At 33.9% G+C, this 72,089-nt stretch overlaps 3 protein-coding genes, 3 long non-coding RNA genes and 1 pseudogene across 6 annotated transcripts; 2 read left to right on the top strand and 5 right to left on the bottom strand.

Annotated features, from left to right (window-relative positions):
- Window positions 1–4,011: 4,011 nt before the first annotated feature.
- Window positions 4,012–5,545, bottom strand: LOC132177325 (MLP-like protein 31). Its single transcript, XM_059589594.2, has 2 exons — window positions 5,323–5,545; window positions 4,012–4,494 (listed from the first exon to the last, which is right to left on the bottom strand). Exons 1-2 carry the CDS (start codon window positions 5,507–5,509, stop codon window positions 4,229–4,231), a joined length of 453 nt encoding a protein of 150 aa, XP_059445577.1. The 5' UTR covers window positions 5,510–5,545; the 3' UTR covers window positions 4,012–4,228.
- A 14,765-nt stretch (window positions 5,546–20,310) lies between these two features.
- Window positions 20,311–24,825, top strand: LOC132178541 (uncharacterized). The gene is made up of 5 exons (XR_009439833.2): window positions 20,311–20,492; window positions 21,721–22,120; window positions 22,581–22,604; window positions 22,714–22,768; window positions 23,464–24,825. It is a non-coding gene; the product is annotated as an uncharacterized LOC132178541 (long non-coding RNA).
- An 84-nt stretch (window positions 24,826–24,909) lies between these two features.
- On the bottom strand, window positions 24,910–25,669 carry LOC132178540 (MLP-like protein 31). The gene is made up of 2 exons (XM_059590978.2): window positions 25,307–25,669; window positions 24,910–25,236 (listed from the first exon to the last, which is right to left on the bottom strand). Exons 1-2 carry the CDS (start codon window positions 25,491–25,493, stop codon window positions 24,974–24,976), a joined length of 450 nt encoding a protein of 149 aa, XP_059446961.1. The 5' UTR covers window positions 25,494–25,669; the 3' UTR covers window positions 24,910–24,973.
- LOC148586416 (uncharacterized) lies at window positions 25,095–25,330 on the top strand. The gene is made up of 2 exons (XR_015911918.1): window positions 25,095–25,174; window positions 25,277–25,330. It is a non-coding gene; the product is annotated as an uncharacterized LOC148586416 (long non-coding RNA).
- Window positions 25,670–28,952: 3,283 nt separating the features above from the next.
- On the bottom strand, window positions 28,953–29,783 carry LOC148586417 (kirola-like; annotated as a pseudogene).
- A 2,174-nt stretch (window positions 29,784–31,957) lies between these two features.
- LOC148586418 (uncharacterized) lies at window positions 31,958–34,420 on the bottom strand. The gene is made up of 3 exons (XR_015911980.1): window positions 34,128–34,420; window positions 33,263–33,313; window positions 31,958–32,231 (listed from the first exon to the last, which is right to left on the bottom strand). It is a non-coding gene; the product is annotated as an uncharacterized LOC148586418 (long non-coding RNA).
- A 23,037-nt stretch (window positions 34,421–57,457) lies between these two features.
- LOC132178179 (MLP-like protein 31) lies at window positions 57,458–58,200 on the bottom strand. The gene is made up of 2 exons (XM_088516065.1): window positions 58,014–58,200; window positions 57,458–57,720 (listed from the first exon to the last, which is right to left on the bottom strand). The coding sequence occupies exons 1-2, from the start codon at window positions 58,198–58,200 to the stop codon at window positions 57,458–57,460; spliced, it is 450 nt and encodes a 149-aa protein (XP_088372191.1).
- Window positions 58,201–72,089: the final 13,889 nt, after the last annotated feature.

The raw sequence follows: 72,089 nt of genomic DNA on the forward strand, positions 1-72,089 counted from the left end.
TTTTAATCCCCCATTCCACCAAACATTGCTCCATTTCCTTGGTAATCGTTATTGCCTTGTGATCCGACACTTGGCGAAATGCCAATATTCTTTTGTGATATTTTCAAGAAGGATCAATGAAATGTCCAATTACAACCATGGAATTCATATTCTGAATCGAAGTCCAAGTGTCCGTAGTCAAACAAATCCTTTGACCAGCTATCAACAACTTTTTTTTTATTAGGTCCCTTTTGGTCATAAACAACTTAACACAATCCTTCATCACTATATAGCGAGAAGGAAGCGTAAATCGATGCTCAAGAACCCTAAACATTTTCCTAACACCCTTCTTCTCCACAACTGAAAATGAAAATTCATCAACAATGATCATTTCACAAAGTGTCTCCCTAATAGTTTTTTTCAGAATACTTAGCAATAATTAGGTTATTGCCACTAGCACCACTACTCTGATTCTCTCTGGTCACAAAAGTGAACTTAGACTAAGAGCTATCTTCTCTTGCTTTTAAGCTCTTGTACTTTTCACAATTTCTAAAATGGTACAACATGTTAGAGGTGCCATTTCTTGTAGGATGACATTTATACTGCCTCTCACAGTAGTTACAATTTGCAGTAGGAAAATCTTCAGAACTACTTTTATCTTTAGTAAAATGATCCCATACTGAAGATCTTTTCACTCTTAATCTTTTTTTACCAGGGATTGGTGGTCGTCCACCATGACTATGAGATGTTCCCATAGAACCAGCACATCTAATCCCTTGGGTATCCGTTTCAAACTCATCAGATTCATCATCATATGTTTCTAATTCTTCATCATCTATGGGACAAGAAGAAATAGCTGATGTAGGTGCATATGCATCCATCTAAACTACAATAAAAATAAAAATAGTTTGTATTCAATATTTTTAAAACTCATATAATGTGAAAAATTACTTATTAAAAAAAATAGTATATGAAAAGTTCAAAAAACTAGATGGGAATCAGATTCATAACTAATTTTGTGAATTGGTGTTTTCAAATAGAATAACCGCAAGCATAATGCATCTCTAATATTATTAGTATCCATGATGTATTAGAAGCATATAAGAGTATAAGCTCCAAAGAGTACTACAGCAGCAAGTGAAAAGTGAAACTCTAACTAGCTATATATAATTACTATAATAAGGTGAAATTGAAAACAGACCAAGGCCATATATATACACTTAACACTTAATTTATAATTATAAACCACCAACACCAAATAAGGCCATATATAATTATATATACACTTAACACTTAATTTATAATTATAAACCACCAACAGCAAATAAGGCCATATATATACACTTAACACTTAATTCTCCCAACAGCAACCAGTAACCACTAGATTTAAAGCTCCAAAATTTTATGGTAAATCAACAACAGGCATAGGAAAAGCTACCTACAAGCAACAATAATATCAGATCTTTCAATTTACAAGATTCATTTTCACTCGATTGAAATTTGAAACTATGAAAAACAAGATCTTGAAAATAAAACAATATCTTGAAATTTTTCACAGAGAGAGATCTAATGGAGTACGAGAGGATACACAAAGTTCAGGAAAAAAAAAAACAGTTAACACAGAAAATTACCTGGGTTGCGATGCGATGCGACTCTGCGAGAGATGAAGGTGCAGGTGTGCGATGGTGTGAGTCTGCGAGAGATCGACGGTGCAGGTGCTGTAGAGGGACTCGAAAGTCGAGGGAGAGGACGGAGATGTAGTGTTGCTGCAGGATCGACGAAGGGCGACGCTGCTGTGGGTCGACGGAGGGAGTGGCGCTACTGCGGGATCGACGGAGGGAGCGGCTTGCAGCGCTTTTGCTTAGGGATCAACGGAAGGAGACCTGCTGGACCGCTGGCTGGTGGCTGTTGCAGTGCTGCCGCTGCGTGCACCGTGCGGGTTTGGGTCCTTTGGGAAATTGGGGAAAAGAGGAAGAAAAGCAGCCTGGGTAGGGTATCGATTTTTTGAAAATTGAAAACCTAAGTGACTAATGACTAATAGTCAATACTCAATAGGCGTGAACAGTGAAACCAAAACGACGTTGTTTTGGTTTCAACCAAAACGACGTCGTTTTGGTTTTAACTTTTTTAATAATAAATATGAAATTTTAAAAAATTAAAAATTAAAATAGCTTATCGGTCATATCGGTTTTTCGATAAGAAAATTTTAACCGACCGATTACCGACCAATAAGCTTATCGGTATAAAATTTTTAACCGATAACTATCGGTTACGGTTAATATTGGTTCGGTTAAAGTCGGTAATCGGTCGGTAATAGATAATAAGTTAATCTGCCCACCCCTAATGAAACTATTGAAATTTTTTGGCGTTTTTAATAATTTTCCCGTCTTCAAACCATTTAAAATGTTAATTTTTGGTTATTAGGGAGATAGTATAATATTTTTAGTGCATTATTTAACAATTTTTTCTTTAGTGCACCAATATTAAATAATAAAAATATTTTCGATGACTACAATATAAATTAATTTCTTTTTTTTTTCGAAAACTTCTTAGAAAATATAAATAATGGTAAGAAAAAATAAAAAGAAAAGAAAGAGGAATTCATGAAATGTAAACAATTTTTTATTTCTACCCCATGGTGGCGGTTGGAAGATCGAATTAAACCTACATTAAAAAAATTAAAAAAATAAAAGAATTTTTTTTTTTTAAAAAAAAAAGGTCTTAAGATGATACTTGTCACATAATTAGCCACCCTAAAATCAATCTATATATTAAATTTTGGTTATTTTTCAATCTATGTTGCTAGTGAAATTTTGTACAGCTATATTGAATGTTATCAGAGAGATAATATTATTATTTTTAGTGCATTATTTAACAATTATTTTTTAGGTTTGCTTTTTTTAGTTTAATTGATAATTATGCTATTCTAACCTTGCTTTTGCTTGCACCAGATATATGAGGATTGGCCATTCCACATTTCAATTTTTTTTTCTTTTTAATAGTCATGTGATCATACTTTTGGTTTCATGTTGATAAAACTAGAGAAACTCTCTCTATGCTTTTATAGTTTTATCTTGATTCTCGATGATGAGTTCTAGACCGTTGATTAGCATGACACTTTATATATGGTTGTATTGTATTAAATTGAGAAAGTGGCTTACCATAGAATATTGCAACGTGATGACATGTAAATCTATTTCAAAGTATGGAAATTAAAACTACCGCACACTTCTTTCTAATTCTACAAACTTTTTGGTTTATAAGGGAATACTTTGTATTTATTTTGATCCATGGGGACCCAAAAAAGAAAAAAAAAAAAAAAACTCCTATATTTTTCGATTGGCACTTAATTGTCACAATTCTAAGCTATTCACCTAAGGTTTTAGCCCCTATATATATATATATATATATATATATATATATATATATATATCCGAATTCAAAGGGGAGGAATAGGAAACTTTTTGTACAAGAGGATTGCCGCTATCTTATGCACATGTCCTCTTCAATTTGGGATATATATAGAACTCCTCTCGCCATTTTATTTTCTTATTCATCAATAATGGAAAAATAGTTACATTAATGGATCGAACAATCGAAATGGGGTAGGATCCCAACAACAAAACCTAAACAAGAAAGGCAATACAGAGAAGAAAATAAACAGTAGGAGGAGAGCTTTTTTAAAGGCTGCATATATAAAGTGGTAATGAGGGCAAATGGGCTTGGTGAGAAGCTCCAAATGGTAAAGGCAGCAACCACTGTGACATGCGTGGTTGTTGCTGAGGAAGACTAGATGAGATCCGTCACCGAGGAACGAACGCCAACTACAAAAGTCTCCTCTACAAGATCAAACAAAAACATATGTAGTAGACGGTAACCAAACAAAAAACAACAAAGAAAGTAGAAAGACACTACAGAATACATAGAGCAAAGCTCCACATGTATCAAATAGATAAATAACTTGTAACAGGAACCGCATATCCCAGCAATAAGCTGCTTCAGTAAGTCCAGATAATTTAAAACATACGCATATATATATAAATTATACTTTAAGAAAACACATATTACAAAAGCCCCAAATGTATTGAAGATACATTTGACCCATAAGAGTATATGGGTGCCTGCAATAAGTGGCTTCAATAAGCCCACATAAAACTAATATTCACCTAATAAAACACTCAATAACACTCCCGATGTTTTATTGTAGAAGTACATAGTCGATCACAAGATGCAAAATAAGGTTTTTTGTCTATGCAGTAAGGTGACCATCAATGTCTTTGCTCATATCAACTGCAAACTGAAGCAATGTCTTTGGTTCTGGAACATCCTCCTTGAGCTTTTCGTATTCCATGCTCCAGTGGACCAAGCTGCCCTCACCCTTGGGAGTAGCTTGAACAACGATCTTGAAGCTCTTGTACTCCTTCAGGAGATCCCCTTCAATCACTTTGAAAGTGATCGACTTGTTTGTTTCATCTATTGCTTCAATTTTCTCCTTAGCAACTTTGGCTTGCCCATCTATGATTTCACAGGACAAGAAACAACGAAAGATATAATATGATTAGTAATTCAGACAATAAATTCTTATCGTACACCCGGGGTATCGTAAGAATAGATTAGCCTATATACAAAGAGATGTAAGAGGGAGGGAAGAAAAATGCATAACCTATAATTTTCTTACTTTTTTGTTCAATCTTACAAACTAGATTTTGTAAATCCCAATCAGAAAAAGAGAGGGGACGATAATGGAAGCAATGAAGAGAGATAGAGAAAATACTCCTAGAGTTGGAAATTACAAGATACCTAGGAGAAAAAACCAAGACTGGAAAACTCCAAATGAAATATATATATAATCTACAAAAGCTAACTTTATATATATATATATATATATATATATATATATATATATATATAAAGTTAGCTTTTGTAGATTATATTTACCTAAGTGTTGGGATAAAAAATAAAACGTCTTCCGAAAGTTTAGAACTTGGGGGGAAATATTAACATATTGTGAAGTGAAATAAAATTAGACTTAAATAAGATACTGAAAATGAAAATTTTCAATATATGATGCATACAAATATCACAGTTTTTCCTCTAACGACATATGCAGTTAATTTTCTATCATTTTTTAATTAAAAAAGGACCTCAGTTTTTTTCATAGGGTTTCGTTCCGCTCGGCTATGAATACATGGAATAGAGACCCAACAATTTTGATGCCTCGATTGCACGTGAACTTGATAAAAATTCTATCATTTACTATCTCAATTCTCAACAATCCGAGTAATAAATTACTAAAAGTTTAGATGAGAATAGACGGTCATGTGTGATCTGAAATAGGCTTACCATGAACATAATCCCAGTAGATGACAGAGCCCTCAGTGCCCCAGTCACCTTCATGCAAAGCACAGCCCTGTATTTTGTCAGGGCAGACATTGGAAATGTGGTGTGGCCTGCCACCGAGAATCTCATGAAACTTTTCAGCTGAAGCTTTAATTTCTACATCAGCCTCCACCTTACCAAACAGACTCATTTTTGCAGGCAGTACTAGTGTTACAAGGAGAACTAGTGCAAGTGTAGGAGGTAATGAGGATGCATGTATGTGTTGCAGAAAACAGGCTTAAATAGAAGATTTCTGGGCATTAGAAAATGATATCTTGTCAACCACTCCGGTCCCTCCTTTGCTCATACATATTAGATTATGAAAACCCATCTCTGGGATAACTTCACGTGGGTATCTTAAAGTATAATTTTCTATCATTTTTTAATTAAAAAAGGACCTCAGTTTTTTTCATAGGGTTTCGTTCCGCTTGGCTATGAATACATGGAATAGCCATCCATCATTACTGACAAAAAAATATATATTACCCCTTTAGCCATCCATCATTACTGACAAAAAAATTATTTGTGAGATCTATAAGGACGTTTGCTGCTGTAGCTGGCTCATGCCTCGTGTTTCCCACCCCGGCCATCTCGATTTTGTTTGCTAATGATTTATGAACCAATTAAAGAGAATCTAATAGCAGCAAATAAAACCTGCATCCACTCTCAAATCTTTTGAGTGCGATATATATGGTCGGTTTTGGTTGCATCCACTCTCAAATAAAGAAATTTTACTTAACATTTTCTACTGTTCATTTTTCAGCATTTTCTTTATTTTTTTGTTTTTATTTATTTTTATTGTCCATATTATATTAGAATAGAACAATGCGTGATACGATTATGTACATAGAAAATGAAACATACCTGTGTTTTTCGCTTTTTTTATTTTTTATTTTTTATTTTTGTCATATACACTAATTAATTAGCAAGACCTAAATCTCTAGATCTAAATCTCTAGAGAACTAACTTGAAGCTCTAGATCTAAATCTTTCTCTTAGCACACTAAAATATAGAATACAAAACCTTACAAATTTTATTCCTAGAAATCCCCTCAAATAGGATTCAATTATACCTAGTACTAGTTGAAATAGGATGAAGAAAACGTAATAGCTAAAGGAAACTTCGGTAAGAATTTGCCCAGATTTTAGGGCTTATATTGTGAGACAATTTTGACATAACAAACATTCGAATCAAGAAAATCATATTTCCAAAAGGTTTCTCGAATTTATAATTAACTTTCTAATGCCGCTTGTTTCACCTCAATCTAATACTCGGACCAAAAGTTATGGTCAAAACACTGAGACATGCGCAGAATAACTCGAATTGAAATTTAATTAAATCTGATTTTAACTCTAATGAATGAAATTCTGATTGGCTCATTTCCTTATTATTATTTTTTTTTTCTTTTTCTTTTTTGAGTAGAAGCTCATTTTCTTGATTGATTAAAGTTACCACATCATATAAATATTTTATTCCTGAATTGATTAGGCATAACCACATGATAAGCCTTAAATATAAAATATCTCGTACGAGCTTCTCATTTATTTTTTTCAAAATTATTTTATCATTTAATTAGCCGATTCAAAAATGCTATTTTCGTTTTCAATGAGAAAATGCTTCTTACACTCAGGTCGGATTAATTTTCTCCACCCCTTCCACATCATAATTGCACGTTACAAAAAGATAACATTGACATATAGTTCTTCTTCACTTCACGACAGCCAATTTTTTAGTACGGTTAGTTTGTTTATGTTTTTGTTTTAATACTACTCCAGCTGGTACACAACACTAACCCCTAAATCAACAATTCAGGCTATAATTAACGTGTATGTGTCTCTTTCAACACCCATCACCCAATGCACATAATTAAATATGTATATATATATATATATATATATATATATATGGCGATGCATGGCGAGATGTCCACAACCGGGCCATGGAAGAGATGGTGTCACCGTCATGACAAAACATTCATGTTGATCTTATTTTGGACCGAGATGTTCAAAGTAATTTTGAATTGTTTGATCACTTATTCGAACAGTTATATCTTATATAAACTCTTTCACAGAAGCTATCAATTTAGAGAGTGAATGATCTCCCATCTGTTTCTTAACTTCCTGTATACATCATTTAGTTCTTTCATCTCTAAATGTGGGTACAGTACTATGGTCTTTGTAGTGGATTAGTTTAGTTGAGAGTAAGTGAAAAATTTTATTAATTTAAAGGAAACTTCACTTAACCCATGAATTATCATTATTTTTGCAATGTTTTTCCTAAAGTTTAATTTCTCTCAATTTAATGTATTCATTTTTAAATTGTTTGCAATCTTACCCTTTCGTTAACTTTTCCCAAATTACCCCCATTTATTTTAGAAAAAAAAAATCAAAAATTAATGTATTGGTCCGAATTTAACAGTATTTACAAAAATACCCATGCCTCAATCTTTACAAATAAATTTAAATATTTTTTCTAAAAAAACCACAGGGTATGTTGGGAATTTTTTTAGGATTTAAAGAAAAATCGGAACGAAAGGAAGACATTAAAAAAAATTAAAAATTTAATACACTAAATTAAAAAGTTTTAAAATTTAACAGTGACATTGTAAAAGGGGTAACAATTCAAAGAGTAAGTAAATTTTCTCCTTATTTATTTTTTTATTTTTTTAATTTATTTTTTTATTTTTTCTCCTTAATTTAACTACTTAATTATTATCACTGCACACACTTCCTCGCTGACACACTGACTCACACAGAGCATTAGAACGTGCATGGGTCAAGTGTGCTGGAAGACATTAATATTGCAAAAGCTACACATGGGTGAATTAATGTGTAGATTTTACAGATTAATTTTTTAGAAAAATAAATGAGAAAATACAAAATGACATTTGCCATGCATATTTTACTGTAGAGACACTACTAGGATATAAAGAACATGATCCTTATCTTTATATGGTATTGTGTAAGCTTATATTAGAATCAAATTTTTTTTGTCAACATCAAATGCAAGCTGAAGCAAACCCTACAAGAAAATAGGTTATCATGGGCGGCAAGAAGCCGTGATCAAATTGTCTTCGATAAAACTGGTCACAATTGCACCATCAAGAAAGATCATCAACTATTCATTGATAATGTTATTGGTCGTCACCAAAACCTGTCCGCGTGTACTATGATGTTGTTGCTGATAACAATATTATTGAGCGACGGCAGATTGTCCTCGCTGATAACTTGATTTATTGTGATAGATCGATCTAAAACATAAAGTATTGAGAGATTGAGATATGCATGCATGTTTTGTGCTGTAGATATGGGTTTTTATGAAGGAAGATATGGGGGTACCTTGAATGTGGGATGGGTGTTTCAAAGTGTCATTGATTATCAACCATGTGGATATATATATATCCACATGGTTGATAAACATGCATGCATATCTCAAACACACACACACACACATATATATATATATATATATATATATATGTGTGTGTGTGTGTGTGTGTGTGTATGTGTGTGGATTTGATCTAGAGATCCTTGTTAGGGCATGACACTGACAAAGTTAGTAAATGAAGTGTAATAAGAGTTGATTGGTGAAGTTGGGATCTGTCAAGATAGTGTTGTCTTGTTGAGGTCCATAATAATAGAAAATAAATCGCACCAAACACATTTAATTTAAAGTTTAGCATTGAATGTGATGTTATGAAAGATAATGCAGCTGGCCTCTTCAAAGAAGATGAGCAGGACGAATGAGAGGAATTGAATAAGGTTTGTGTGCGAGATGTCAAGCTCGAAAACTCTACTGATATTGCAGATGTTTTGAAAAACCGGAATAAGGAGATATATATATATATATATATATATATATATATATATATATATATATATATATATATATATATATCAAATGTCGTCGGTAAAATTCGGCACTAGTTTTGGATGTCTTGTGAACAAATTAGTGGTTTATTTAAAAGATAGTATAAAATTATCACAATACAAAATGAAATTCAAATCATTTGATTTACAAAACAAGTTTCTAACTTAAAAAATTAGTATCAATGATTTTTTAATTTGAATTAAAGATCTTATCTTTGTTATTATGAATATATATATATAATCAATAAATGGTATATATATTTTTAGCTATCTACTTTCACTTTTCTATATAAAATATTAATTTTTAAAAAAAAAATTATTAATATAACTAAAGATATCTTGAGCACCGTAATAGTTTAACAAATCTTTAGCCATTTTGTTGAGTTAGATGTGAAGTATTTTTTGCTATAAAGTTAGCCAAAAATAACTATTTTGTTGAGCATGTAATTGCTCATAGGACTATTGCAAATGTTATTTTAACAAGAAAAAAAATGTGATTGTTAGAGTATATTTGAATGACCCTAAAGTTAGGGATTTGATAATTAAGCTGATTGTATTATCTTTGATAAAAATTATATTACTCTAAATTAAGAGATTTTATTGATATGATATTTCATGTGTAAATTTTATAAATAAAACATTTTGTATTGTAAACTCATCACGGAATAAAAAGCAAAATATATCTCTTTCGGCTTTATCTTGTAGAGGTAGGTTATAGATTGAATCACGTCAAATCATTTTCTCAATTTTTATTTTGTTATCTTTTCTCTCATCGATCCAGTTCTATCACAAAACCATTTTTTCTTTATTATAATATTCTAATTCACTAAAGATCTTGCCATGAACGAAAGAAAATTAGAAGATCAATCTGCCAAATAAACAAAAGGGTTAACTTCGTAAAGGTCCATTGAACTTTCACGCGTTTCGAGAAGACTTCGAAAGTTCAAAAACTTTCAATTTTTTCTATCGAATTTGAGAGTTTACATCAAATTAAAAGTTTGAAGTGGTAAAATTAAGAGTTTTTAAACTTTGAGGAAGCCTTTCTTAAAACATGAAAGTTCGGAGGGCCTTTGTAAAGTTTCTTCTAAACAAATAGAGCGGAAAATGACAACACATTTGTTTATAAATTGAAAATGAAACGTTTACCGTTATTCAAAATCACTCATTCAAATCAAATGATAAGAACCTTTAAAAAAATGAAAAAAAAAATATGTATATATTATAATTGATCAACTGAACGAAAATCAAAGTGGGCCAGCAACCATAAGGTGCATGCATTATCGTATCCGGCCAGTATTAATGTTCATGTCAGTTGGAATAGTTTAACAAAATTTACTCATTCAAGATAATGATAATATTATTGATAGATTTAATTCTCCCTGGATGGAGTAGTTTATATATACACATAAAATCAAATAGAATAGATTGCATTAAATTATCACTTATCTCAAAAGTTTAAACTAATAGAACTTTTATATCATATAAAATCAGTATTTATTTAACAAATATAAATTAATAAAAAATAATTAATTTTATTATTTAATTAATATTCTAATAAGTTGGATATTGTACCTTAATTTATACATATGAGGAAGATTAAGTTACATTATGTAGGCTCAATTGGCATAACTGCTCCAAGCTATGTGATAAAGCATGTATGTAAATGAGAAGTACTATTACACGTTCATCTCTTACTCATCTTATTTGCAAATTTATTATTGAATCTGTGGCACTGGTAAGTTTCACAAATTCAATAATGAATTTGTCCATCTCTAATAAGAAGATGGAGAAAAAATAGGCAAAAGATAGAAATAAGACATTTCTCTATCAAAAGTGACGAAAGATTGTACTGGGTTTTAAATTTGAATTAATATCATCCATTAGAAGAGGTCAATATAGAATCCTCAACAAGTCATTTTATTAGCTCAGGGTCAAGACAAAATATCAAGAAATAAATAAATAAATACATGAGCATATTTTTTGGTCAATTTACAATGAAAATGAAGGTTGCTAAGAAAAGAAAGTAAAGAGCTGATAGGTTTAACTTCTGATTCACCCAAAAGAGTTAAAGGCTGGATAGGGCATCAAAGCCCATTCTATTGCGTAAGACTTTAGCAAGCAGCCTTTTCACCCTTTTGGGTGAATCAGAAGATATATATATATATATAACAATCAAAAAATTTGCAATGTCATTTTAAACTTTATGTTGTTACCGTGTAAACCAATGATAAATAATACGGAATAAAAAAGAGAGAGAACAAGAAAAAATCGTGACATAAATTTATGTGGTTTGGCAACGTACCTACGTATACAGGAGAGTGGGGCTTTATTTTAATATTAATGATTTAAGGTTACAACAAAGCATACTTGTAGAAAAACCATAATTGTACGGACATATTTTAGAAAACCCTAAAATTCCTCGTACCGTACCGCGGGGGCATTGCCCCTGCACGCCCACAACCTAGTAATTGTTCTCACATAAACTTAATTACGCCCAATGAGCCAATAGTCAGAGCTTCACTCCGCTCCAACTACTCAACCAACTACTAGTATTTCACTATTAATTTCTATACTTGAGAAAATATAAGCCAATTGATCCGACAATTTCAATTGCAACAAACGTTTTTCCAAATCACTAAGAAATTGCATTGTAAAAAAAAAAAAAAAAAGTATATCCCTATTTTTTTTCTTTTTTTCTTTTTTTTTTTCAAGAAGACAAATGCCCCATATTATTACTTTATTTCGCGATTTTTATGTAGATTTGGGAAATTTAATAGGAACAACATGGCTTTTTCATCTCATCCAAACAAAGCCTTTGACCATATATGTTGGAGTGAGTATAGAAAAAGCAGCAACCTAAATTAGAAAAGTGACATGTGTCCATTTTTTTAATAACATGTGAAATGCACATAAGTTTTTAATAAACTGTATTCCAACTGTGTCCCTGCTATTAAAAAATCATGTGCATCTAGGGGTGTAAACGAGCCGAGCTTGAGCGAGCTTCCCTTGTTCAGGCTTGGCTCGTTTAAATTTTACTCGAGCTCGAGCTCGAGCTCGAGTCGAACTTAAGGGCGAGCCAAAATAATCGAGCTCGAGCTAATAATAAGTCGAGCCAAGCCAGGTCGCGAGCTGGCTCTTATATTTAATGTTTTTGGTTTAAAATTTTTTTTTAACTTCAAGTACTCTTAAACGGCTTAAGAAGTTAGTTTGCATATGAGTATTTGCTTAACCTAGCTAGTCGAGTATGGAGCCTGAGTCAATACAGCAAGGCATTTGGTTTCAAAGAGAGATGATATATATCCTTTTATAGATAAGCAAACTTGGAGATTGATGTTTTCTTAAAAATATGGGACAAGTTAACAGGTTGCATTCAGACTGCATTGGGATAACGCCCCCTACAAAAAAATATTTTTTTTAACGTCTCTCTCTCAATCCCCCTCACCAGTCATAACGGATCTTCCACCTGAACTCTCATTTTCCACTCTCTCACTCTCGCTCACCAGACAGGTAGTGATAGTGTTTGGGTCTGTTTGATTCTTCAATAGTTTATGCCTTTCGCAATCTCCCTCAATAGTTTCTGTTTGATTCTTCTTCCTTTCGTTTGGGTCTGCTCTAATTGAATCGAGGTCTTTTTAATGATTGTTCTCTCTTTTTGATCTCGAAGGGTCTAGAATTTTTCATTCTCTAACACTTAAATATAAATGCAATTTTAAGGTTTTAATAATTATGAGATTTATAATTAATTATGTATTACTTAGTTTATATATATATACACACACGAGCTTATACGAGCTGTTCACGAGCTTAGCCGAGTCGAGCCGAGCTTGCTTCGTTTAATATTCGAGCTAGAATTTGTGTTCATGAAGTGCTTCATTTAATATTCGAGTCGAGCACGAGCCGAGCTTATGCGAGCCGAGCCCGAGCTTGCTCGCGAGACACTTCGTTCACTTAACAGCCCTATGTGCATCTCACATATTCAAGGGACACATGTCACTTTTATAAACTAGGTTAAAGGAAATTCTTCCAACCCAGTTTGAATGAAAACTTTATCCCTTTAGGTTATTTAGATATAATTGTCGATTCAGATCATCTATCATTCTCCTGCAAAAGAGGAGGGGACAATCACTACAAGAAAAATTGTCTTTAGTGTGGACGCTAAATACCAAAAAAATTGATATTTAGCAGCAACAACAATAGCGACAATATTAGTCGCCGCAATTGACACTCATTGGAGGAGTCACCGTTGTTGTCCACTCAATAGCGGTGACGTTCAATCAGCAGCGACAATAAGAGGGGTTAACAGTGGCAATTTTGAAGGTTACCTCTGTTGACATGAGAAAAATAATAAAAAAAAATTAAAAATTAAAAAGAGCATTAGTGGTGACATGCAAGTCACTGCTAATGAGGGGTCAACAGTGGTGACTCATCAAAGTCGCCGCTGATGAGGAGTCAATAGCGGCGACTATGATTGACATGAAAAAAAAAAAAAAAAAAAAAAAAAAAAGAGATTAAAAAGAGCATTAGCAGCGAATTGTGGGTCGCTACTAATTAGGGGTCAACAACGGTGACTCCTCAAAGTCGACGCTGATGAGGGGTTAATAGCGGCAACTCTGAAGGTCGCCACGCAAAAAATAAATAAATAAATAAAAATAGCATTAGCGGCAACCTGGTTACTGCTAATGAGGGGTCAACAGCAGCGACTCCTTAGTGTCGCTGCTAATGATGGGTCAATAATGGCGACCTCTGAAGGTCGCCGCAAAGGCCGCTATTGACATGAGAAATATATATATATATATATATATATATATATATATATATAAGAGCATTAGCGCCGACTTGCAGGTGGCTGCTATTAACCCTACATATATAATAGAAAAAAGTTATTTCCCAAAAAGTCACCTCCTACTATATTTTTATTTTTTAATTTTTAATTTTTAATTTTTATTTATTTATTTTTTTTCACAATGTCTGGAGATCTCAATATATGATTTTGATCCAAACATTTCTCAATATGTCCATTAGTCCGATCGATCATAGAAATATGTTATGAGAGGAGGTATTGGAAGGTGTGAAGGAGTCTTGCATTCTGGATTCGTTTAGTTAGAGTCTTTTAATTAAGATATAATTCTTTAGGCTTTGCTTTATCTTATTATTAGTTGAAGTCTGTTATTTAAATTGAGTTAGCATATGTATTGCATTAGATAATATTGCAGTACTTATCAAGTTATCTTGTTTTCAAGTCTTAGGAGTTATCTCCAGTAGTTTAAATTACAAATAATCCTCACTGGATTGAATTCCACGTTAATGAGTAAGTGTCATTGTAGGAGTTGAATTCTAAGTTCTAGAACTCAATTCCAAGAAGATTTAGTTCCCTCTATTTAAAGAGATGATCCTTTAATAAGAAGTCATGCAAATTTGAATCCTCAAACCTTGTGTTTGTTACGAGACCCAAGAATCTCTAATTTCCTACCACTAGTTGTTTCAATTGGTAAATATAGGAAATAATAAGAAGCAGGATTCTGCTTCCTTCCCCGTTTCTACCCGAGTTACTAGATCTGTTACGCATTCACGTAACAAAATAATGTCCATGTCGTCCAATTGAATTTGTTTGATCGATCGTAAGACAATGAAATGAATGATCCAATTTGACACAATTGAATGTTCAATCAAACATATGATTGCTCTTATTGCATTAGTCCGATTGATCGTAATAATCTCAATCGATTGATCCAAGTGCTTTAGTTTGATCAATCGTGATACAATCAAATGATTGATCCAATTTGAAACAATTGAATGTTTGATCGAGCATCTGATTACTCTTAGTGTATTATTTTGATCGATCATGATAAGATCAATCGATCTATCATTAGTCCAATTGATCGTGATAATCTCAATCGATCAATCCAAGTGCATTAGTGTGATCGATCATGATGCAATCAAATGATCGATCCAATTTGACACAATTGAATGTTCGACCGAACATTCGATTACTCTCAGTGTATTAGTCTGATCGATCATGATAAGATCAATCAATCGATTATTAGTCTGATTGATAGTGATAATCTCAATCGATCGATCCAAGTGCATTAGTGTGATCGATCGTGATACAATTAAATGATCGATCCAATTTCATACAATTGAATGTTCGATCGAACATCTATTACTCTTAGTGTATTAATCTGATCGATCATTAGTCCGATTGATTGTGATAATCTCAATCGATCAATCCAAGTGCATTAGTTTGATCGATCGTGCTACAATTAAATGATCGATCCAATTTGATACAATTGAATGTTCGATCGAACATCTATTACTCTTAGTGTATTAATCTGATCGATCATTAGTCCGATTGATTGTGTAATCTCAATCGATCAATCCAAGTGCATTAGTTTGATCGATCGTGCTACAATTAAATGATCAATCCAATTTGATACAATTGAATGTTCGATCGAACATCTATTACTCTTAGTGTATTAATCTGATCGATCATTAGTCCGATTGATTGTGATAATCTCAATCGATCAATCCAAGTGCATTAGTTTGATCGATCGTGCTACAATTAAATGATCGATCCAATTTGATACAATTGAATGTTCGATCGAACATCTATTACTCTTAGTGTATTAATCTGATCGATCATTAGTCCGATTGATAGTGATAATCTCAATCGATCGATCCAAGTGCATTAGTGTGATCAATCGTGATACAATTAAATGATCGATCCAATTTGATACAATTGAATGTTCGATCGAACATCTATTACTCTTAGTGTATTAATCTGATCGATCATTAGTCCGATTGATTGTGATAATCTCAATCGATCAATCCAAGTGCATTAGTTTGATCGATCGTGCTACAATTAAATGATCGATCCAATTTGATACAATTGAATGTTCGATCGAACATCTATTACTCTTAGTGTATTAATCTGATCGATCATTAGTCCGATTGATTGTGATAATCTCAATCGATCAATCCAAGTGCATTAGTTTGATCGATCGTGCTACATGCAAATGATTGATCGAATTTGACATAATTGAATGTTTGATCGAACATTCGATTACTCTTAGTGTATTAGCTTGATCGATCATGATAAGATCAATCGATCAATCATTAGTCTGGTTGATCATGATAATCTCAATCAATCGATCCAAGTGCATTAGTTTGATCGATTGTGATGCAATCAAATGATCGATCCAACTTAACACAATTGAATGTTTGATCGAAGATCCGATTGCTCTTAGTGTATTACTCTGATCGATCAAAGTACAAAAACTTTCTTTCCTTATACTAACCTAAAAAATCTGAACGTTTTCAAAAATTTGATATAAATTTTCATGCATGTTAAAAGTTTTAATGATTATTTAAATTTCCTAAAATATTGTTTTCACCAATCGAACATCTAATTTGATGCAATATCCCCCTGCACCCTTCAAAAAAAAAAAAAAAAAAAAAAAAAAAAACCTGCATTAGGGTTTGGTGTTAAAATGTTAAATTACTACTTATCTTAAAAATTTAAGCTATTAATTAATTATAAAGAAAATCACGTAAATTATAATTTATCATAAAAATATCTTTTATACCCTTATAATCGTTATAGAATTTCAAATTAAAATTACTTTGGAAAAATTGAAGGAATTTTGTTTTAAAAAAAGTTGCACACATTCTTGGTGACGGATCCGGCTTAAGTGATGTAGTTCAAAACTACTGCACCATGCTGTAGCCCCAAACGACCCAGGGCATTAAAAAAAAAAAAACTTTTTCTAAAGTAGTAATATAAAATCAATTAAATATTAAAACAATCAATAATTAAAAAGGGGAAAGTCTATATACCCCCCTCAAACTACCACTCAATTGACAATGTCCCTCATAAACTTTTAGTTGTGACAATTCCCCCCCCCCCCCCCCCCCAAATTATCAAAAATTGTCAATGTTTCCCATAATGACGAAACTACCCTTAGTAAAATAAAAACAAAAAATACTAAAACTTCTAGAAAAAACCTAAAACTAAAATAAATAAATAAAATCCAAAGGGTGGCAAATTTAAAATTTAAAAAAATCCACTGTATAAGAAAAAAATTAATTAATTTTTTTTTTTGAAAAATATTTTTTTTATAACTTTTTAAAATAAAAATTTCTGTTTTTAAAAAAATTAACAATTTTCGTTTAAGAAAATAAAAATTTCCGTTTCTTTTAAATAAAAATTTCTGTTTAAATAAAAAATCACTTTAAAAAAAAATTTTCGTTTAAAAAAAAATAAAAATTTTCGTTTAAAAACTAATAATCATTTTTTTTTAAAAAAAAATCTTTCTTTTTAAATTAAATTTTCCTTTTTTTTTAAAAAAAATAATAAAAATTTATTCATTTTATTTCTTTTTTGAATTTATAGGGGTATTTTTGTCTTATTGAGAAATACATAGGGGCAATTTTATTTTTTTGCTAGCCTTAAGGAGGATATTGACAATGTTTTGGTAGTTTGGTGGGACATTATCATAATTGATAGTTTTGGGGGGGGAGGGAGGGGTACATTGTCAATTGGGTAGTAGTTTGATGGAGGTATATGGACTTTACCCAATTAAAAAAATAAAAATATTAAAAAACTAAAACTATTAAAAAAATAAAAGAAGGAAAAAATATAAATTAACCCTTTAAACTACTAATCATTTTTATTTTAGCCTCCTAATATTCAAAAAGTGATAAAGTAGCTTTCTAAACAACCAAAAAGTTGCAATTTGACTACTCCGTTAGTCAACACCGTCAAATTGGATGAAAAATATGAAACGACATTGTTTTTTTGAGGTTAAGTTACTAAAATGCCATTTAAAAAAAAAAAATCAATTTAAGAAATGCCGCCAAAAAACTACGTCGTTTTAAAAAAAAAAAGGATAGTTTAGGGGTGGCTCGCCGGCCACCTCCGACGAGCAAAAGAAACACGAAATGTCCAAAGTTTTCTACTAAGATTTCAAAGAAATTTCGCCAAAAAGTCGTCTCACGCTCAACAACCAAACAGACGTCAATTGAAGAAAAAAAGATGCGTTTGAATTCAATTAGCTTCTGATGTTAATAGAAAAACATAGAATCGGAAATTCTCAAATTTTATATTTAAATATCGGACCTTTTGATTATGATCTATGTTGCTGTTTTGTGTGTATGTTCACGCTACAGACATTAGGTTAGTATTGGGATAATCTATGGCCTCGAGTATCGTTGCTGTGCCTTGCAATGTTCAAGCAATTAAGGGTTTGGATTGCCAGAACTATATTGGACTTAGACCATCAAGGAATTTGAAGTTCAATTGTGTTAGGACTGGAACAACAGCTCGCCCGCCGCGACTTTTCGTTGTAAGAGCGAGTGAGAAGAATGATGGACCAATTAAGAAGATGGGATTGAGCGATGCGGAATGTGAGGCTTCTGTCGTCGCTGAGAACGTGCCGGAAGCCCCTCCAGTGCCCCGCAAGCCGGCAGCACCAGTTGGAACTCCTGTTGGGGTGGCTAGGCAGCCACCCCACAGGCCATGGGGTGGCTGGCGAGCCACCCCTAAACCACTGATTTGTTTTTTTTTTCTTCAAAATGATGTCGTTTTGAAGCATTTTTTAAATTTATTTTTAATTTTTTAATTTTTTATTTTAAAATGATATTTTAGTAACTTAACTTAGTCAAAATTACGTCGTTTTTCATTTTTTTATCTAATTTGACGTTGTTGATTAATAGGGTGGCCAAATTACAACTTTTTGATAATTTACGAGATTACTTTATCATTTTTTAAACATTAAGGAGTTAAAATGAAAATAACTGATAGTTTAGAAGGCTAAATTATATTTTTTTCCATAAAAGAAAAATAAATCGAAGAAGAACACTCAGAAAAACCCAAAAAGAAAAATCAAGAACATTGATGTTCTTGGATTGACCCAAAATGTACAAAAAAACCCAGAAAGACCACTAATCAAAAACCCAAATCTTGGATTAAAGTAAAAGGCATGAGATGAGAGAGTATTTGAAGGCGCTTTGCCTGCATCATTCATGTGATAAAGACCCACTAATCAAAAATTTTGGGTCAATCCAAGAACAGCAATCAAAAATCAAAAAATTTTCACTCTGCACTACATAAAAAAAAAACATGTACAGAAAAACCCAGAAAGACCCACTAATCAGAATCCAAATCCAACCAAGAACAGCAATCAAAAATCAGAAATTTTTTTGCAATTTCTCTCACAGCTCAGTCTCTCTCTCTACCCTCTGTTTCTGTAAAAATATCACCTTCTCTCCCTCTCGTGCTCTCCGTCTTTGGGTCTCTCTCGGGCCTTCTCTGCTTAAATTTTTCCCTTTTCCGAGTGTTCTTTGATATTTTTCTTTTATTTTCTTAATAGTTTTATTTTTTTTAATATTTTTATTTTTAATTATTGAATTTAATTAATTTTATATTATTACTTTATAAAAAGTATTTATTTTTGGGACTACTCCGTGGTGAGGTAGTTTTGAACTATCGCACCTAAGCTGATCCCCTAGGGGACCTAGTAACCAAGATGGGTCCCCTATAGCCTCATGAGTTATGAGCATTTTTAATAACTTCTTTGTTATTTTTTCTATATTTAAAGATTTAAACTACTTTTTATTTTTTTATATCAAAATACACTCCAATAATTTTTTTTAATCGTTTTTTATATTATTAAAATATTTATTTATTTTTTAATTATATTATATATATAAGAGGAGATATGAAAGAGAATTGTGGGACATAAGAGGAGAGTAGAAAAAAAACGAGAGAATCATTTTTATTTTATTTTAATAATCATAAAAAATGTAATAGTGAAACCTAAAATATTAAGTTCTACTGTAGTAATCTTAATATTTAGGCTTTATTTAAAAAATCTGTTATGGAATATTTTTTGAATATATTTTTTAAACTTTGGAAACAAATTCCCTGCTGAAAATGCTACAAGAGTTGCCAACTTGCCGCTGATTGAGCCCCATTAGCGGCAACAGTAAGTCGCCGCTATTGAGAAAACGACCCGTTTTAGAGAAAAGTTTTCCCGGGATCTGGCTCTACATACTTCGCACGAAAATTCAATTTCCCTCATTTTTTTCTCACTCGAGTCAGTGAACCTTTTTACCTTAACATACGCCCATCTGTCTCTCCCTCATCCTCGACTCGTCTCCGGCTTCCTCTCTCTCTCCTCCCGCGGCCGTCTGTCGTCTCGCTCTCTCGCTTTCTCGTTGCAAGCGGCAAGCCGTCGTGTCTCTCTCTCTCGTCTCCCGTCTTTTCAGGTATAGATTTTTTGAGTTACTTCATTTTCTTCGATTTTTATTTTTTGAACTAACTGAGGGTTTTCTTTGGGGATTCATGGTGTTTTCCTCCGAGGTTTGAGTGGGTAATGGTGATGTATATATGGAAAGATCTGATTTTAGTTGTTAGATGTAGTTTGTCTCTGATTTTTCCTTTTTTTTTTTACCTAGTTTGAGATGCTGGTCGATTTGTTTGAATCAAAATTTTTTGCTCCCTCATGATTGATTCCCAAAAAGAAACTTTTTTTTTGTGTGCATTGTGTGGTTTAACTTCCTTTTGATTGAATTTGTTCCTTTTCATCGTGTGGTGTAAAAAAAAAAACACAAAAATCCTGAGTTGCATAAAACATTTGGGAGACTGAAGCTAAATCATGTTGAAGATGCTAAAAAAAAAAAGTCCCAAATAGTTCAGGTACCAGAGAACAATGCCAGAATAATCAGTAGTAACCCAGTAACTGCCATGTAAACATATCTCTCGCTTTCTAGAAATTGATCCTTTAGGCTTTCAAACATTAATTTTTTGAAAATTTGAATGGTTTCCACTTTCCAGGCTCCCAAACACCTCAAATTGTGGAAACCATAGATACAGAAACGGTTGAAGTTTTGCATGTAAAGAGTCATTTTGGTCATGGTTGGTGAAACAAAATGATATACTTTTTTCACAGCCGGTGCTTTTTTGTCACCCCCACCCACATCAAAAGTCTTCTACCGAACGAAGTTAAGGCAACTGGTTCTCTTTAGTTCTTTTGGTGAAAGTTAGAGACATAAAGGGCAGGCAAGGTGCCATAGCATGATAGATGATGCACCATCATAGAAAAATTTGTTCCTTTTCATTGTGGTCGATTTTTTTTTCTTCTTTTGATTGAATTCGGAGGAAGCTGTTCTTTTTGCTCAAATCCAGTATGTGAGCAACAGTAGTTGTATCTATTTGTATATGAGGAAATTGCTATAGACACCAATGTCATAGAGAAAATTTTTCCCATCATATGTTGCTGCCCTCAACTAACGCTGTTCTCTATACTTGTATATGAGTATTCTGTATTTAGTTATTATTTTTTGCTGCATAATTTTATGTTTATTATTTAAAGCTCAAACTCTTTTTTAATGGTCATATTTTAATTGCTTCAATTTTTGAGTTATATATGTGTCTTGACGTAATTTATTTTTTATTGAACTAAACATAAAATTTAACGAAATAGATTAAATGTAGGAAAGGAGTAACTTGTGATAGTGACATCGAGATGGATAAGAATTGGATGCAAGAACCTACTCGATGTTCAGATCGATATTTAAAAGGTGTTGAAGAATTCCTTAGAATGGCGCGTCAATGTGTGGATGTAATTGGTATTATGAGGTATCCATGTCGTGATTGTGCAAATCGATATTTTCCGCATATTGAATTGGTGGAGAGTCACTTGTATCTGCATGGAATTGATCGCACATACACTCAATGGATACTTGATGGGGAAGAAGATCCGTGTAGTATAAATGTGATTGCCAACTTACACACGGATACAAATGTGAGGATAGAGGAGATTGATGGCATTTGCAAAGAAGTGGCCCCTTTACTTGAGCACCAAAAACACAATTCTTAAAAAATATGATGGCAGGTGATCTTTCTTTCTCTGTTCCAATTGCTGTTTCTTTCCTAAATTCATCTGAACTATAGAGCTTCTTTGGTATATTCTGTAGCATTTTTTCAAGCAGCATTTTTTTTATAGCATTTTTTCAAACAAAAAACAAAAAAACACCCACTAAAACACATTAACAAACATACTAGTTTCTAACGGTGTTCCTTCATTGGACTTGTTCTTGATCCCAAGTCATAGACTTTTGGATTTGTCAGTTATCTTATTACTATTGCAATACCAATTAATGCCTTCAGTTATTGTCTTATAATATCTCTGGCTTTTAATATTTTCAAAGCTTTACCGACTTTCAGAACTTCTATCAATCTGATTGTAATATTTTTTGATGAATAAATTTCCTCTGCAAATTTTAGTATTTTTTTTTCTTGCTAAGGTGTACTGACTTTTCCGTTTTCCTTTGATCTTTGCATTTGGCGTTTAGGGATCTTTTACAAGTCCAAACATGGTATAACAATCTTTGCTTCCTCTTTATATTAATGCATCCATTTCTAACTTTATTTTGATATAATACTTCATGGCTGTCACTGACGGAATACTCTTTTAACTTTTGTCAGATAACACTTATGGGATTCATGTTCCTACTCATTTCTGCTTTGCTTGGCTATGCAAGTGAGGGTTTCTCTGCTATCATGTTTTTAGTTTCATAATTAGGTTCTCCCAAAATGTTTATAATGCCAATTTTCTAAGAACCAAAAACTATTTAAACTTTGCATTTAACATTGTACACTTCTTTTCAATACCTGGTGCAGCATGATAAGTTAAAATTTTTGCTTGAAAATTGTGCTGGAATTTTTAGTTATTTATTTGTCTGTTTCTGGTATGAATGGTTGTAAATTTTTTGAGTCTTCTGAGCTTTATGGAAGGCTTCAATGTCAAGCTCGTCCTTCTTGACTCCTTGCCTTGCACTTTTTTTTTTTTTTTTTGGAGAAAATATATTATGGGAGAATATACTTTATCTATGACACACGAAAAGAGATATCTTAACATGGCCAAGTATTGAGTGCCACCACTTGTGTGCTTTGTGCCTCAAATGCATGTACGTGTTATGTGATAACCAAATATCCATGTTACTTTGTATGTAATCTTTGTTGGAGTGCTTTGTTTTAATGCATTTTTAACCCCCAATTGGCTAACTGTTAATTAGACAGAAAAGTTGGTTTAAATTTGTTGATGGGTTGCAAACAAGATACTCTTCACAAACATGTGGATTGTGTTTCAGATGTTCATGAAGTTTATGAAAAGAAGTGTTATGTTTTAGTGTACCTCTAACTTCTCTGAATTCTTGATATATATTTTTGTTTCAGATTTATTCACCTTGCTTGGATTCAGCTCCTCCAAGATGGGTTCGTTTTGCACATGGATTGCTACTTTTTCTGTATCAGGTCTGTTTAAAATTAATTCAAACTGTGTAATCATATTGTTTCTTCCAAGCTTCTTGTCATATTTTATGTATATCGGGCATATTTCTCCTTGCTGAGTAGGATGAAAACATTAAGACACTCGGCGTACAATATTTTCTTCATCCAATTTCTTTTACTTTTATGTATTACTTTAGTTTCAGTTGTACAACTGCATTGGATATTTTCACATTCTAGTATACATTCAGTGGTATGAAATGCTTAGTAGTTGTGGAAAAAGTGCTGCTGCTTGACAGCTATAGAGCTCTTGTTTAAATTTTATAGCTATGCAAATTAAACTTTTTAATCCAATTTCATTTTTTTCAATTCTGAATCAATGTCCTGATAAGTAGATAACCTTTCTGTCTTGCCCTTCTTTGGTATAATCATTTTGGGAGAAGTTGGTGTCTTATCTAAGTAGTGAATATATTGAATTGACTATTGCATGATTGAGTTTTGTAACATTTTTTCAAGAATTTCAGCTGGTTCTCTTTGATTTGGTTAATTCTTTCGTGTAGACAATGTGTGGACATAATTGTTTCCTTATTAATTTTTAAATCCACTCCTTATTAATTTTTAATTTTTTGAATAGTCAAAAAATTATTCACTGGAAGTATGTATCTTGATTTGCTGTGTATAGTGAGAAATTCTTACAAGGTAGAATGTGTGGATCTGGACTTCTTTTTGTACTTTTGAGATGGTTTTACATTTGTGGTCAATTGCCTAGTTTATTTCTTGTATGCAGTTACCATAACTGCTCTCTAACACTATTATAAGCGTTTTTTTTTTCCCATATCATTAGAGGTGACTCAGTGGTTGCCGCTAATGATGTTTTAAATAGTGGCGACCAACATGTCGCCGCTAATGATATGTCATCAGCGGCGACTTAGTGGTTGTCGCTAATGGTATGTCATTAGCGCTGACTTGGTGGTCGCTGCTAATGACACACCAATAGCGGCGACACTAGGGTTATTTCGAACAATTTTTAGTGGCAAAAAAAAATTATTAGCGGCAAAAAAAAAAAATATTAGCGGTGACCTAGAGTCGCCGCTGCTGAGTGATCATTAGCAGCGACCCTAAATGTCGCAGCTAATGGTCTCTACTGTCAGATTACTACTGACCAAAAAGTAGCAAATAGCGGTGACATTTGCCTCATTAGTGGCGACAATGGGTCGCTGCGAATGAGGCATTTTCTTGTAGTGAATAATAACAGGATACTGCGTATGTCTTGAATTATGTTATAAAAATGAATTTATTTAATGTCGTATATATATACGCCATGCATTTTTTGAGTTCAGAACTTCGAGAGATTAATTGATACATAGTCCTGTTGATTAAGATACATATTATCCATTACATGAAACTTAAAGCTTTATTATACTAGTAGTAATAGTACAGAAGGATATGTCCTTTTGTATTATGCATTGAGAAGGTAGGATTCGACTGCCTTTGACAGATTGACCACCAAGTCGAAGTACTTGTCAGGAGTTGGGACTTCCTCATTTGCCTTCTCATATTCGATAGTCCACTTCACCAAGCTGCCATTACCCTTTGGCGTAACCTGCACAGTGGACTTATATACCTTGTAGTTCTTTGCAATCTCTCCATCTATAGCTTTGTAAGTGATCGACTTATTTTCTTCATCTATTGCTTCGGATGTCTTAACCCCCTCAGAATTTCCTGTCATGGTGATAAAAAGTTTTGTTCGTGAGTGTTCAAGATATGTGGAAGTCAAGCTTGGGAAGCTTACCTGCAACATAAGTCCATTGCTTTACTGAGTCCTTGGAGTCCCAGTCACCCTTGAGTAGTTGTATATCTTTCACCAAGTTTGGGCAGATCTTGGGCATCAGGTGTACTTTGCTCCGGAAGATTTCGTAGAACTTGTTTGCAGAGCATTTGATCTCTGTTTCGGTCTCCATCTTTGTAATTTGTGCCATTGTAAGTTTCTGCTGCTGAGAAAAATCAACTAGCTAGCAAGAAAGTGGGAGAGATGTTGGAAAAACAATAACATACCCTTTGCAATTTATAGAAAGAAGAAAAATCTATTGCAAAACATGATTAGGAAGATTGATGTGATAATTTTTGGTTTTTCCTTAATTAGATATATGTATACAATCCCATGGTCCACAAGGCACTAATAAAATTTCCATATCTTCATAGTGGATGTGGTATCCCAATAAATTCGTTTTCCACTTATGGTTAGCGAATCAGATGCTTGGAATGGTCCACACCATCAGTATGGCATTCTTTATCGCGCTGATTGGAACAAATAATTGGTTCTCTTTCATTGATAAAGAGAAAGATATATAAAATAACATACATCAAAAATAAAAATAAAAAATAAAAAAATTGATCCAGACAGTCGTCAGTCTAGATAGATGGTTACTTTAGTTGATTCTCGATCAACCAATTACTCCATGTACTTCTTTCATCCAGTTAGTTGTCAGTCGAGATAGTTGGGGAAACTTTGTTTCTTTCGCTTTTTCTAAACTCAATTAATGTTAGAGCGGTGCTACAGTGTAGGTGAGGTCATGGATCTTCGTTTAGTCATGTTTTAGTTCGTGCAATAATGTATAGATACAGCAACGGCATGTCTTTTCACCCCTTGTGCTTCATCCGAATAAATCTATGTATGTTAGGAAGTTATTAATTGTTCACATCAATGTTATTCGCAACACAAAAGCTTTTTTCATAGAGACATTAAATATGCGTATTCCTACATTCCATAACTCCTGTAATTCTGATATTAGGGGTTGAAGGTAGACATTTATATTAATTCCAGGTGAACTTTAGCTTAGAATAATTAAGAATAATATAAAAGATGTTTGTTTTAAGCACATTCAAGGATGCAAGTTGTACGGAACAAGCATTACAGGGTAAGTATTGTGGGATGTGCTCATGTTTTCAAAAGGATTAAATCTATCTGACGTTAGACCGAGCTTTACATTGCGTGAGTCCGATGAAAATCCCGGATGTATATTATTGAATGACATCCATGCTTTATTATAGGCCAGATGTCTCAATATGCCGTCCTTTGTGTGGCCATCTGCATGTCATCTCATATGGGGCGAGGTATGCTGTGACATAAATAGCCTCTGCAGTCGTTATATTAGTGGAAACTACTGCAACACCTTCACTGGACGCCTCTTAGATGATATGGGCTGATTATCTTCGTCTAAAATGTCATCCTTTCACTTAGATAAGCCACAAATTGTACGTGAATCTAACTCCGCACTGCTTTTCCAGAATAACATTTAATCATTTTGACAAAACAGAATCTTCTAATATCGGTGCCCCATGTCCTTAAAAAACCTTTTGGCTTCATATGTATTATTTAGCAAAGCTTCATCATCTGTTGGCAGTAACTGATTGATGAATTCCTGCAAAGATGAGAATATTGTGTTACTAAGTCCACCCACACACTTCAAATTGTACAGATGTACAGTAGCACTCAATTTGCTATATTTGGTCTTATCATAAAGTGGCTTGTCATCTTTGTTAATCAAGTCGTAGTACTTTCGTGCACTCTCCTCGTCGACTTTTTCATGCACATTTTCTGCGTCCCCACTGCATCACCATTTGAAGCTCACAGTTGTCTTCCTTGATCTCATGCATGCCAAATACATCATGCAACATGTCATGCATAGTTCTGGATTGTTTTGCGCTTGGACTCACATCTGTGGCTGGACGACTCGGGTTAGAGCCTTCAGTAGGAGCTTCAACTGGCTCTCCATGCCATAGCCAATGCTTGTATGAGGGCAATATTCATGTTCCCCCTATCAAGTGGTTGTACGCTTCACGTGGTTGACAATTTCTTGTTCAATAGACACTTTACATAGGCGGCAAATTAAGTTAGGGTTTTTGGCATTCCTAACTGCAAAGTCCATGAACAACCTAGCGTCGTCCATGTATTCTTTCGAACTCCTAAACTTTGTCATCTAACACTTGTCCATAGCGTGACTACATTACAAACGTAGAAGATTGTTTATGATATCCTGTATCATATATATATAGCTAACATATTCATTGCATTAAAAATGTAGTAATTATTAGACTTCCATCATTTAATTAGTACCTACTAAATGATAATAAATTAATCTAATCCAAACATTACAAATTAACCAACAATCTCACAAAATTAAAATTTCTTAAGTGTTTTTATAAAGACATAAAATACAAGTTAAACACAATTAAAAACTCAATATGCATGGAATTGTCAAGCTATATTCATATAAATGAATTTTCCACCTATTAGGTTCGTCTAAATTTAAACCTAGAAATTTTTATCAAAATTTAACTTTATAAATTTTGTAAAAACTAAAACCTAGAAATTGCAATATCTAAATTTGAACCTATAAATTTTGTATAAATGTATATGTTTTCCTTTTTCTAAAACATTTGTTTAAGTTGTACGCTAATTAGGGGATCTAAAATCTAACATAACATATGATTTCTTGAACAATTTTACCGTCCTAATTTATTAAACACACTTTCGAACAACAAATAATAGTCAAGTTTTATTAAATTATTTTCTTTTAGTTTATACTAGCTAGCTCGAAATTTTGATCCCTAGGCTTAAACATTTATTTTTCTTTTATTTGATTATTATTGCTAATAAAATTGCCACAATTAATTTCTAAAATATATAATCTAAAATCTTAAATCTTAAATATAAAAAACGATGTGGGTTTATTTTTATTCCAATTAGGTAATTTCTAAATTACAAACACAAATTAAGCTCAAGTATATACAAAAAAAAAAAAAAAAAAAAAAAAAAATTAAATGCACAATTCCAAACACAATATTTACAAACACAATTCCAACTACAATTAATCCAAAATCTAAACACAAAAATTAAAAAAATAAATCTAAAATATATTAATAGCCAATTTAAATATAAGTTAAAACACAAAAAACCATGCTAGCATTTCATCCTCATGAACTATAAAATCTAAGAGTAATTAAAAAAAATATATATATATATATATAAACACAAATAAATAAATATATAAACTTAACTATAGCTAGCTGGATTGATGGACTGCCGGAGAAGAGAGGAGAAAGAAGAAGAGAGGAGAGGGAGAAAACTGAGAGGGGAGTGATGGGTTTGCAGGGGACATGCGTGCGCATGTCCCCATGCAACCCCAGGGGTGACGTGTGACATGTTGCCCCCAATGTTCACACGTCACCCACAATGTGTGAGAGTGTGCACACATCGCCTCATAGGACTGAGTGTTCACATGTCAACCCTATGGGGCAACGTGTAACACTGTTTACATGTCAACCCCTAGGGCTGACATGTAAACTCTGTTCACACGTCGCCTCTTACTATTCAAACGACACCCCTCTAAGAGGTGTTGTTTTATCCGAAAAAAGGTCACCTTTTGGTGACGTTTTCAAAAAATCTTACTGTAGACGCATGACAAAATCCCTATTTTTTGTAGTGGTAGCAAAAGAAAGAAAGCCTTTGTCATAGTGTCTGTAAAGTCAGAGTACTTGTCAGGAGTTGGGACTTCCTCATTTGCCTTCTCATATTCGGTAGTCCACTTCACCAAGCTGCCATTACCCTTTGGTGTAACCTGCACAGTGGACCTAAAAACCTTGTAGTTCTTTGCAATCTCTCCATCTATTACTTTGTACGTGATCGACTTATTTTCCTCATCTATTGATTCCGCTGTCTTAACCCCCTCAGAATTTCCTGTCATGGTTGTCAACAACACATTTCCTGTTAGGTTGAGTTTAACTAAATATTAATGAAGCTTAGATTGTCAAATGTTTTCTTCGTGAGTGTTCAAGATGTTAAATCACTTTTCCTAAACTCTTTTCTAACAAGTGATGCCCAAGACATGAATATTTAATTCAAATAGGAGGTGAATGACCGAGACATGGTTCAAATATATCATGTTAAATCAACACTTATTCTAAAAGTTTAAGGTATATAATTGAAATTAATGAATTTGTATCAATTAATTTTATATTTGAACAAAAAAATATGTAGAAGTCAAGCTTGGGAAGGTGTCAATTAGTGTTCCTTACCTGCAACATAAGTCCATTGCTTTATTGAGTCCACCGACTCCCAGTCACCCTTGAGTAGTTGTAAATCTTTCACCAAGTTTGGGCAGATCTTGGGCACCAGAAATATATACTTTGCTCCGGAAGATTTCATAGAACTTCTCTGCAGAGCATTTGATCTCTGATTGGGCCTCCATCTTTGCAATTTGAGCCATTGTAATTTTCTGTTGCTGAGAAATCAACTAGCTAGCAAGAAAGTGGCCGGGGGATAAGTTCGAAGAAGAATAACATGACCTTGGCCATTAATAGAAAGAAGAAAAATCTATTGCAAAACGTGATTAGGAAGATTGATGTAACAATTTTAGGTTTTTCCTTAATTAGATATTTACTGAATCCCATAGTCTAAAGGCACAAATAAAATTCCCGTACGTATCTTCATAGTGGAGGTGGTATTCCAATCAATTCATTTTCCACTTGAGGTTAGCGAATCAGATCCTTGGCAGTATGGCATTCTTTATTGCATTGATCAGAACAAATAATTGGTTCACTTTTATTCATAAAGAGAAAAGATATAGAATGACATTTAAGCATAAAAATAATAATAATAATAAATAAATAAATTTGGATGCTGAATGTTGAAGTTTGATCAGAAAACTTTTCATCCAGATAGTATGATGTGCCAGAAAATTCTTCCAGCTTTTGGGGAAACTTCTTTCGTTGGCTTCTTTCTAAACTACGAGACTGGTGCTACCATGTAGGTTAGCTCTTGGCTCCTCCGATCGACTTTGAGGTTCCCTCCAGGCTTCATGTCCATTTGGCAAATTTAGGGAGGAAAAAACAAGATCAATTGGACGTTTGCACTACAACAAAAGAGGGGTTTAATGATGTTTGAGATAGTGTCGTTTGAAAAAAAGAAAAAGAAAAAAGGAAAACCTTCTCCCTTAAGAAATCTGACGCCAATTCTCCACTGTATATAGAACAACAAGCTGCACGATTACACTACAAGATAGTTACTCATCAGGGCAACTTATTAGGGGCGACTAAAAAGTCGCCCCTAATACTCAACTATTAGGGGCGACTTTCAAAGTCGCCCCTAATAGTTAAGTATTAGCGTCCACATGAAAGTGGACGCTAATAATGGGTCGAAAGGTTGACTATTAGCGTCCACTTTCAAGTGGACGCTAATAAGTCGACCCTAATATACACGCGGGAATTATTCAAGAGGCGGGAAAAATTTAAGCGGCCAAAAAAAAACTTTTAGCGTCGACTATTAGTATACCAATAGCGTCCACTTAAGTGGACGCTAAAAGCTGGGAAAAAAAAAAAAAAAAAAAAATCAAATAAAAGATCAATAGGGTCGACTCTCAAAGTTGACCCTAATAGTTAAGTATTAGGGTCGACTTTGTCGACTCTAAAGAGTATGTGGAAAAATTAAAATAAAAAATAAAAAAATAAAATTGATGAGAAGTATTAGGGTCGACTTTGAAAGTCGCCCCTAATAGTTAAGTATTAGGGTCGACTTTGTCGACTCTAAAGAGTAGGTAGAAAAATAAATTAAAAATAAAAAAAAATTGATGCCAAGTATTAGGGTCGACTTTGAAAGTCGCCCCTAATAGTTAAGTAAAAGTCGACCCTAAAAAGTAGGTAGAAAATTAAATTAAAAAAAAAAAAAAATTGATGCCAAGTATTAGGGTCGACTTTCAGAGTCGCCCCTAATAGTTAAGTATTAGGGTCGACTTTTGTCGACCCTAAAGAGTAGGTAGAAAAAAAAAATTAGAAAAAAAAAAAAAAAATTGATGCCAAGTATTAGGGTCGACTTTCAAAGTTGCCCCTAATAATTAAGTATTAGGGTCGACAAACGTAGAAAAATTAAAATAAAAAATAAAAAAATAAAATTGATGCCAAGTATTAGGGTCGACTTTGAAAGTCGCCCCTAATAATTAAGTATTAGGGTCGACTTTGTCAACCCTAAAGAGTAGGTAGAAAAATTAAAAAAAAAAAAAAAAAAAAAAAATTGATGCCAAGTATTAGGGTCGACTTTCAAAGTCGCCCCTAATAGTTAAGTATTAGGGTCGACTTTTCTCGACCCTAAAGAGTAGGTAGAAAAAAAAATTAAAAAAAAAAAAAATTGATGCCAAGTATTAGGGTCGACTTTCAAAGTTGTGACGACCCGCTTGATAAAACAAGACTAAATTTTTTTTTTTTTTTTTTTTTTAAAACATTACCCACAACAAAGCGGATTGTCACAGTGGCATAGCGATACCGCAGTATGCCATGAACCCATGCATTAACCTGTTTGACAATATCATATGCCACACAGAGCTATATGCAACATCAACAATTCATCAGAGTTTACATCTTTGCAGCGGAATATAAATAACTTAAGACATAACATAATACATCAGAGCTGATTAATACATCTAAGTGATTAAAGCTTACATACAAAAGAATGGCTATACAAAAGTGTCACATGCGACACGAGCCATATACAAAATAACAAAGTCTAAGCATATACATGTAAGCTCTACAAAAGGGGACTATTATCTAGTCCAACAAAATAACGTCTGATGCAACTATGCCTCAAACGTTGTAGTAACCCAAATACATAGCTACTGGGTCATCCTCAGTAATCTCCGCACCTGCATCAACATTAATCACATCGTCTGCACCACCGGAATCACCACCACCCATGATGCAGGCGGATTTGTGAGCCCGCCGTCTCCATCAAATAGAGACGCTCAGTAGTATAGAAATTACTAGGCTTTCCAAATAACCATCATTTGAAAATATACTTACAATTTAATAGCTTAACAATAAAACATATTGAGTCATCATTATCATAAAAACATATGCTATGCATGCTCATGCAACATCATCTTTTCATATCATCCATACATATACATATATAACATCATCTCCTCATAACATCCGCCATGCATATATACATAACATAACATCATCTCCTCATGACATTCGCCATGCATATATACACCACATAACATCATCTCCTCATAACATTCGCCATGCATATATACATAATATAACATCATCTCCTCATAACATTCGCCATGCATGTATACATAATATGACATCATCTCCTCATAACATCTACCACGCATGTATACATAATATAACATCATCTCCTCATAACATCCACCATACATGTATACATAATATAACATCATCTTCTCATAACATCCACCATACATGTATACATAATATAACATCATCTCCTCATAACATCCACCATACATATATACATAATATAACATCATTTCCTCATAACATCCACCATACATGTATACATAATATAACATCATCTCCTCATAGCATCCACCATACATATACATATATAGCATCATCTCCTTCATAACATCCACCATACATATATACATAATATAACATCATCTCCTCATAGCATCCACCATACATATACATATATAATATCATCTCATTTATATCATCCATGCTCATGCTCATGCTCATGCTATAAATGCTCATAGGCTATTTTATGAATCATTTCATAGAATCATACTCATGACATAAACATCATTTTATCTCATAAGCTCATAAAAGCTCATAGAAACCTTTCATCAAATATTTCATGAAACATCATTAAATTGGCAATTGCATTACAAAACACATTTTAAACCTTAGAATATAGTATCTTTTGCCCAGTAAGTAAAATACTTACCTTGTTTAGTTGAGTACCCTCCAGTGAACTCTTGACTCAACCGCGATACACCTAAGCATTTACAACATAAACACATAATTAAGTTCTATTCTTAGCTTAACAACTCATACTCTATATAAAGATACTTGAGCACCACAAGTATCACATTCTATAGGTCATCCCAAATCTATTCAACTAAAGCCCTTAAAATCCTTTACTTACATTTAATACATATATATACGCTAATGCATTAATTATCTAATAACTTAGTTACATTGAACTATGATTCTACATCGTAATATGTTAAATCACTAAATCTTGAGGCATATACATACACTCTAGGTTAAGCATTACACTTAATCCTATAATTATCAATTTCCATGGAACCCATGAAAATCTTAGGATTAATTAACACTTTAAATGTAATTAACCCATTCAAACAACATTCTTAGTGTTCACACACTTAAAACCCCAAATTAATACAATCCATATAAAATTAGGGTTTATGCCCATATTTTACCAATAAGTAAAATTAGAGTTTCAACCTATAAATTAAATAACCCAAAACTTGAATAATGCATAGCAATCTACTACACATACAAGCCCCACATTAATTTTATGAATTAGGTTTTCTTATCAAATTTCTCCAATTTTCGAGCCTAATTAAAAATCCTCCAAATCATTGTGATTTCAAGCTTGGAATCCAATGGGTAGAACAAAACCTTAAAGAGAAGCTAAAGATTTTAACAATATAACAAAATCCCCAAAATTCCTCTCAATAACCCTAATTTTCGGACCCAAATCAAAGCCTCACAAATCTACACAATTTCTAGCTTCTAATCTCATGGGTAACACGAAAATTACAAGGAAAGACTAAAGATTTTACCTCTCAAGCACCCCTAGCCGGAACCCCCTTCAAATTTCGTCACTTTCCTTTTCTTTTCTTTTTCTTCTTTCTCTTTCTTTCTCCCAGCCAGCAGTACCCCTCTCTCTCTCTCTCTCTCTCTCAATCTGCAGCTCTTTCTCTCCCAATCTAGGTCATGTGTGTGGGTTTGTGGAAGGAGAAAGAGTGAGGGAAAATGGGAAAAAAGGGCTGCTGTGTGTGTGTGCGTGAATGAAGGGTGAGGGAGAAAGAAAGAAAGGAGGAAAGAAGGAAAAAATGGGGGGAAAAGTGGCTGCTGCAGGGGGCCCACCAAAAAAAACTAATATTATTATTATTTTTTTGCATTTTTCTTTTAAAACCAAGGAGATAAGGTATCTCCAATGGCACTACAAAAAATTATTTTTTTTTTGACTGGGGGTTTTTGACGTGTCAATGGTATTGACACGTCAAAAACCTCTCTTGACGCGTTGTTTTTGACGTTCATCGACCGTCGAAAGGGTAGGTGTCAAAAAACTGGGTTTTTTGACGTGTCTACAGTGACACGTCAAAAAAATTTTGACGCGTCGAAAATGGCACGTCAAAAAAATATTTTTGACGTGTCGAAATGACACGTCAAAATATTTTTGACGTGCCGAAATGACACGTCAATAATATTTTTGACGTGTCAAAATGACACGTCAGAAAAGTTTTTGACGTGTCATTTTGACACGTCAAAAATATTATTGACGTGTCGAAATGACGCGTCAAAAATATTATTGACGTGTCATTTTGACGCGTCAAAAATATTCTTGACGTGCCATTTCGGCACGTCAAAAATGTTTTGACGTGTCAATCCGACACGTCAAAAAATTGTACGTGGGGGTTTTTGACGTGTCAGACAATTTGACACGTCAAAAATATTTTTTTTTTTTTTTTAAATAATTCCAATAATTACAATTCCTGATAAATCCTGATATTACAATAATTCCTTATATAACCAATAACCAATAATTTCAATATTTGTAATCTACATCCAACATCCAACATCCAATATATATTCAACATCTAATATATATCCAATATATAACCAATATCCAACAACCAATATATATCCAACACAACACAACCAATATATATCAAATATCCAACATCCAATATATATCCAACACAACACAACCAATATATATCCAATATATATCCAACACAACACAACACAACACAACCAATATATATCCTATATCCAATATCCAACACAACCAATATATATCCAATATCCAACACAACCAATATATATCCAATATCCAACATCCAATATATATCCAACACAACACAACCAATATATATCAAATATTCCTATATAATATATATCCAACACAACACAACCAATATATATCCTATATCCAATATCCAACACAACCAATATATATCAAATATTCCTATATAATATATATCCAACACAACACAACCAATATATATCCTATATCCAATATCCAACACAACCAATATATATCCAATATCCAACACAACCAATATATATCCAATATATATCCAACACAACACAACCAATATATATCAAATATTCCTATATAATATATATCCAACACAACACAACCAATATATATCCTATATCCAATATCCAACACAACACAACCAATATATATCCAATATCCAACATCCAATATATATCCAACACAACACAACCAATATATATCAAATATCCAACATCCAATATATATCCAACACAATATATATCGCATATCCAACATCCAATATATATCCAACACAACACAACCAATAATATATATATCCAACACAACTTCATTAAACAAGGTAATATATCCAATATATATATCCAACGGATATATCCAAGACAACACAACACAACTTCATTAATAATATGTATCCAATATCCAACAAACAAAATTTCAACACACACACTACATTTCAACACAACACATAACAAAACATATATATAAATGAAAAAAACGTTCTAACACAAGGCAAAACAAATATACAATAAAACATTTCTGGAGTATCTACTAGAAATTAGTTTCAATTAGTCTCAACAAGCATATACAAAACATTTCTGGAGTATCTAACAATATACAAAACAACAAACAGTGTTGACCAGCCCTATGGTGCTCTACTCAACACAATCATCCTCCAACTCCTAATTTGCATTACCTGCGAATTAATTGTGAACCAATAATAATCAATACAAAAATTAGAAATTATTCTATAGTACGATGCAAATATACGTAAGTTTTAAAATGGACCGCTGTAACTAGGGGTTTGTAACAGTTATTCTAATAGTGAACAATTGTTAGAAAAACAAAATAAAATATAGAATTACCTCTCGGGGGCGCAGACCCAGACGTCGACCCGAACATTGCCTCGAGCTGGCGGAAACGAGCCTCAAAAATGTCATCTTTCTCTGCTATCTGGGCTTTTTGTGCTTCAATCTGCCTCGCCATCTCATCCATTGCACTTTTTTGTGCTGCCCGCTCCTCTTCAAGTTCTCTGATTCTATCTGTCATCTGTGAGAACGAGGAGCTCCAGGAATTTTGAGACCGTGTCTGGGACGGTGTATAGTATGAATGTATGCTGCCCCGCACCGGCAGCACATTCGCACCCAGCTGGCGGACCCTACCAGCATACTCCGGCTTATTTCCATGCGCCTGAGCATACGCGTCATTAGGTGTCCACCGTACCGTCCCTTCCGTCACGGTATCAGTATTTGCCGGGTCAGTGGCCGCCAATTCCTGCATCAGCTCCTGTACTTTAAAAAACAAGTTAGTATCTCGTATATATAAGGAACGTTAATATATATGCTTGAGTACTTACACATCTTTCTCTGACCACGTCATTCGGATAGCCACCTTCCTTGTATGTGTGAGTCTTGATGTAACTTTCCGCTCGAGTTGGAGGAGTGCCCCCCGCGTCTAAGGTCTGCATACAAAAAAAAACATAAGACGTGTTTTTGACTTAAACTACCGATTATATATGTATATAAGTACCTCTTGATGTGTCACTCTAGCATAGCTCATCGACCCAGTGCAGTGAGGCGTGTTGTTTTTTGCTCGCAATTCTTTCATCTTGGCAGCATACTCCTACATGTATATAAGTCTTAAAATGTCAGGCCTAACCCAATTAGAATTAATGAAACTACAATTAATTCCACTAGCCAATTGCTGAAAACACTCCTGACGTACCTGATTGTTCGGGTCGCACCATCTCGCCAACAAGACATTCAAGTCCACTGGGTCGTATCTCCTAACGGCATCTTCACCCATTCTCGCCTTCACTGAGTCTGGAGTATCACCCGCTTGAATTTTTAATGATTTTTTTACAGAGTGTCTCCAACTCTTCAGCTTTGTGCCCATATCTTTGAAGGCGTCCCTTTTAATCGCCTCAATATTGTATTCAGGCGGCATGTAGAACTGAGTCTGCATACATAAATCAAACAAATTACAAATATAATTGCACACTTTAATGTTTAAAATATTGAAATACATATGCTAAAATATGACCTTGAAATACATATGCTAAAAATGTAACCATACCATAAGGGTGTCCCATATATCTTCCTTCGCACGAGGATGTACATGCTCCCATTCATCCCGGAGCTTAACATAAGTCCCTGCCCTTATGACGTTCCCGGCCTCCCTTCTGAATTTCATCCCGCTAAACCCTACGGGCTGCCATGCTTTATTGTACTCGCAGACAATTTTTTGGCCAAGGGGGACCTCCCACTTCTTGTTCGATGGTGGGATGTCCACCACCTGAAATTGGGTGCTCCCGTCTCCCCTGGTACCTAACACATTAATAATTGCAAAATTTATTAATTTCAAATTTAATACTAACTACATAAATTTTATACATATTCAAACTGAGTTTTTTAAACATATATACTTACTTATTGTCCGGAGTTTTCGACCGCCCAACACTTCTGGAGGATCTTCGGCCTCCAAGTCACCTGAGCCATCATCCGCATGCTCCCCATAGTATTGTGTCTCGCTATCATCTGGCTGCGATGGCTCACTGTATGGTATACCCGTGTTCAACTCATGGGGAAAAATCATCTCTACCTCACCATGTCCACATACACCTAACTCGCTCATGGTAGGACATGGAGTGCCAAGATCATAGGGAACCGGCTGAGACCCTTCCCCATGCTCAGGGAGCAAGGGTCTATACCCCTGGTCGTCTATCTGTGGAGACCGTCGTCGTCTACTCTTCCCCCGCGTACTCATGTCAACCTGCAAAACACATAATATACTCAATTAATTATGTATATAATAGATAAAAAAATCACCAATATAACCAATCAATGTAGAAAGAAATAACATTAAATACGTCAAAATAAATGTGAACGATATATATTATTAAAGTTTTAAATTTTTTTAAATCACATACGGATCTAAGTCTTGTCGGATGTAGTCAATGTCATCCTGGGGATCCACTTCATTACTGCTAGTCATGCGGAGCGGCTCACACTCGTGGTAGCTGACACTTTCATCATCAGAACCTTCACCTTGTCCAACGTCGTATACGTTCCTAGGTTTAGTTCTTACAACACAAGCCCAATCAGGGTCCCTTTCATCTTGGACGTAAAAGACTTGGTCAACTTGTGACGTTAGCACATACGGCTCATCAGTAATTTCCTGGCCCCGGTGGACAAGGTTTTTGAAGCTGACAAGCAGTATGCCATACTCGTCAACTTTGTACCCCCTGTCCCTCGTGTTATCCGCCCAATCGCACTTGAACAAAACATACCTAGTCCTGTCGAAGTACTCCACCTCAATTATTTCCGTCAACTTCCCATAGTACGTTTCACCATCAACTGTTGGCACGCACACCCCGCTATTCTGGGTCCTTTTTCCAGCATCGCATGCAATAGTGCGAAACAGCTTTCCATTAATCACATATCTGTTATATCTAGTCGCTGTGGCCTTCGGCCCTCTACAATGCATTACCAGTTTGTGACCTAATTCCTTCCTTTGTCCGTCGTCCAATCGATCGACCTGTAAGCACATACGTAAAAATTGACCATAAGAAAGTTTCTTTAGTTGTTATGAATCAACAACTAAATATAATGGGTCAGTAACAGTTAAACGTCACGGTAGTCTTACGTAGTCACGGTACCAATCGGCGAATAGCGCATGATGTTGGGTTTCAAACTGATCCTCCGTCGTTCGCCCCCTACTGCATGAACGCCTAAGTGTATCCATGTGCACCCTACAATACAACGTTTCAATTATATTATAATTCACAACTAAGGGTTCAAGGTCATATTGAACTTGTATACACTACTAACACGACTTACGTCCGTAGTTGAAGGAACTCATCCGAGTTAAAAATAATGTATCGGTGAATTTGTGTCAATGTGACACGGTCGAGGATAACTCGTGTTCCCGCCCCCTTTGAACCATCTGGGTTTCTTACAGTCCTATTGTGAAATGTTGGTGCGTGGTCTAGATACCTTGAGCAGAACGCAACCAACTCCGTTGCTATGTAGCCCTCCGCAATGCATCCCTCAGGAGCCGCTTTATTGCGGACATTAGATTTGAACACCCCAAGACTTCTACATATGATCATAATTCATTCATTATAATTAGTGACGATTTAATATAAAATAAAAATTCATAAATATGAATATTAGTAAAGCTATTTTACCTCTCTGCCGGATACATCCACCTATATTGTACCGGTCCACCTAGTCGGCATTCACGGACAAGATGCACGACCAAGTGAACCATCACAGTAAAAAAGCTTGGGGGAAAGACCCTTTCCATCTGGCACAAAGTAACATAAATGTCACCCTCTAATCGGTCCATATCATCTCGTGTCAATGACGTTGAACATATGCCCCTGAAGAATGCAGAAATCCCGACAAGTGGTCTTACCACGTTTCCTGGCAATGATCCACGCAATGCAATAGGGAGAAGTTGTTGCATAATTACGTGACTATCATGGCTCTTCAACCCGAATATCGTACAATCACTAAGTCGTACACATCGAGAAATATTAGAGGCATATCCGTCCGGCACCCTTACATTTCGAAGCACTTTCAAAAACTGAGTTTTCTCTTCCTTAGACATCGTGTGACAAGCTGCGGGCATATATGTTTTACCATCCTCGCCTGTGTACGGATGAAGTGTATGTCTCAACCCCATTTCTTGCAAGTCTGTGCGGGCTTGGATGTTGTCCTTTGTTTTCTTTGGAATGTCTAGTATTGTACCAAGAATGTTGTCCATCACATTTTTCTCAATGTGCATGACATCAAGATTGTGCCGTAATAGATTATCTTTCCAATACGGCAACCTAAAGAAAACACTTTTCTTCTTCCACAACACGTTAGCAGTACTAGTATCGCCTTCTCTTTCTGTCGCCCCACTCTTCTTTCGTTTCTTGTCTTTTTTCTTTTTATCCGCCCTTGCCTTACCGGCATTCTCATCTCCATATGCCATATCTTGCAATTGTCTAAGAATTTCATCTCCACTTGGCACATCTGGGGCACATTCAAATTCTTGTTTGCCGTCAAATGTTGTTCTATTTCTCCTCCACGGATGATCAATAGGCAAGTATCGCCTGTGCCCCATATAACAAAATTTCCTGCCGTGCTTTAACCGCCTGGACCTCGTCGAGTACATACAGCAGGGACATGCCTTCTCACCCCTGTTAGGCCACCCAGACAAATCTGCGTATGCCGGGAAGTCATTAATTGTCCACATCAACTGGGCTCGTAGCACAAAATTCTTTTTTTTGGACACGTCAAATGTGCGAATACCTACAGTCCATAATTCTTGTAACTCCTCAATTAAGGGTTGTAGGTAGACATCTAGATCCATGCCAGGTGACTTTGGGCCCGGGATTATCAGCGATAGTATAAATGAAGTTTGTTTCATGCACGTCCAAGGAGGCAAGTTGTACGGTACAAGCATTACAGGCCAAGTGCTGTGGGAGGTGCTCATGTTTCCGAATGGATTAAATCCATCCGAGGTTAGTCCAAGCCTGACGTTCCTGCTGTCCGCCGAGAAGTCTGGATGCAAATTATCAAATGCCCTCCACGCTTCACCATCGGCCGGATGCCTCAATACACCGTCCTTAGTCCGGCCTTCTGCATGCCACCTCATGTAAGGAGCAGTATGCTCTGACATAAACAATCTCTGTAGCCGTGGTATAAGTGGAAACCACCGCAACACCTTCACCGGGCGTTTCTTACTCGATGAAATGGGTTGCCCATCCTCATCCAACTGAATTTCATCCTTCCACTTAGATACTCCACAAACAGCACATGTATCCAAATCCTTATTGTTCTTCCAAAATATCATACAATTATTAGGACACGCCGGTATCTTCTCATACCCGAGGCCCATGTCCCTTAGAAACTTTTTTGCCTCATATGTATTAACCGGCAAAGCTTCATCACTAGGAGGCAACAACTGATTGATGAACTCAAGAAAAGATGAAAATATTGTGTTACTAAGTCCGCCAACACACTTTAAATTGTACAGATGTACAGTAGCACTAAGCTTGCTATGTTTGGTCCCATCATGAAGTGGCTTCTCTGCCTTCTTAAGCAAGTTACTGTACTTTACTCTGTCACTGTCGTCGGCTTCTTCATTCACAGTTTCTTCATTCCCCTGCACCGCAACTTCAGGCTCACAATTGTCTTCCATGACATCGTGCATGCCGAATAGATCACGCAACATTGACCGCATGTTTTCACCCTGTGCTGCGCCTAAACCCTGATCCGTGTTCGTGGTAGACGACGTAGAGACTGCAACAGGATCCCGAACAGGCCTCTCCCCGTGATAATACCAAATTCTGTATGCAATCATTATTCCCTTACCCCCTGTCAAATGGTCAAATACCAAATCCGGCGAGTGGCGCTGCTTATTACGACACACCTTACAGGGGCAGTGAATTTTTCCATCAGGGATTGTGCAGTTCCTAACTGCAAAGTCCACGAATGATCTACACCCGTCTCTGTATTCCCTTGTACCCCTAGACTGTGTCATCCAACTCTTGTCCATAGCTTTAAGTACTGAGACCCTAACTGAATAAATTAAATAAATCTAAGTTAGTTACTTAGATGTTCTTTTATTTTTTGTGGTTCTTTAACTACATCGTTATAATTTTTTTATTTTCACTTTTAATAAACGAACACATAAATTGACTTTTAATTATAACATCTACATAATCTTAATGTGCAGAACCTAAGTAAATTACATATGGGCACCCTAAATAAACTACATATAGCTAGTTAGGTTAAATGTTAGTTTTCTTTTTTTCGTTTAATAAACCATTTATGCATTTGTATGGAAAGTGTAGATGAAATCCAATATCCAGCTTCAATTCAAATGTTCGTTGTTTTTTACTTTATACGTACGCATATTAGGAATGACATACTTAATTATTCTAAGTTTTGTAAATGTAAACATTCACATACGAATCATATATATAGATATGCCGTTGTTAATCAAAACCTACACAAAATATGGGTCTACATCTAAATGCAAAATTCTCCAGAAAAACATAATTTCAAACTACCAAGGTACGTAATTGTACATGCATGCATGGAAATACATTAAACAATATTCTCACCATATACAAACCAAACATGTCAAACTATTCAAATATATTACAAAACATATATCTTAAACAAATAAATTACTTACTTAACCTATAAAATTAATTTACATTGTAAATTACATTTTTTATATATAAATTAATTAATTATCTATTAAATAATTTAATTAATATATATATAATTAATCTATAAATATATAATCTGTATATATATATTTGCAGATTATGTATATATATATATATATATATATATATATATATAGATATAGATATTACGAAATATATAATCACATATATAATCAGATATATAAACCTATATATAATTTTCTGTGTATATATATATATATATGTATATAAACCCATATATATATATATATATATATATATATATATATATACCTGATTTTCGAGTAGGAGAACGAGTGAGAGCGTGAGAGAGCCTGCCGAACTCGAGGTTGTGGTCGCCGGAGGGAGTAACGGCGGTGACGTGCGCCGGCGAGAGAGAGAGAGCCACCGAGGGGGAGAAAACCACGTGAAAAATGCTGCAGAGGCGAGTTGAGGTTGGCTGGGTTGAAGGAGAAAAACGAAAATGGGTGTTGAGGGTTTCAGGCGGAGGCTTGAAATGGCTTGGGCGCTGTGAGAGAAAGAAATGGGAGAGAAGAAGATGCAGGGGATGACGTGGCAGGAGGGAAAAAAAAGAAGAAAGAAAGAAGATGCAGGAGACGACGTGCAGGGGAAGGCGCTGCAGAAAAAATGCGCGCCTTCCCGAGGGGCTTTTTGACGTGCCACATTGGCACGTCAAGAACCTTTTTGACGTGCCACATGTGGCACGTCAAAAAGGTTCTTAACGTGCCACTTGGCACGTCAAGCCCATATATCCCTTTTTTTAATTTTTAATAAATTTAATTATAATTATATAATAAAAACTTATTTCTACTAACATTTTATTTCTTTTATTATATAATGTTCTCATCTTATATAACATATTATTCATTCTCTCCAATTAGAATTAAATAGATAATAAATAAATAAACAAATTAATATTCTAGATGTATAGATATATAATGAAATGTATCAACTAACCGGCCGCATATGTTGTGTTTGTCGAGTTCCTATGAGGTTTGCAGGTCTTATAAAAATAAATGTATCGAATATGACCCATATATTTTTAGAAAAATAATATGGGTACCTATCATATTAATATCAATAGACTGATCAATTTAAGCATGCAGCATATATATATATATATATATATATATATATATATATATATATACCAACTTCATTTATACTAATATGATAAACTATATATAATTTTCCTACCCAATCAAAATTAATTTTCTATGCCAATTAACATTCAAGTGTTGTTTATTACATATTTGTTTATATCATAATTAAGATCATTTTCGATATATATATACATATACATATATATATATATATATATAAAATGAAAATTAATATGGTTTTTTGACGTGTCATGCTTGACACGTCAAAAGTTTTTGACGTGCCATGCATGACACGTCAAAAGTTTTTGACGTGCCAAACATGGCACGTCAAAAACTTATGATATATATATATATTCTTATTCTTATTTAAACTATTTTCATAATATTGTATTTATTTAAATGTTATTAAAATAGTATTTACTCTATCATATATATAAATATATATTTATTCTCTCCAATTAGAATTAATTAGATAATAAATAAATAAACAAATTAATATTCTAGATGTATAGATATATAATTAAATGTATCAACTAACCGGCCGCATATGTTGTGTTTGTCGAGTTCCTATGAGGTTTGCAGGTCTTATAAAAGGACATGGGTTTTTTTTTTTTATTCTCAAATTAATTTTAATTGGAGAGAATAAATATATATATATATATATATATATATATATATGATAGAGTAAATACTATTTCAATAACATTTAAATAAATAAAATTTTATGAAAATAGTTTAAATAAGATAATATATATATATATATATATTATATAGGGTTTTGACGTGCCATGTTTGGCACGTCAAAAACTTTTTGACGTGCCATGCATGGCACGTCAAAAGTTTTTGACGTGTCACAAATGACACGTCAAAAACCTATAACTAATAATTATATATATATTATCTTATTTAAATCATTATAAATGATATTCACAATTTAATTATATTAAAATTATATTAACTCTATCATATATTTAGTCTATCCAATTACAAATAATTAGAGAAAAAATAAATTAGTATTCTAGACGTATAGATAATTAGACGTATGAACTGACTGACAACATATGTTGCGTTGGCCGATCGAGTTCATGTGAGGTTTGCGGGTCTTATAAAATAAATGTATCGAGTATTTTTTATATATTATTGTTTATAAATAATATGGGTAGCTATCATATTAATATTACTAGACTGATTGATTTATGCATGCATGATACATATATATATATATATATATATATAAGCATACATATATACTAAGTAATTTATACCAATATGATAAACTATAATTTGCCTATCGAATCAAAATTTAATTTTTTTGGCCAATTAACATTAATTTATTTTTTAATACATATTTTTTAATATCAAAATAAAAAATAGAGTTTTGGTATATATATATATATATATATATAAAAAATATAAAATTTATAGGTTTTTGACGTGTCATGCATGACACGTCAAAAACCTATAATTAATAATTATATATATATTATCTTATTTAAATCATTATAAATGATATTCACAATTTAATTATATTAAAATTATATTAACTCTATCATATATTTAGTCTATCCAATTACAAATAATTAGAGAAAAAATAAATTAGTATTCTAGACGTATAGATAATTAGACGTATGAACTGACCGACAACATATGTTGCGTTGGCCGATCGAGTTCATGTGAGGTTTGCGGGTCTTATAAAATAAATGTATCGAGTATTTTTTATATATTATTGTTTATAAATAATATGGGTAGCTATCATATTAATATTACTAGACTGATCGATTTATGCATACATGATACATATATATATATATATATATATATATATACCAACTTCATTTATACTAATATGATAAACTATATATAATTTTCCTATCCAATCAAAATTAATTTTCTATGCCAATTAACATTAAGTGTTGTTTATTACATATTTTTTTATATCATAATTAAAATTATGTTTGATATAATTAAAATTATTAATTATATAATTAAAATTATTAATATAATTTTTTGACGTGTCATGCTTGACACGTCAATAGTTTTTGACGTGCCATGCATGACACGTCAAAAGGTTTTTGACGTGCCAAACATGGCACGTCAAAAACTTATATAAAATATATATATATATATATTTATATAAGTTTTTATATATTATCTTATTTAAGCTATTTTCATAAAATTTTATTTATTTAAATGTTATTAAAATAGAATTTACTCTATCATATATATATATATATATATATATATTTATTCTCTCCAATTAAAATTAATTAGAGAATATAAAAAAAAAAAACTCATATATTCTAGATGTACAGATATATAATTAAATGTATCAACTAACCGGCCGCATATATTGTGTTTGTCGAGTTCATATAACTTTTACAGGTCTTATAAAATAAATGCTTCGAGTATGTTTTATATATTTTTAGAAAAATAATATGTGTAGCTATCATATTAATATTAATAGACTGATCAATTTACGCATGCATACATATATACTAATGATAATGAACTATAATTTATACTAATGACAATAAATATTAATTTTTTATGCCAATTAACATTAATAGTTTGTTAATGCATATTTGTTTATATCAAAGTTATTGTTAATTTTTTTTTATATTAAAAAAAGTTTTTTGACGTGTGGAATTGACACGTCAAAAGTTTTTGACGTGTCAAATTGACACGTCAAAAGTTTTTGACGTGTCAAATTGACACGTCAAAAGCTTTTGACGTGTCGATTTCACACGTCAAAAAACTTTTGACGTGTAGAAAAAGACACGTCAACAAAAATTTTTTTGACGTGCTTAAATAGACACGTCAAAAGTTTTTGACGTGGCAAACATAATTTACTGTTTGCCACGTCAAAAAACTCATATTTTTTTGTAGTGTGGCCAATGAAAATTTGACATGTGGCATAGGATAAGATTCTATTTCTATTATTCTAAATCATCTCATGTTTTATCTCATTAATTAATTTAGATTACTATGAAATTATTAATAACAAACTTAATAATTATCTTGGGCGTTACAAAAGTCGCCTCTAATAGTTAAGTATTAGGGTCGACTTTGTCGACCCTAAAGAGTAGGTAGAAAAATAAATTAAAAATAAAAAAATAAAATTGATGCCAAGTATTAGGGTCGACTTTGTCGACCCTAAAGAGTAGGTAGAAAAAAAAAAAAAATTGATGCCAAGTATTAGGGTCGACTTTCAAAGTCGCCCCTAATAGTGAAGTATTAGGGTCGACTTTGTCGACCCTAAAGAGTAGGTAGAAAAATATATTTTTTTTTTTAAAAAAAATTGATGCCAAGTATTAGTGTCGACTTTCAAAGTCGCCCCTAATAGTTAAGTATTTAGAGTCGACCCTAAAGAGTACGTAGAAAAATTAAAATAAAAAATAAAAAAATAAAATTGATGCCAAGTATTAGGGTCGACTTTCAAAGTCGCCCCTAATAGTTAAGTATTAGGGTCGACTTTGTCGACCCTAAAGAGTAGGTAGAAAAATAAAAATAAAAAAAAAAAAAAAAAAAAATTGATGCCCAATAGCGTCCACTTTGGTGGACGCTAAAGCTCTTCTAATTTTTTTTTTTTTTAAAAAAGAATAAAATTAAACTACAACATACATTGATGGACTTATAACATACATTGAAACTAAGTTTCTAGATACTTAATTATTGTATTAAGTCTCTAGATACTTAATTATTGTATTAGTATATATTTGTATATTTATATCATATTATATATGTATAATTTGTTATTATATAATCATATGATTTAATAATCAGTTGATCATGTCATATAATCATATAAATTATAGTAATAATACATTATACTTAAATATTATGAAACTTAATTCATGAAGAATAGGACAAAGTTTCCTAAAAAAAAAAAAAACATTATTAGATCATGTTCATATGTATTATCATTCTAATTACACTAGAGCATACTTAATTAACTAATTAACTATGATCTAATGTAATTAGAATGATAATACACATCATCATGTCATTGTTTTTTGAAAATAGTTAACTTACTTAGTAATACTAAGTTAGTATATATTAACGAACAAGTATGTATAATATATATATATATATATATATATATATATTAAGTAACATATAATTTGTTTTTGTCAAAATAACCTATAGTAAATTATACTAGGTTAGCAATTTAATATATTAACTTAGTTAATATGTTAGTTTATTAAGTAACTAGTTATTAAGTCTCTGGGTACTTAATTGTTGTATTTGTATGAGTTTGTAAATACTTATGACTTACGTCATATTATATATGTATATTTTGTTATTATATAATCACATGATTTAATCATCAATTGATCATTTTATATAATCATATAAATTATAATGGTAGACCATATGACGAAACATCTAACTTATAATGATATCTACAGCATAATACTCTAAACATAACAACAACATATATCTCTAAACAAACACATTGTTGATTCTAATATTAATCACTTAATTTGTGATATATATGATCATATGATATAATAATTCACATAATCTTTTTTTTTTTTTTTTTTTTTTTTTTTTTTTTTCTAATTACAATTCACATCATCTTTAGATCATGTGATCTACCACTTAACTTAATAGTAATACTAAGTTAGTATATAGTAACTAACAAGTATGTATATAATATATATTCATATATATAATTAATTAATCAAATGATCGATCGAACATCCGATGGATCCTACTGAATTAATTCGATTGATCGTGATAGGATCAAATGATCGATCAAACATCCGATCGATTCTACTGAATTAATTTGATTGATCGTGATAGGATCAAGTGATCGATCAAACATTCGATCGATCCTAATGAATTAGTTCGATTGAGATCGATCTTAATGAATTAGTTCGATTGATCGTAATAGGATCAAATGATCGATCAAACATCCGATCGATCCTAATGAATTAGTTCGATTGATCGTGATAGGATCAAATGATCAATCAAATGTTGGATCGAAAATCCGATCGATGAAACATCCAATCGATCCTAGTGAGTTAGTTCAATTGATCGTGATAAGATCAAACATCTGATTGAAAATCCAATCGATCCTAGTGAATTAGTTCGATTGATCGTAATAGAATCAATTGATCGATCAAACATCCGATAGATCCTAGTGAATTAATTATATTGATCACGATAAAATCAATTGATTGATCAAACTGGATACAATTGAAGGTTCAATCGAATATTCAATTGAACTATAAGCTTTTTATATTATCTTAGTGCATTAGTTATATTAATCTTATATTATCTTTGGATTTTGTATTGATCTTATAATTAATTATAAGATAAATATCAACTTAATGATCTTTATCATAAAAATTTATTAAACGGAAATTATTAGTTAATATTATAATAATAAAAAAAACATATTAGAAGAGAAAATAAAGAAAAACAAAAATTAAAAAAAATTGTAAGTATAATTAAAAAAAAAAAAAAACCCTCAATAGGGGCGACTCCAGAGTCGCTGCTATTGAGTGCGAAAAATTAAGCGCCATCCTGTGGCGGGGTTTATGAAATTTTCGGACAAAAAACTTCATAAACCGCGTCTGTTTTTCCCCAAACCTTCAAAACACAAAAATCCCTAACACCCCTCTCACTCACCTCCCTCATCACTCTCACTCTCGATCTCTCTCCCGCGGCTCTCCCAACTTTCCTTCCCGCTGCTCTCCCTCCCTCCAATGATGGATCCGATGGCTTTCAAACCTAAAAGATTCTTGAGTGGTGGAGGAGGGGAAGTGTTTGATATAACGGGAAACAGGGAAATAAAGATGATGCCTTTTGGGGCAGGGAGGAGGATTTGTCTTGCTTCTGGTTTGGCAAATGCTTCATTTGGCAATGCTTCATTGTTTTTGGCATGCCATTTCTCAGGTTGTTAAGGATCTTGGGTTTGAGCTTCCACCAGCAGGGGAATATGCTGTTGGCATGTTCTTTTTGCCCAAATCGGAGAGTAGAAGGGAAGAAAGCAAAAATGTGTTCACAAAGGTAATTTTGAGGATGAAAGTTTTGCTCTGTTTGCATTTGTTTGTGGTTCGTGATTGCCTAAGGGTCTTTGAGGGATATTCTTGGAGATGGGGACGAAGGACGGTCTTGGAGATATATAACGAAGAAATTTTTGATCTTTTGTCCAGCAACGGTGGAGGAGGATTAGGCCTTGGATGGCCTAAAGGCAGTGCATCCAAGGTAATAGTCTGTTCTCTATTTTCTTGGCTTCTTGACTTTATTTGAGATAATTTGATTCTTGGTGATTTTTGGGGAAATAAGTGTTGTCGTCTTTAAAGGTTTAGTTGCTTCCTGATTTCTGGAGTTTTGGTTTTGGATTTGTTTTGTTGGGTTCTCTTTGGGTGTGTATTGCAATCTAAGTTATCTTTTTCGTAGTATGTATTTGTATAATTAAGTTATTTTCTTTCGACAGAGAAAGGGTTTCATGGTTAATTATCTGGAAAATAGAGAATATATATATATATATATATATATATATATATATATATATATATATATAGCATGAAAGTAGTCAATTGGCTACTGTTGTTTGAGGTTTTAAAAATACAGGGTGTATTTTGGTTGTAATTTGCCAGACAAAATGAGATCAGGGGTACAAAGTGTGTGCATATATGATATGAGATTAGCCGATTCTGCAATTTTGGGTTCAAATGAGTACACCAAGTGTTTGTTTGTTTTTTTGTTTTTTACTTTATCTGTTTGGAACCAATAATTAAGGAGTAGGCTGATGTTCAAATTGGTTTTGTAACAAAATGGGTCAACTTTTTATCAGAATGAGGGACTTGGCATGACCAATTCTAGTTTCCCATCTAGTTTCTCACCGCAGCAGCAGCAACAACAAAAATAGTGAATTTCAGAAGGTCCAATTGTGTGATGACTCTTATGTTATATTCCACAGTTTTGGTGACTCTTTGTTGAGAAAGAAAATGGATAGATAAAAATTTACCTTAATGAGGTAGAGACGTAGTATATATGTATGTTGTATTAAAAGTTAGAACACAGTGTTGTGTTTGTTAATAGTTGAATTGTGTTTTTGGAACTTTCCTTTGTACTTTTTATCATTCCTGATACCTGATCTTGTTTCTTTTGGCATTGGCAATGGATATTTGGCATCTCCTACTGTGTTGCTTGTGGCATTGGCAATGGATATTTGTTGGAGGAAAAACAAGCAGGGCATCATTTGTGATGACATGGCTTTTTTCCTCGTCCCCATGTTATGTTACAGTTTTTTTTTTTTTTTTTTTTTTTTTTTTGATTTTTTAAGACCATTAGGGTCCACTAAAAGTGGACCCTAATGGTTAACTATCAGCGTCCACTTTAATTTGGACGCTGATAGTCAATTTTTTTAATTTTTTAGGACCATTAGGGTCGACTTTGTGGACGCTAATGGTTAACTATCAGCGTCCACTTTGGTTTGGACGCTGATAGTTATTATTATTATTTTTTTTTAAAGGACCATTAGGGTCGACAAAGTGGACCCTAATGGTTAACTAAAAGTGGACGCTAATGCTTGACTATTAGGGTCGATTTTCGCTTCTGTTTACATCATTTTTAGGGTCAAAACATTGCGACTTTTAGGGTCGATAAAGTGGACGCTAAAAGTGATCATTAGGGTCGACTTTTAAGTGGACCCTGATAATCAGACATTTGATTATTAGAGTCGGACTATTAGCGTCGACACCTTTAGGGTCGAAAAGTCGACGCTGTTGGCAACAACGTCCACTTTAGAACCTTTAGGGGCGACTTTGAGTCGCCCCTAAAGACCTAATTTCTTGTAGTGTTAGGATGAGCTTGCGGCACAAAAGACACAGAGGAGAAGAGAGAGACAGGTTTCATGTGGAGAATTTATTCTTAATACTTAAGTTCTTTCTTTTTCATGTCTTTTATTTATAAGTTGTTAAGTCTTTTAATATTATGAGTAGCTAAATCTCTAACTAGGACTAGGGGTGAAGCCTAGTATTTTTATTATGTGTTCTTGAGACTATTGTTATTCTTCATAGATTAATGACTAAATTTTGAGGATGCTTTTTAATTTGAGAATAATTTTATCTGACAGTTTATTTTGACTCATTATGATTTTTGTTTATATCAAATGCTTACTTTGTTTGATTTGTTATGATTCGAAAATATATTGAGTGCTTAGTTTATTGTCACATTCTCAACAAATCCATGTTCAATCTATTTTATATTTGATTAGTGCTTAATTCTTTTATCTTCTCACGATATGTCTCAAGAATATGTAATATAATGCTAGGTGGATCCTCAAATGCACTTGCGAGTACATTTAAAATTTCACAACAATGCTCATTAAGACAAGTTTAGAAACATCAAGCTACCTGATTTGCCAGTTAAAATGGACTTCGAGAGCATGTATAATCCGAACCATAACAGGCTTAATGACGTGGTTTTGTGTAATCCATCCTACACTACGCGCTAATTGAAGCCCTTAGCAACCAATCGTGCTTTATAACATTTGATTGACCTATCTTGATTTTGTTTTAATTTCTAAATGAAGAAAATTAGAAAGGAAATTAAAAGGGCATAAATAGAGAGAAATACAAATATTTACATGATTCGGTTTATGACCTACGTCCATATGTTAAACCTCTAAATGTTACATTTTGCTCTTATTTGTTTCATACTTTTACAATACAAAATACTCATATTTATATGAGAATTTTGATAGATAAGTATGGTAATTGAATCAATCATATTTGAGTACCATCAAACTTGATTACAATCTAATGTAGTGGAAGACTAAGTAACCACAATCAAAAGTGTCTGCATCTCTAACCAAAAGATAAAACAAGCATGCAGGCTAAAAGAAAGATAAAACTCCGTTGAGTATTTGAGAGAAAATTCTCTGATTTGATGATAATTCAATTGAGTCTATATTTTACATTACAAACTAGCTTATTTATAGAAGAGAAATACTTGTATATAAAGTAAATATAATCCTAGTAGTAATAGTAAACCTAATCCTAATAAGAAAAGGAAAATGATTAAAGCAAATCTACTTCTAGTAAGGAAAATAAATAAAGTCCTAATAAAAAAGTGACAATAAGCGGGAATCCTGACAAATCTTTCTTTCTGTACTTTGATTGTTTGAGAACAACTAAAATTCTGATCAATCGGCGTTGCTCCAATATTATTTTTGATATTTTTCTTATTTTCGTTTTTACAAAAAATATATGTAAATATCATCTTACATTAGACACCCTCACTTGAAAAAAACTCGTCCCCGAGTTTCTTTGGGACATGGCATGCATGGCTTCTTCGAAGAAAGGTACTTGGAGAAATCTATATAGATAGCACCAAGATACGATGTTTCCTTTCGTCTACTTCTACAAAAATTCCTCCAACGATTTCTTCTTGGATGTCATCTTCAACCTCACTCTTTTTCTTCAAAGGAATCTCAAATTTTCGTGGTGATCTGGAGGAGTTGCTAAGAAAACACGTTGATCATAACGAAATGCTAACCCAACTTAATCAAAGGTCAAAAGGCACACCCTATCTAAAAACTCAAACTAACAACTAAGCTAGTCTAGAAAGCATTAAAAGAGCATAACGACTTAAGAAACAAGCAGGGCCTAGAAGGTTACCTTCTAGAAGCCAAAACCTCCAAGGAATCACTTCTTCTTCCCCACAAACCACACTCACTCTCAAAGAGACTCACACAAGGGGTTTCAGAGAGCCTAGGGGTGTAAAATAGGTATGAGAGGGCGAGGGGGGTAAGGGTATTTATAGGTGAGAAAAAATTGAGGGCGCTGCAAGTGATTTTGAAAAGTAGCGTACGTCCGATACTATAAGGGCGTATGTCTAGTACTGTTTACTCAGCGGTCCAAAGGTTGCATTGTACGTACATGTATTATCCAGGGATTATCTAAAAAACAGTGTACGTACTGTGGTCCCCCTGCGTACTTCTGTACTAAAAACAAGAGCGTATGCACGATACTATTGGGGCGTATATACGGTCAAAAAGTATGAAAAGCCCAAAATGCCCCTTTCAGCTGTCCCTAATGACCTAAAACCCAGATTAACCCTCTAACTAAGTTACCTAAGCTTAGTTAATTATTTGAGTCACTATAGATTCTGCTAAATAATGTGCGCCAGATGATTGGTATATTGATAGTGGGTGCTGTAATACCCTACTCTAAGTGGTATGATATTGTCCGCTTTGGGCCTCAGCCTGCATGGTTTTGTTATTAGGTTTATCCCAAAAGGCCTCGTACCATGTAGAGAGAACATATTCCATATAAATACATGGAATGTGGGATGTCACAATCACCCCCTTGTTGGGTTGAGGGATCCTGAATGGCTCGGCGAATTCGAAAGGTGCAAGACACGCCTCAACAAAACAAAGTATCTCTTTAAGAGCATTCCCGTTGATTTCTTCAAATAAAAGTTAAGTTTAAAGAGAAAACCCCACTTTTTTTTTTTTTTCTTCTTATTTTTGGAGAGCCACTTTCAGAATGAATCGAACATCAAACTCTCTACATCTTTTTCTACTTTAGTTAAATATTCTTTTTAGGGAAAATTACAGTTTACCCCCCCAAAGTTGTCAGCGATTTGCAATTCCGCCTCCAAAGTTTCAATTTTTGCAATCCACCCTCCTAAAGTTTCAATTTTTTTCAATTCAGGCATTCCGTCAGTCAAAGCCGCTTTGACTGACGGAACAGTGATCAAGTGCAAGTCACGTGATCACTGTTGGTTGTTTTTTTCCCAAAATGACGAAACAGAGAATTTTTTTTAAATTCTCTGTCCAGGAGCTAATATCATTTTCGGATCGAACTGAGCTTTTCTCTCTTGAAAAGATCCCCATTTCGAGCCAAAATGTTTTATCCAAGATTCTTGTGTCTCGTAATGTGAAAGATACGTCTTAACCTTAATGCCAACATTCTCACAAAATTGCAATATTTCTTCATTTTGTCGATCAAATGCCTCCCACATACTGAAGCCACTTGAACGCAGCAAACTTACAACGTAGAAAACATCTTCTTCCGGTATAACCGCAGACATGTTATCATCCCACCTGCAAATGAAACATTTAACGTCAATTTATATATATGCATGTTAAAATATATATGTTAAGAATTTTAACTTGTAAATTAAAACCTTACTTGTTTCGGTTCATGGGGTAAAGTAGGACGAGTCCAGCAGAAATGTTTTGTTTAAGAATGATGTTCTTAAAAACACCCGAATCGAAATCCGAGATACGAGATCTTGGTACAAAGAGATTCAACCATGGATGAGGAATGTCCCATAGTCCTTTCGATCTAAGTATTTGCTCTTCCCTTCCCACTCTATTCACAAAATCTACGTACGATACATTTTTCTCAAACATGAACCCCGGAAGGAAGCTTAACCCTTTCACCAAAACTTGAAGCTCCTATACAAGAAAGGAAATAAAACATTGTCAAAAAATGACGGAAAAAAATGAAGCTCCTCTTTGCGGAGAAGAGGAGGTAGGGATGGGGGCATTTTGGGAAAAAAACAACCAACAGTGATCACGTGACTTGCACGTGATCACTGTTCCGTCAGTCAAAGCGGCTTTGACTGACAGAATGCCTGAATTGAAAAAAATTAAAACTTTAGGGGGGTGGATTGCAAAAATTGAAACTTTGGAGGCGGAATTGCAAATCGCTGACAACTTTGGGGGGGTAAATTGTAATTTTCCCTTCTTTTTATTTTATTTTTTAATACTTTTTTTTGTTCTAGGTAGATGAGACAAAGAAGGAAAATGTATATAAGCTTAAAAAACTAACTAGCTTTCACTTTTTGACTTTTGATATTTGAAAAGTCTTGTTGACTAAAGTTAAATTTGAAATAGAGTAGAAAGCTTATTAAATGACTTTTTTTTTTTTTTTTTTTTTTTTTTTTTGATTTTAATTTCTCAAATTTCTTAAGAAAAGCTAAATTTGTAGAGCTCAATATGAATGTTCTAAATCAGTGGTATTTGCAAGTACTTTGAAAACAATTTATAGGAGCAAGTTCTCCAAAAATATAAAAGGAAAGAGGGACAATTAATCAAAATTGAATAAGAAAGATAAAGAGAGCTTCTTCATTTAGTGGGAATTCTTAAGGATTCTTAAGAGAGCCTCTAAGTGCTAGCATGCTAAACCCATAAATAGAGAAGAGCCTAAGCTCTCAAATCATTCATTCACACATCAAGTTCCCTTGAAAATTAATTTTCATAAACACTATGAGAATTAATAGCCCGTGTGTTAACTCTTGAAGAACAAAAATTTCAGATTTGAAGAGCCAAGTAAGAGCCCACTCTTTTGGTTATTGTGAGCCAAGTGTGGCGTTGATATGCTTTCATAGATTTGATTGTGGTTTACAATTATAGCTTCCATACCTATTTATTTTGGATTGTCTTCCGACTAACTAAAGAGAAATAGTCAAAGAAAATGCTGTAATTCAAATCAAGATTGACCCAATACTCTATTTATGTTAAATTATGTTAAATCACAAAAACAAGAAAGGATGAGAAGTAAGAAATCAATCTTGTATCAGACTGCTTGTCTTTTTGTAGTCGGATCCCCAAGTTTAAAACTTGGAGCATAAGGGAAGATACATCTTCCCTTTATTCATAAAGGGAAGATATATAAAATGACATTTAAGCATAAAAAAGAAACTGTGGATTCTGAATGTTGTAGTAGGATAAGAAAACTTTTTCATCCAGACAGTCGTAGGAGCAAGTTCTCCAAAAATGTTAGAGGAAAGAGGGACAATTAATCAAAATTGAATAAGAAAGATAAGAGAACTTCTTCATTTAGTGGGAATTTTAAGATGCTACTTGTAATTAGTTTTGTGAAAATATTTTTAGCCATATTATTGTTTTATTTGGCAATTTCTATGCAGATTTTGGAAATTTAATAGGGCCAGCATGGCTGTCTCAACTCATCCAAACAAAGCCTTCGACCATATCTTTACAATGTTTACATGAAAGGCACATAAGATTTAGAAAACTGTTCTGAAATTTTGATAATCACCAAAGTGTTATACTGAAAAAACAAAAAATGAAACAATTAACTTTTTGCGAAGCAGAGAAATTTTTGGTAAAAAAGAAAAAGAAAATTTTTCTCAAGTATAATTGTAGATTCAGATCTGTAATTTCTTGCCCAAAGAATAGGGGACAAGAATAATAATAGAAAGGCTGTGGGAGAGTCTCCCTAGTTATCTGAAGGGGCTCTCTCCTCTGACAGAGAACATACACTGAAAAGAAGGGTACCCTCTCACATACACCTTGTTCAACTAAAAACGAATAGTAATAATAACAGGAATTCCCTTTGGTAGAGATCCCTCCTAGCTATAATTGGAAATAGAATAGGAAACAGAAGGAGATTGTTGAGTTTGAGTTCAGAACTTTGAGAGATTAATTGATACATAGTCCTCTTGATGAACATAGATATTATCCATTAGAGGAAACATAAAGCTTGTCAGCTTTTATTGTAGTAGTAGTAGTAGTACAGAAGGACATGTCCTTTTGTATTATGCATTGACAAGGTATGCTTCGACAGCTTTTGTCATAGTGGACATAAAGTCAGTGTACTTTATAGGAGTTGGGACTTCCTCATTCGCTTTCTCATATTCGATACTCCACTTCACCGAGCTGCCATTACCCTTTGGTTTAACCTGCAAAGTGGTCTTAAAAACCTTGTAGTTCTTTGCAATCTCTCCATCCATTACTTTGTAAGTGACCGACTTATTTTCCTCATCTATTGACTCGGCTGTCTTAACCCCCTCAGAATCTCCTGTCATGGTTTTCAAGAACACATTTCAGCTGGTTAGTTTAAGTTTAACTACATATTAATGAAGCTTAGATTGTACTTAGAGACCATATGACAACCTTAGTATATGGGAGGAACCATATGTCAATTTAGGAGGTAAATGACAAGGCATGGTTCAAACTCAGAGTCTTTATTATAATTTTATATTAAATAACTATTTATTTTAATGGATGAATTTATATCATTTAATTTATATTTTAACTCAAAATACCTAGAAGTCAAGCTTGAGAAGGTATCAATTAGTGTTCCTTATGTACCTACAACATAAGTCCATAGCTTCACTGAGTCCAGCGAGTCCCAGTCACCCTTGAGTAGTTGTATATCTTTCACCATGTTGGGGCAGATCTTGGGCACCAGGTGCACTTTGCTCCGGAAGATTTCGTAGAACTTCTCAGCAGAGCATTTGATCTGTGTTTGGGCCTCCGTCTTTGCAATTTGAGCCATTGTAATTTTCTGCTGCTGAGAAAATCAACTAGCTAGCAAGAAAGTGGGAAAGAAGTAGGAAAAACAAGAACATGCCCTTTGCCATTTATAGAAAGAAGAGAAATCTATTGCGAAACATGATTAGGAAGATTGATGTGATAATTTTAGGTTTTTCCATTCTTAGATAGATACTGAATCCCATGGTCCAAAGGCACAAATAAAATTTCCGTATCTTCATAGTGGACGTGGTATTCCAATCAATTCATTTTCCACTTAAGGTTAGCGAATCAGATCCTTGGAATGGTCCAGACAACACCAATATGGCATTCTTATTATTGCATTGATCAGAACAAATAATTGGTTCACTTTTATTCATAAAGAGAAAAGATATAGAAAGACACGAAGAAGATGAAACGGACACGTTGTAAGACTACTAAGACCCTTGGTAAAGATATCAGCAAGTTGATAACAAGTGAATATAAACCGAAGAGAAATTTCTTTGCTGAGCTTGTCACGAAGAAGATGAAACGAACACGTTGTAAGACTACTAAGACCCTTGGTAAAGATACAGCAAGTTGATAACAAGTGAATATAAACCGGAGAGAAATATCTTTGCTGAGCACCTCCTTCCGTATAAAATGAAAATCGACTTCAATTTGTTTTGTATGTGTGTGGAATACATGATCTTTTAAATCAAAGGCACACTTGAGATGAATGAGCAGAGAATCAATAAGATCGAAATGAGTACATGTTACAAAAATGTCGTCCACATAAATCAATATAAACATATATTGAGAGCGAGGTGAAAGACAAACAAAGGATTATACACTGAAATTGTGTAAAATTGAAATCAGATAGAGATTCAGACCTTCGATTAAACCAAGCACCACGTGGTGCTTGTTTTAATCCATAAATTTCCTAATTGATTAAACTTTTTGGTTGTTCCATAAATACCTCGTTCTAAAGATGCCCACGAGGAAAAGTTTAGAAATATCAAGCTACGTGATGTGCTGGTTATAATGGACTCCATGAACAAGTATAATCCAAGTACGGTTAGCTGTTTTTCCTAACTGCCTTCAAAAACAGTTAACGGTTAGTGCAGTTAGCGATTAGTGTGGTTAGCGGGCAGTTATTTCACCCCTAGATTTGACTATCATCAAACCTGATTACAATCAATCGTATAAACGGTAAGTATCATACCATATCATATATTCTAAGATTCAATCACAGTGATGTAGAGAATCATAGAAAATAATTTCAATATAGGAAATATATTCTAATATCTCTCCTCAAACTCAAGATAGAAGATTTTGGAACCTTTTTTTTTTTTTTGAAGATGACAATGGTCCATGGCGGCGGAGGCCGAAGATGATTACTGGGAAATCACTTGATTTGGTGGCTGCCAACGGGGGTGACTAGAGTTGGTGGCAGTCGGCGATGGCGACCGGAGATGGGCCTTTAAGAACAATAGGCTAAAATCTTGAGCCAAACAATGGGCCAAAAATAAGGCCAATTATAGGTTGAAAAAAGAGCCGACAAAGGGGTAAAATAAGGCCAACTATGGGACTTAAATGGATATGTGTCTTTAAACAATACCACAAACACAAAAAAAATGAGGCTAACTAGCTATAAGCCTTAAATGGGCACTGGTAATCCAATAAGACCACAAAGGCCGAATGATTGGGCAAATAGGCAAAAGATGGGCTTCATGACCTAAATAGAGGCAACTTGGCCCTTTTATTCTCGATTTTTTGTTTTCAACAACTGAGTAGATCAAACAGCAGAGAAAATATAAAAGAGATGAGGCCTAGTTGAGGTGGAATAGGAAGAGTAGTAGCCAAAGACCCCATTCCCATGGATTGTGAAAAATGCCCCATCTCTTAATGTGATTCCACCCACATCGCATGGAGCAGAAAGCATACCCCAAGAATACCAGTAATGGACATTAGGCATGTTGGAGGGGTAACGATAGGGCACGTGCCCTAGGAAGCATATCTGGTCGCAATACAGACGATAATCAGAGAAGTCCTTGTTGGAAATAATGCAGAAATGTGTTCATATTTCTTAGCTTGTTATGTGTGTAGTGTATTAGTGTCCCTATTTCTTAGTGAGCATTATCTTTTTGTTATTTTATCCTAGTACACGTTGAGTCCTTTAGTTTAGGAGTTTTAGTTGTTTAATGGTCCATGTTATTTTAGGAAGTGGTTAAGTGGGTCCTTGCTTTTAAGAGTGAGTGTTTCAGTTGTAGTCTATTTAAATGTTTTACTTAATGAATTATTTAGATCAATTTTATCCACAATATCTCTGATTTCACACGTGATATTTTAGTTTCTATTTTTATTCACTTTGTTTTACCTCTTTCAACCTAACAGTTGATAAGAGAAGATTATTGCTTATGCATCTATCTTTTGAATTTCTAACATCTCGTATCAAAGCCCGATTCAAGACAAGCAACGATGTAACCCCTCAATTCCATCAAGGAGTTAGGAATGACATTTGAAATACAAAGATGAAGACTCTCTTTATTTCCTAATACTTATAGGATTTGGAAGAGAAAAGCTATTCAGAAATTGGTGTTTCCGTAGACACTTTCAAGGATCTTTGGAAGAAAGACAACAAGGCGCTGTTTTTCATTCAAAAAGCTGTGGATGAATCCATCTTTCCTCAAATTGCTGCTGCAAAAAAGTCGAATAATGCTTGGAATGCATTATAGAAAGGGTATCAAGGTAATGATAAGGTATTAACTATCAAACTTTAAACTCTTTGCATAAATTTTGAAAGTTTGATAATGAAAGAAGGTTTTATTTCACTACTCGTAGTAGTACGTAGTAGTAGTAGTAGTACACAAGAACATATTGATAAAGCAAACGTATCAAAAGAATCCACTACAGATTGAGCTTCACCAAGAATTATGGAAAAGAGATTAATTGGTTTAGGAAGTATGGAACTAGCCGTTGCAAATATTCCATACCTGGTGGAGTTAGAAAAGATATTCCTATAATTTCTCAATGTATCGTTGAAGACTTCAACTCATGTGGATGTGTTTAGAAAGGGTGGACCCAGCTGTTGCAAACATCCCATATATAGAGGACCTAGACAAAGATATTCCTATGTTTGCTCAAGTGACCGTTGGAGACTTAAATGCTACAGACGTGGACCAAGAGAAGATTGCTTACCCTTTGTAAAATGAACTTTCCAATATTATCTAGTGTTACCGTTAGGAGTTTTCCATAGAAAAAAATTGTACCGTTGTATTTCTCCTAAATATATAGAAGAGTCATATGGCTAGAGCAACTCAATGTTTTTGAGAAGCTCTTTGTCTTTCTAAACCAATTCTCTTATTTTTCTCACATATCCCTCTGTATTATGGATTGACCAGAAGGTGTGTCTCGACAGCCAACATCACATTGATATAGAAGTCCAAGTACACAGTAGGTGTCGGGGCTTGCAAATTTTCCTTCTTACTACAAAAAAAGGCAATCTTTTGACCTGACAAACAGTATACATTTTTTGTCACGTCAGTAAATGTTAACAATTTTTTTTTTGACGTGCCAAAAGTGGCACGTCAACATTTATTGATGTATTGAATATAACATGTCAGGATTTACTGACGTGTCAATATTTGACACGTCAGTAAATTTTTATTCAATTTAATTTTAAAACATTTTATTTAAATAACTTAATAATTTAATATTTAATGACCTGTCAAAGTTAGACATGTCAGTAAATATTGACGTGTCAAATTGACACGTAAGAAAATATATATATATATATCTGATTTATTTATATTATATTTATAAATAATACATAATATGATCCCAACATTATCAGGTTTGATATTGTACAATATGATCGATCCCAACATTCAATAATATTTCTACAAAACAAACACTTTACTTCCCCTTTATAACACGTACCCCATTTCAACATTCAAAAATATAAGACAATTTCTGACTGTTAGCCATGCATAACAAGAAAGCGCACCTGCTTTAATTGGGATAGCATATATATATAGCAAAACCAAAATGATATATAACATTTCAACGTGCATGGTTCAAACCTAAAGGATATATATATATATATATATATATATATATATATATATATATATATATATATAACATTTTCTTCGTTCATTTGGAATCTCATTACAATAATTAAAGTAACATTAGTCATATTGAAGTTTCAACATATATATATATATATATATATATATATATATATATATATATAAACCATGCATGTTATATATATATCCTTTAGGTTTGAACCATGCATGTTAAAATGTAACAGTTGTTGGTAAGATTAATTGCACTCTCTTAACATTTCAATATCAACCGTTAATACTATTTGTTTATTCAAGTTATATTTGTTTATTTTTCTGTTGTAATCTCGAATTGTTTTTTTTTTCCCTTGTCTTGTTCTCATCTTAAGTTTACATGTCTATATATGTATATATTTGCAGTTTACATGCCATAAGTAGTACTTCAGCAAGAGATGCAGCAACTATAAGCCTGCAGCTCAGTTCAAAGATATTTGTTTCTTGATCATTTAGTAAACATTTCTATCATTATATTAGTTTGTATTAAGAAAATAAACATGATATTAAAAAATAAATAAATTTTAAAAAAAAAAGATAAAAGAAATTCTGACGTGCCAAATATGGCACGTCATAAATTTTCTCACGTGCCATTCAGAATTTCTTTTAATTTTTTTTTTGTTTTGTTTTATATCATGTTTATTTTATATTATATATATTTCATCTAACTTTTTTTTTATTTTTATTATTATTAGGAAGGATTTTAAATGAAAATGAGACTCAAAATCTTTCCACATCTTTATGAAATAACTCTATTGCTACTCTTGGCCTTCCGATCCGGATGGTTCTTTGATTTATTATTCTCCATTCGTTTAGTATAGAAATTAAAAAAAAAAAAACTTGTTTTCTGCTCTATGTCTTTTTTTTTTTTTGCATGAAAAAATACTATTTATTTGCAGATAAAACAAAGAAAGCTAAAATGAAATTGTCGTTGCATCTACTAGGTTTTCTTCTTCAATTCTTTCTTCCTCGTCTTCTTCTTCTTCTTTCTTGTCAATCAATCAGACCATTTTACAAAGCTGTTTTAGTGTACAACAAACATTTATATATAATACGGGCACGATGACAATTTGATATTTTCCTATATATATATATATATATATATCAAAACTTCAATATGAATAATGTTAATTTAATTATTTTAATCAGATTCCAAACGAACGAGGAAAATGTTATATATCCTTTATGTTTGAACCATGCACGTTAATAAATTTTTATTTAGTATTAGATTAGTGTGGGTTAACCACATCTTACTTATTGAGTTAATTAATATTTTCATTCATCTTATTTACTATATATTGTTAATAATTTTCACCATCACCTTATTATTTAGTTTGAATTTGCCAAAAAAAAAAAAAAAAAGTTAGAAGAAATTCTGACTTGCCATATTTGGCACGTCAGAATTTCTTTTATATATATTTTTTCCTTTATATATATATTCCTGACGTGCCACATGTGGCACGTCAAGAATGCATGTGCCTTGGGCCTGCTGGCCGTCCCATCACCCATGCCTCCCTTTTTTTTTCCTCTCTCTCTCCCTTACTCTTTCTTATCTCCCACCCGACCACTAGCAAACCTCCCTCAGCTCCCCCATTTTTTCTTTCTTTTCTTCTCCCCCCTCTACCCTGATCGGCCTGCAAATAGCTCCCTCATCTCCCGCTCTCTCTCTCTCAGCTTTATCTCTCAGCTAGCACTCTCTCTAGCTCTCAAGCTCACTCCCCATCTCCGGCGGCCAGCTCCACTTCGCCATTGCCGTCTTCGGCGATTCTCCGGCCGAAACTTCTCCGTCAATCTCCTCCATCTCTCCAGCAGGTATATATATATTGTTTTATTTTATATTATTGCTGAATATATATATATATATATATATATATATATATATATATATATATATATATATATATATATATATATATATATATATATATATTGTGTTGTTTTATCAATTTTATGTTTTATTTTGTCATGAATCCGCATGATGTTTCGTTAATGCACTGGATTGAGTATTTGTGAGCATTTAATTGAGGTGTTTATTTTATTTTTTGTATATCTATTAACTACTTATTTTACGTTGGATATGCACATGAATTCAAAATGATGTTTCTCATGCTAGCTAGGTTTTTGTTTCAAAATATAATAGTTTTTTAAATGTGGCTTCTTGTTTTTTTATTTTTTATTTTTTATTTTTGTTTGTTTAGCTGAAAAGGTTGGCTTATTAGTAAGGAATTTATAGAACATTATGTCAATTTTAATCACTCATTTCAATCATTTGACCTTGTTTAATTATATAATTATAGAGATTTAATTTAAGACTTTGTTTAATTATTATTAAAAGTTAATGAGTCTTAATATTGTAAGAAATGATTAATATTCAAACATCATAAATGTACATTGATCCCTTATTAATTTATAAGTTATAAATTCATACAATGTGAGGATTCAATCCGAATTCCATGGATTTAATGGGAAAAAGAGTTGGCAAAAGTGCAAACCTTGTCAGACTTAGAGAGACTCCAAATGAATAAGTAAAAAGTAATGACTTTGTTTTTTAGACTATTTTTTTTCTTTCACACTTTTGTTCTGAGTTTTTTAAACAAATCTAATCATAATTAAACACATAACCTAAAACACATGCAAAATATATTCAATTCGATTTTTACTTAATTCTATCCCACATAAAATATTTTTTCAAACAAAAAAAACCCATCCAAAAAGGATTAAACTTTTGGTTTGAGGAACTTAGATTTTTCAAGTTGAAATATAACGCATTAAAATTAATATTACTTAAAAATGAATTGGAATTTTCCTAAAATGGTGATTAATATGAAAGAAATTAATCTAATGTGTCAATAACCCAAGAAACATCCCAACAAAAAATATTAAGAAACCATTTACCATATTTGCAAGACACTCAAAATTCTTTTAACCTTTATATATATCATATAAAAAATAAATAAATAAACCAAACAAAAGAGTTGTATGACCCATGCATGTCATCACCTACTAATGTCAAAGAGTGTCGACATTTAACCTAGATTTATTGTATTTAGGGTCCTCATAACGAACCTAGCTCGGTAGATGTCATAGAACAACCTTATAAAATAACCTAGCTAGAATTAATTTGTTTAGGGTCTCCACCAAACAAAATGCTTAAATTTGGATCGAGTATTTTTTTTTTTTTTGGTTTTTCTAGATTAATTATATTAGATAAGTGTTATAAATACACACTTTGGTATTATCCCCTTATATAACAAATTCATATCCATGAATACTGGATATATTTGTTAATTAAATAACTAACCTAGTTTTGTTTTAGTTTAGCGTCCCCATATATAACAAATCCATATATATATATATATACACACACGCATGAATATGTATTATATTTGGACATAAACAATTTAAACCTATATGAGAATATATAGGTTTATATTTTTTATGTGGTTGAAATATTTAGGTTTATGTTTATATATATGCATGTGCTTGAAATTAGGTATATATTTTTTAAGTCTTATATATTTATTCCTAATTTATGTACGTAGAGAAAATGGACAAGAGTTGGATGACAAATTCTAGGGGTACGAGGGAATACAGAGACGGGTGTAGATTGTTTGTGGAGTTTGCAGTTAGTAACTATAGAACCCCTGATGGATTCATCTATTGCCCTTGTAAGATTTGTCGAAATAACCGGCACCACCCGCCAGGTTTCGTATTCGACCACTTGACAGGGGGAAAAGGAATGATGCTGGAATACACACTTTGGTACTATCACGGTGAAAAGCATGTACAGGGTCCTGATACAGGGTCTAATTCCAATCGCCCAGCCTTAGATGCTGGTGCAAGCACAAATCAGTGTGGAAACATGCACACAATGTTGCGTGATTTATTCGGCATGTACAAAGTAGTCAGGGAAGACAAGTGAGTCCCAGGTCGTAGTGCAAAGGGGTGAAGAAATTGTGAACGAAGAAGCCGCTGAAGGTGACGCATTAAAGTATTACAACCTTCTTAAGAAGGCGGAGAAACCACTTCATACTGGGACAAAACATAGCAAACTAAGTACGACTGTACACCTGTACAACTTGAAGTGCGTTGATGGACTTAGTAACGCGATATTATTGGCTTTCCTAGAATTCATCAATCAGTTGCTGCCTGAGAGTAATGAAACTCTGCCAGTTAATACATATGAGGCGAAAAAAGTTTTTACGAGACATGGGACTCGGGTATGAGAAGATTCCGGCGTGCCATAATGACTGTATGTTATTCTAGAAGGACAATAAGAAGTTAGATTCATGTATCGTATGTGAAAAATCTAAATGGATTGGATGCAATCAATTTAGATGAGGACGGTCAACCCATATCGTCGGGCAAGAAATGTCCGATGAAGGTGTTGTGGTGGTTTTCAGTCATACCACGACTACAAAGGTTGTTTATGTCAGAGCATATTGCACGTTTTATGAGGTGGCATGCAGAAGGCCGCACTAAGGACGGCGTATTGAGGTATCTGGCCGACGACGAAGCATGGAAGTCATTCGACAATTTACATATGGAGTTTTCAGCGGACAACAGGAACATAAGGCTCGGACTAACCTCGGATGGATTTAATCCATTTGGAAACATGAGCACATCTCACAGCACTTGGCCTGTAATGCTTGTGCCCTACAACTTGCCTCCTTGGATGTGCATGAAAGAGATGTCTTTCATACTATCATTGATTATCCCGGGCCCAAGTTCACCTGGAATGGATATAGATGTCTACCTTCAACCCTTAATTGAGGAGTTACAAGAACTATGAAATGTAGGGGTACGCACATATGACGTCTCAAAGAAAAATAATTTTGTTATTCGAACGCAGTTGATATGGACACTTAATGACTTCCTAGCATACGCAGATTTGTCTGGATAGTCTACCAGGGGTGAAAAGGCATGTCCTTATTGTATGCACTCGACAAGGTCAAAATGGTTAAAGCATGGCCATAAATGGTGTTTTATGGGGCATAGGCGATACTTGCCCATGGATCATCCGTGGAGGCGGAACAAAAGAACATTTGATGGCAACTTAGAACTCGAATGTGCCCCTGATGTGCTAAGTGGAGATGAAATCATGAGCCAATTAGAAGAGATGGTGTTTGGGGATGAGAACACGGGTTAGGCAATGTAGGCTGACAAAGAAAAAGGAAAGAAGCAGAAGACCAATACTTCTAATGTAGTGTGGAAAAAGAAAAGTATTTTCTTTAGGTTGCCGTATTGGAAAGATAATTTACTGCGGCACAATCTTGATGTTATGCACATAGAGAAAAACGTGATGGACAACATACTTGGTACAATATTGGACATTCCAGGGAAAACGAAGGACAATCTCACTGCCCGCTTAGATTTGCAATAAATGAGTTTAAGGAGTACACTTCATTTCTACACTGGCGAGGATGGTAAAACCTATATGCGGCAAGCTACCCACACAATGTCCAAGGATGCTAAAACACATTTTTTGAAAGTGCTACGAAATGTAAGGGTGCCTGATGGATATGCCTTGAACATTTTCCGTTGTATACGACTTAAGGACTGTACGATATCGGGGTTAAAAAGTCATGACAGTCACGTACTGATGCAGCAGCTTCTACCTATTTCATTGTGTGGATCACTTCCAAGCAATGTGGTTAGACCTCTTGTTGAGATGTCTGCATTCTTCAGGGACCTATGTTCAACAACATTGACACAAAAGGATATTGACCGACTACAGGGTGACGTCTGTATCATGCTGTGCAAGATGAAATAGGTTTTTTCCCTGGCTTTTTTACTAACATGGTTCATATGGTCGTGCATCTTATCTGTGAATGCCAACTCGGTGGACCAGTACAGTATAGATGGATGTATCCGACAGAGAGGTAAAATTTGTTTACATATATTCTTGATTTTTTGGTTTCACTTCAATACAAGACAAATACTAATTGAATTGATTGATTGTATTGGTTCATATTTATGAGCCTTGGAGTATTCAAATCTAATGTGCGCAACAAAGTGGCTCCTGAGGGCTACATTGCGGAGGGCTACATAACAACTGAGTTGGTGACGTTCTGTTCGAGATATTTAGAAAACACACCAACCTTTCACAATAGGGTACAACGAAATCCGGATGGTTCAAAGGGACATGGAGCATGAGTCCGACTTGACTGAATCACAATGACACAGATTTACCGGTATATTATGTTTAACTCGGATGAGTTCCTTCAATTGCGGATGTAAGTCGAGATCCTTCATTGGCACATTGTATGATCAATGAACTTGTCATATTTCTCGTATTGAATTATAATTAACATAATTTTGAATTATAGGATGCACATGGATACGCTTAGGCGATCATGCAATAGGGGACGAACAATAGAGGATTAGTTGGAAACCCAATATTATGAGTTGTTCTGCAAGTGGTACCGTGATTACGTAAGAATGATGTGATGTTTAACAAAAGCAATTGTCGGAGTATATTTGCATGCTATTTTTCAAATCAACTAAAGCAACTGACCGTTCGTTTCCATTGTACATAATATATTCACAAGTCGATCGATTGGACAATCGATCCAGGAAGGAACTTGGTGACAAATTGGTAGTGCATTGTAGAGGGCCGAGGAAGGTAGCAGTTAGATACAATAGATATGTGGTTAATGGCAAGCTATTTTGCACTATTGCATCTGATGCCGGAATAAGGACTCAGAACAGCGGGGTGTGTGTGCCAACTCTTGATGGTGAAACGTACTTCGGGAAGTTAATGGAAGTACTTGAGATTGAGTACTACGACAGGACTAAGTACATTATGTTTACGTGTGATTGGGCAGACAACACGAGGGACAAGGGGTACAAGGTGGATGAGTATGGCATAATACTTCTCAACTTCAAAAACCTTGTCCACACGAGAGAGCTGGTTACTGATGAGTCATATGTGCTAACTTCACAAGTTGACCAGGTATTTTAAGTACAAGATGATAGGTGCTCAAATTGGGTTTGCGCAGTAAGGACTAAACCTAGAAACATATACGACGTTGGTCAGGGTGAAGGGCATCAAGATTCATGTGCCAATTACCACGAGTGTGAGCTGCTCCTATTGACCAAAAATTTTGATCACGATTTGCAGAATCATATCGAATACGTTAGACACGACTTAGATCCAACCGAAGCGTATGTGATTGAATAAAAGTTGAATATATATATATATATATATATATATATATATATATATATATATATATATATATATATATATATATATGTTTTGATTGGTAGTTGTTCACTACATGCACATTACATCAACACACTTAATTAAGCTGTGCATTGGGTAAAATCTAGTATATATCTTATTTTTAATATGTGAGTCATGCATATATAAGATAGTGAATATTTCATACTTTGTATACGAAATTAATTGGGTTTGTGGTGTTTTTCACAGGTTGCCATGAGTACTAGGGGGAAGACAAGAGCACGCAGGGGCTCGTCCTTAGTGCGGCAGTCTATCTCGCATGGGTCTCCGCCAGACCACCTTGATGACAGTGAGCAATAAGACGTTGCTCAGCTTCTGGGGATGTAGGAAGGATATCGACCAGTACTTCCAGATGATATGAAAGGAGAGATCCCTATCCATAATCCATACGGACAGGCAGGCATGGCCCATATGGGGTATCTGCCTTACAGTAAGTTAGGACAGAGTTCTCAGGGCGATGTCGAGTGGCTATACAACCAGCAAAGCGCAGGTACGGCCAAAAGTTTTTTTTTAAAAATTGAAAGTTTTGAAAGTTTCTAACTATATTGGTGCGATATCAATTATATTTAACTATAACCACAACTTCATAGAGTTCTAAACATTCTAAAAAAATACAAAGTAGGTCCCGAGAATAGTGAGACAGAGGCCCAAGAAGACATGCCTGGTGTGACACGAGCCACGAATGACTAGCAGCCCACCAACCCTACTCTCGACGACCAGTTAGGCCCTCGGCAGGTCCGGACCATAAGTAAGTGTATATGCTCGAATGTCATGCATATAGGTCTTAATTTACTTGTTAGTTAATATTGAATTCGAAATAACTTACATTGGAAAATTTTAATCTGTTAGGTACCGATTCAGATGAAAACACCATTATTGAGGTGTTTACCATTCTTGACTCACACAGGCTGCCGGGAATCTCTGCCGGCAAACGGATCATACTGGAGTACAATGCATATGACAGCCCGTTGGCTTTAGCGCCATGAGGTTTAGACGGATGACCGGAGACGTAATAAGGAGCGGAAATTATGTCTGAATACCGATCAATTGGACGAAGGTACCGCAACCTACCAAGGAGGATATTTGGGACGCCTTGATGGTATGTATTGCATATTATGTCAAACACTCCTAATGTATATCAGTATATATGTATATATACACTCTAAGTTGCACATATATATCTGTGTTTATATCTATATACATATACACATATTTTAGGTTTTTTTAATTTATCAATTTTTGAACTTGTGCAGGCATACTTTTTCGTCCTACCCGAGTGCAACTTGAAAGCCATCAAGAATGAAGCATTTCGGGATATGGGCTCCAAGCTGTGGACTTGGAGGCACGAGCTTAAAACAGTTTGTGCCATTACGGAGGAAGATACTCCGGCCACTGTACGGGCAAGAGTGGGGGGAGAAATGCTCGCTGTGTACAATGCCGTCGACTTGGAGATCTTATTGGAGAGATGGTGTAACCGGGAGAATAAGGTAGGTCATGAGTTAAACTCTTTATTTTGTGTAGTGTCATTAATTGTAATTGTGTTAGTATTAACATATTAAAAGTGTTAACTGTGTAGGCTTATGCGGCGAAAATGAAGAGCTTGCGAACATTAAATAATACGCCACATTGCACCGGATTGAAGAGCTATGCCAGGGTAACACATGAGGAGGTCAGTGTGTAATTTACCTTATACTTATAGATGTAAACATGTTATCATTTGATATATTTAAAAATATCTGTATGTCCTATTTTATCGGCAGGTCATACATTTGGGCACTCATCCTACTCGTGTACAGAATTATATTCGCACACACACGAAGAAGGACGGTACATATCCGAATGATATAGTGAAGGAGAGGTGTGTATGCTACTCACCTTTCATATGTTGTTTTGCTTATTAGTTTGATAAATTATTTGCGATTAACAGTTGTATGACTCACTGACCCAATACTTAATGTGACATACAGGAAAGGATGGTGGAGCTTATACCCACCGACCCTGTAGCATCGTCTAGCGTCACAGGGGGAACGGTCAGGTAGGCGCCGAACGACGCGTTCGCACAGGCACTTGGAAATAAGCCTGAGTATGCTGGTAGGGTTCGGATGGCTGGACCGAATATTCTACCTGTGTGGGGGTACATACACTCATACTATACACCGTCACAGGCACGATCATAAAATGCCAGGCACTCCACGATATCGCAAGAAACACTTGATAGAGCGCTTGGGGTGGAGAGGGCAAAGCACAAGGAAGAGATAGATGCCTTGTTGGCCGAGAACAATGCGCGGGTAGTTCAGCAAGTGGCGGAGCAGATGACTGAGAACAATGCGCGGGTAGCTCAACAAGAGGCTGAACGTTAGGCAATGTTTGACGCCCGCTTACGCCAGCTCGAGGAAATGATGCGGTTTCACACCGCACCAGACAGAGCTTCCCCACCCTTTGCGATGGTGCGATCGTCAGTCGACAGTAGATTAGGTAATGACATTTTTTAATGGTTAGTGTGGTTTTACAACTGTCCCTACATATATGTGAACTGCTAAATTTAGAGTTTGGATATGTTGTAGT

The sequence above is a fragment of the Corylus avellana genome, chromosome 4 (genome assembly GCF_965113065.1).
Source record: "Corylus avellana chromosome 4, dhCorAvel1.hap1.2, whole genome shotgun sequence".
In the NCBI taxonomy this organism is placed as follows: domain Eukaryota; kingdom Viridiplantae; phylum Streptophyta; class Magnoliopsida; order Fagales; family Betulaceae; genus Corylus; species Corylus avellana.

Coding starts and splice junctions, on each gene's coding strand:
- LOC132177325 (XM_059589594.2), bottom strand. CDS start 5,509: ATGAGTCTGTTTGGTAAGGTGGAGGCTGATGTAGAAATTAAAGCTTCA. Junction 4,495..5,322: donor CTACTGGGATTATGTTCATG/GTAAGCCTATTT, acceptor GTGAAATCATAG/ATGGGCAAGCCAAAGTTGCT.
- LOC132178540 (XM_059590978.2), bottom strand. CDS start 25,493: ATGGCACAAATTACAAAGATGGAGACCGAAACAGAGATCAAATGCTCT. Junction 25,237..25,306: donor GCAATGGACTTATGTTGCAG/GTAAGCTTCCCA, acceptor TCACCATGACAG/GAAATTCTGAGGGGGTTAAG.
- LOC132178179 (XM_088516065.1), bottom strand. CDS start 58,200: ATGGCTCAAATTGCAAAGACGGAGGCCCAAACACAGATCAAATGCTCT. Junction 57,721..58,013: donor GCTATGGACTTATGTTGTAG/GTACATAAGGAA, acceptor AAACCATGACAG/GAGATTCTGAGGGGGTTAAG.